This window comes from Lonchura striata, chromosome 4, assembly GCF_050655825.1.
Source record: "Lonchura striata isolate lonStrDom1 chromosome 4, ASM5065582v1, whole genome shotgun sequence".
Taxonomy (NCBI): domain Eukaryota; kingdom Metazoa; phylum Chordata; class Aves; order Passeriformes; family Estrildidae; genus Lonchura; species Lonchura striata.
Window position 1 is genome coordinate 22,241,915 of NC_140706.1, and position 60,948 is coordinate 22,302,862.

A 60,948-nucleotide genomic window follows, 5' to 3' on the forward strand; every position below is an offset into this window, starting at 1 on the left:
TACAGAAATCACTATTAGCAACAGTAGACTAAACACAGAAATCCACTGCCACCACTTCTATGCCAGAATAATCAGATTCATGCAAAGATGCTCCCTTTTGTTCTCCCTGCTTGCCTCCAAGATTAGATACAATGTTCTGGACCTGGAAAGGTGGAAGTCTCCTTTTCCTCCATCACAACTGCAATATCAATTCAGGATCCAGATGAAAAATGATGGCATATAGTAAATAAGACTTTAAAAAGTGACAGCTGCTTTTCCAGAACCCGTGCAAGTTAAACAAAGCTTAGCACATTTTGTTTTATTTTTTTTTTCTTTATTTTGTTCTTAGCACTAAGAAGACAAATTAATGTTGTTATTATAATCCTACTCCCCCAGGTCTTCCTATGTCTAAAATAAACTTACAATGACAATAAATCCCATAAAATCACATTAACAATGGAGTGTAAGTGGCATAATTTTCTATTAGTGCAAACACATCAGAGAGCAGTGACTTTATTCTCCATGTAATATGCACAAATAAATAAGTACATACACAGAGACACAAATGCAAAATCAGAATGTTAAATTTTATTAACCAGCAAACTTGCAACATGAATATTTTGACTTATACATCTAAAATTGACTTGCCACTTGTGCAGTAGGTAAAGTTCACTTAGAAGAAAACACTCATGAAACCTGCACAGCAGATGGGCCTCTCTTAACTCAGCTGCAGACATGCACATTCTCCCTGGGCTCAGCCTCTCCCTAATTTCTGTTTCGAATATGATTCCAAGATTCCTTGCCACAACAATCTATGCAAAAGAAGTGACACAGAAACTTGGAGAGGCTCTCAGAGAAACATCTCAGCCTTCTGTCCCTCCTCTTCCTTTACTTTCTGGTTTGTACTTGGATTGGATTTCCTCAGAGAGAGTGCAATGCATATCTTCTTTGTTGCCATAAGCAAATTCTAGACCCAGAAGCCTTTAGGTCCATCTCAAATGTTCTCATCATATGGGACTTTACCACTCTTGTCACCACTACCAGTATATGCTAAAGCTCTTTTTCAGTGTCCTAGGAGAAGTGTCTGTCAGGGAGGAGCAGGGGCCACCCCACTGCCCTCAGTGAAAGGGAAGAATCAAATAAAATATGGAACTGGGGTTAAGAGATGCTCAAAACAGCTACAGGAAGTTGTGAACCGTAGAAAGCACAGGAGAGATGAACTAAAAGTAAGTAGTTGGCCAAAAAAAATGAGGACAAGGCGAGCAAGGGAGGGGGAGGAACAACAGATGGACACTCACATTGCCCAAAAAGAGGACCTGTAGCTAGAAGAGAGGAAAAACAGGTGCTGGGCAATGAAAAGACACAAATATATTGGACAGGAATCTGGGACATGTATGAAAGAACTGGTTAAGACAAGCAGAACAGGATAAAGAATTGGAGAGTAGAGTAGGATAAAGTCCCTAGGGAAGCATACCAAGTATGTGAGAAGACTCAGAGGGTGGGCTAAGGAGGGAAAGTGTGGCTTAATGACCAAGTTAAAAGCACTTGGGAGCATATTTTGCCTGTTTTATTGTAACTACATTGAAGGATGATGCAGGACCATAAAATAAAGCAGATTGCAAATTTATTTTTAGTTGAGGTTAGGAATGGGACAGGGAATTAAAGGAAATAACCACTTTCACAGCTAAGAAAGTGAACATTGCAGAGGGGGAGGGAATGACATTTTGTCCTGGCTTCTACCCCAGATTTCCTATTATGCTAATTAAGTAATTTAAATTGTCATGGGTGGTCATTAACTCTAAGTTCTTCATTTTCTGGGGACCTGACTTGGACGTTCTAAGGCTGATACACAAAAATACTGAACACTCCCAGCTACAACCAAAGCTGATAAAAAAATCACACCTATGACTCAGTATCTAATACCAGTTACTCTGAAAAAATGTAGTCCTAGCTGTCTCAGAGAGGGCATCCAAAATTAATTGATACTTTAGGTGTTAGTTTTCCTGTGCTTTAGTGGAATAAGTTTGCTTCAATAAAGAAACACAAAACTTCCTCTGGCTTGGGTGTTACTCAGCGCTTGAAAATGCTTACATACTTACTAACTTTTTGGGACACTTCACAAGTTAAAAACCTGCTTCTAACAGTGACTGGCAAGCGTGCCGCCAAACACACCCTGTCGGAGAGCTGAGAACTGTTCATTAAATGAACATCCCTCTTTTCTGCACTGAGTTACGAAAAGGGATTGTAAAAGAGAGTGCTGGGTCAGTTAATTACAGGTTGCTATAATGCTTATGTGTAACATGGTAAAATTTAAAGGTATATGGGCAAATTTGAATTTATTACTGCATACTCCATGTGAATTTATTTATCCATACGTTCTTTTGTGTCTTTTGAGTGTGTACATGTGTGTATGCACCTATGCTTGGGGAGTGTACGTCTTCATATGTGTGCAAGAGAACTCTAATTCTGCATGAATTAAAACAGCTTCAATCATGTTATTTTTGGTCTGAAGAACCTTTTAATCAAGTGTGAGACTAGACGAAATTATAGATGTGCTGTAGCCACTTACAACATTAGAGAAAAGGCTATGTTTGCCTTGCTCAGTTTCAAAGAAAACAGAAAATTTCTAAAAGAGATTTAAAAAAAATCCTAAACAAACAAAGAAACCCAGGGTGCAGTCCTCTTCAACTTCCAGCCTGTTGTCAAGCCAGGGGTCAAGGCAAATTCCCAGGTGGCAGGATTTAGAATAAAATAACTGAAACTTGGAAATGGAAATGAAATACAGCTGTGCTTACAAAGGTGCAAACCCAATCGGGTATTAACCGCTCTCTTTTCCTTGAAATAAAAAATAATCTGTGTATTGTACAGGTGCATAATCACATTGCTTGACAGCTCCTGAAAGCTAGGATTGCTCTTATCCCTCTGTATTTGTAAACCATATTCTAGGCTGGAGTCCTCTCCTTAGCATTTGTGAAAGTGAAGTGATTTGAAAACCTAACACATATCCCATTACTGCATATTCAAAAGCAAAATAACAACAGGGAAAATTTTAAAAAAACTTTATGAAACTGTGGAAAGAACACAGAGAAGTCAGCAGAATTTTATTACAGGCTCACCCACAAGAAAAAAAATGTATTCCTGGATTAAAAATATGGAAACTCAAACTTATCCTTATTTTAGGAATCCCAAGTTTAGCATTCTCTTTTGTATGAAGAAATGTAGGTGTTACAAAGAGTAAGAACATTCCAGTGGGCCACTGTGGGATAATCTGCCTCCCATGAATCTCCTTTTCATGACACAGTGATTGACTAAAGTTGCAAAGTCTAAAGAAATGTAGTATGTTTTCCAAATTCTTATTACTTCTGATAAGACTAGATTGTCTCTCTTTTTCTGTATTCCATACACATTTTCTTTCTTTCTACTACTACAGACCTTGCTGTGCGGTGAAGGCTGACCTAGCAATGCTTTCAGTGGATGCCTTCGGATGGCACTGCAAACCAACTGTGAACCTAAAGTAAACCAGTACAGTGTCACCTCAGTCCCTGCAGTCAGCTCACAAATCTCTGCTGCTCCAAGCAGCTCCTCTAAAAAGCAGCAGGGCAAAATGACTGTCATTCCTAACAGGTTCTCTGTTACAGCTTGTTAACCATGTGGTCAGTGATACTGAAGTCTCCACTGCACCTATGAACAAAGCCTGATACAGCAACCTATTCACACCATGGAAGAGATCCATCCCAAAAGTCTAGAGGTGTCAGAGCACGATCAGGGGAGCAAAGGAAGGAAACCTTTTTAGCACCCAAAACTGGGTGGAAAATGGAAGCCTACATCAAGAAGTGTTAACCCTGAGATGGCAGTAGAGGTCCATATAGCAATCCAGTACCCATGTAAGATTTACTAAGACATGTCTTATTTCTTGCAATCAGTTTCTTGACATAAATATAAACTCAGTAAGTCTCAGCAGCTTGTCATTCCTAATTTGCAAGGCTAATAATAACAAGGGGATTTTTAGTGAAGCATGAATTTTGTGAGCTCTCTAGTCTCAGCACATCTGTCACTGCTCTCCTGCCAATCCAACCATCTTGGCAAAAGTAATAGAGCACTGTCAAGAAAAAGGAACAGAGGAGGAGCATATAAAGTTTCTCCACTTAGTTTCAGCAGCAGCAGGTTGAAGCAAAGACAAGCACAAATAGATGGGATGTTCAGACAACTATGGCCATGGCTCCTGTAGTAAGGAGCTTGCTCAGTCTCAGCACATCAGCACCTTGAGGCGAATGGTGCCTGGGGAATGCACTGAGTCCTCATTAAGCCACCAAAAACAGGCACAGAGTCACAGGGTCTCGTTCTTGCTTAGAATGTGATTTTATTGCCTCCTTCTGTCTGTCGCTCTAGGCAACTGCCTTCATCACCTGCTCGTAAAACTGGGCCAGCTTGCTAGGGAGCAGCAAAGTAATACTCAGCTGTGAGTTACTATTTCACCAGATGATGTAACTCTACACAGGAATCATTTAATTTCTACACGAAATATTAGATGCTGGTCAATTTGCAGATCCTCAAACCTTGATTTTTGACCTGATCTTAAAACTTTGCCTTCCTAGCTCCTGCAAATAGTTACTGGTTTGGAATGAAGACAATAACAAGGTGGCACATGCAGCCCATAGCAGAACCAAGCTTTAAATATCTGAGGAAAACTGATGGGTAGTTCAGGTATATACCACAGTGCCTGTATCTTAGTGCACAGTAAAACATTTTTCTTGAAAGATATAAATAAAACCCCTCAACTATTGTGACCCTCACATACTTGGTATAGGTTTTTCAAAAGTGCCAGCTACAGGTATGCCCCCAAACAGAAATACTGAGCCTGTCTCCACTGACAGCAGTGAGACTGAAATTGAACTACTACCAAGTGCTTTTGCATACCTCACAATATATATTGAAGTATTAGAACACATATGAGCAAGAACTTAAATTTAGCTTGCAGACAGAATAAGCATTTCTCATAGTTAAGTCTGCATTACAACACTACCTGTAGCATAGCATTCAGGTTACTTCCCAAGCTCTTCAGCATAGTAGAACTGATCTGAAATGGTCATTTTTAGACAACCTGACTCAGAAAGCTGGTTCTAATTTGCAAACCCTTATCATGCTGGGTTTAAGCCAAACTACTTGCATTTTTTACTGACCACGAGGGATGGGAATCAGAACTACTGAACTGCTCTTCCTACCTTCAATATCTTATCATTTCCTATGGGACTACTCAAGAAATAAAGCACTACTCTATTTGAGTTACAGCAGGATCAGACTATCAGGAATAACTAGACTTTACTCACATGTTTTACCAAGGAATTAATTCTGTAGCTCCACTTCAATGTAACTCAACTTGGAGCAAATAAGCACAGAAGGATAACCAAGAAATTTTATGTTGAAAGGGGGAAAAAACATATACCAAGTGCATATGTACAAAGATTCCCTGCTACTATGCAGATTTATTGTTTTTCAGGATCAAGACATATTTATATGAAGTGATTGCAGAATTACAGATATGGTTTTACTCCTGGAGACTTCCTGCACTAACTTCAATGACAGACACTGTAGATCTGCTGCAAGTACAATAAAGTCAGGGTGAAAGTTTGGGGATCATGCCTTCAGGCAGTGCTCTACCATCTTCCACAGGACAAGAACCTCTGCCCAGGCAGCTTCCACCTAACTATTGTGGGGACTCAAATACAGACACTGATTTTAACATATCATTTCTAAATGAACAATTTTATAAATATGTTATTCAATATGAAAGAGGGGCATTTTGATGTATGCTTATAACAAACACAGAAGAACCCTAGACATTATTTTTATTTTGGTTTACATAATGTTTTCTACTAACTAATCTTCTTAGTTCACCCAGAGTGCTTTCATACTGATAAAGTCTCAGGTAAAGCAATAAATTAGTTTATCTGTAGTAATTTCTTTATCCTCTCCCTTTCAGCCTCACTGTACTTCATTTCCAGCATTTTATATTCACAGGTGCTAAAGCTTAGGACATTGAGCCCCAAACACAAACAGATTGAAGCCGGGCAGCAAAAGAGATTACCACTCTGAGGCATCTGTCCATTTCAGCTCACACAGAGGTGGCAGCAACCGTGACAGGAAGCTGAGTCATGCATAAAGGCAATCCAGCGTACAGATGAAAATAGTAATATAGATCAGCACAGGTTCTGAGCTGCACAGTGGCAGCCTGCAAGCTGCACGGACTACCTGCTTCATATGCAACACAGCTATGCCTGCCACCAGCTAGGCAACAAACAGACAGGGTGAACAGCTGGAAGTGATACGCCTGGTCCCTTTTCATTCGGCCTGGGCTCACGAAACAACATACTCCGTTAAAAGCTGATATTCTTGTCAATGCTGTCAAAGACAAATTATGCAAACTCAAGTTTTCAACTTAGTAAAGATGACAGCCAAAAAGAACCTTAAAACACACTGCACTGTGGCTGGCATGGTAAGAGGGTAGATCAATGAGCCTCATCCTCCAAAGAAGCTGTCTGAGAAAATAATGATAACACTAAGGCAGCAGCCATATGAAGTGATAGTCTCTGCATCCTTACCGGGAGCTGCTTCCACAAGCAAATTCTTACCTAAGAACTGCCTAGTAGTTTATGCAGGAGAAGCAAAGGAGATGGCCCAGCTGAGAGTTAAGTCTCAGCAAAGTATGTAAGATGTAACTCAGCCCACACCATAAATCATTTCCTTAGTGCACACATTAACTGTCTGCAGCCTCAAGGAACTGCTTTTCATCTCAGTATTAGAGAAATTACCTGTTCATGACACCAGCCAGAAAAAGGCACGCCTAAGCCTATTGGCTACACAAAGGCTAAGGGAAGTGCAGATAAGAACAGAAGCCTCATTTCCTAGGGAATTGCATCTCACGACTGTCAGATTTTTAAACCGAATTATACCAAAGCTTCAGGCTTGTCTTAAACAGAGCATCAGAGAATCCAGAGAGAAGATAAATATGCATGTCTACCGTGACAGGCTTCAAGTGATATTAGCTCCTTATTGGACACTGCTAACTCCTACAGGAATACATTTGGATTAAAAGTGGAATTTTTCCAACTCCTGGACATTCAGTTCCCAACAGTCCCACAACCCTTCTGCCCAATGCTGACATCTCAATATTAATGGTTGAAATATACGCTGCATATTTTTCCTTTTTGCACATAAGCACATTCTCTCCTGCCCAGCTACGTTCACAGAATTTAGAGGAATCTGAAAATATACACATCTCTGTTTCGTTTGCACTCAGCCCAAAATTTATGGGGTGCAGAACTAACAAAGCAAAAGCAAGTAAACAACACCAAATTTACTCCCTTATACTCACATGGAAATACATGCGGGATGCAATTCTACATAAGCCATATTTCTTTAAGAAATCGGGAATTTTTTTTTTTAACAAATCTGCTCATCAGTACTTAAGGAACCCATCTGGCTGTCACTTTCGTTTCTGAAACAGAGCTGAGTAGTTTGCTTCACCTACTTTAGCATTGCCTCCGCGAAAGCCAGCTCAGGCTCCCCTACTGCTGCCACAGCGGGCAACTCGTCCGGCTGGGACCACGGCATCGCAGGGGGTAAAGCAACCGAGTACAGGTCTTAAATACTGCGTTTAAAAACACAGTAAGACTGTTTCGTGTACATTGTACATACTGTATTATATATCAGGAAATAGACAAAATCGGCTTTGTATCAGTTACAGCACATAAAATGTATAAATACCACCCGCGTTAAAGACTTTTGTCTCCAGCCTTTCAAACACGGACAAACACCTGCAGAGTGTTTGACAAATCCTCCCCCCTAGAAGGGATTCCCACGGCCCACAGACCCATCGGGCTGTCCGCAGCCCCGTGCCCACCCCTCCTTGGCCCCCCAGCCCCTCCTCTCCGCCGTGCTGCCATGTCCCTGCCTGCCCGCCCCTCCCAGGGAGGTTTCTAAACTCCGCGGCTCGCCCAGAGCCCGCCGGGGCTGGGGCCGCCGCTCCGCTCCGCGCCGCCCCGCGCCGCCGCCCTCCAGCGGGGACCGGCCCGCCGCCCCCGCCCGCCCCCGCGCTCGGCGGAGCCGCGGCCCGACCCCGCCGCCCTCCTGAATATTTCATCGGCGCTGCCCAACGGGATGCCCCGCCACTGACTGCTGCAAAGGGACCGCATCCCGCCGGCGGCGCGTCTCGTTGCTTCCTGTCTCTTTCATTCTTCAAACCGCAGCTTTTCATTTATTCCGATAAATAAATAACTGATTAAAAACAAAGGAAAGAAAAAAGCAGCAAGAGCATCTCTCTTTTGTATCTGAGCAGGCAGGACTCCTGTGCAGATTACGGAACACAACACAAGAAAGGCTCTGAACTCTTCCGAGTCCAAAGGATGAGCCGGCAGCAGTTTTCCTATAAAAATCCGATCCCGGGGCTGTGACACACTCGGAGGAGCGAAGGCGCCGTCAGCCTCACCGGAGGCGTCTCCGCTTTGGAAACCGCAAACCCTCGCTGGCGGAGGGGGAAGCAGAGCGACTCGCCGGCCAGACCGCGCTCCCGGCGCGCAGCCTCCCGCCGCTCTCCGGCCGGCCGGGCGGCGCTGGGGGCCCGGCTGCCGCCGTCGCGCCGCAGCCCCCGCCGCGCCCGGCACCGCTCCGCCGCAAACTTTTCTGCCCGCGCCCTCCTCGCCGCCGGCCGCCGCAAGGGAGCGGCGGGGGCGGTCGGCGCATCGTCTCCTCGCTCCCCTCGCGCTCCGGCGCCGGCCGCAGCCCCAGCCGCACCGCCGCCGCGGAGGCAGGCGGCGGCCCCGGGCAGCCCGAGCGTCCGTATGGCCGCTGCCCTTCAGCCGGCGAGAGCTGCCGGCGCCGCCGCGGCGCTCCGGGGGCTGCTCTGAGCCGGCGGCTCGCCCTGCGGGATGTGGCCGGCCGGGGCGGGCGGCAGGGTGCCCTGCCCGCGGGATGCGGCGCTGCGGCGGGCGGCGTTCTCCGGCAACCTCTCTGCGCTGCCGTCCCACCTGGTGCCGAGCGGCAGGAGCGTCCGCGTCTTCATCAGCGCCAACCCCGAAGGTAACCGCGGCCGCCGCGCCCGCCCCGCAGCTCCCCCTGCCGCCCGCAGCGCCCGCGCCGCGCCCCGGCCCCGCTCCGCCGCTCCCGGGCAGCCCCGCTCCAGCGGCCGGACCGGCGCCTGCCCCTCTCCGCCGTGGGGCGCGGGGCGAGGCGGCAGCGGGGCTGTGGGGCGGGCTTTTGCCGGGTGTGGGTGTACGAGCTCGGAGGCACCGGGGTATGTCTCTCCTTAAGTTTGATGTTTGTAAATGACACCCCTGGAAGGCACCGGGGCGCGGGGTATCCTCCCCTTTTTGCGCTGTCGGAGCTGCAGGGCACACGGGGATCTGGAGACGCGGAATCGGGCTGCGGGCTGCCTTCTAGCGAAGGGCAGGCTTTTCAGGGGGGTGTTTTGAAGAGCTCTCCTGGGGGGACCGGTTAATAAGAGTTTCCGGTAGATTCATAGCACAATGAAAGCAGGTCTTAGCCGGCTGAGGCTACAGATAAGGTGATCCTTTGATCCCGGCTGTACGCTGCTTCCAAGGAAGCATGCCTTGAAATCTGCAGTTTTAGCTTAATAAAGTCGGGGTCGTATACCCGGTATCTGAATTAATTAGGCATCCTGCTGTTTAAAGCCTATTTTTAAAATTACCCTTTGATTCCAGGAATTTGCATACATTCAGGAGGTGTCATTCCCACTTGTAAGATAGGAGTTGCTGAAGCATATTCCCACTTGAAGCACAGAAATAATAAATTAAGTGTTCACACTTATGACGTTACTTGTCTGTAAAAAAATGAGCCCACTGTATTCACAATTCTTTCACACCACCACCCACCACCTTCCCCCCAACACTTCTAATTCAACAATACTGTCACCTTTTATGCAAACATCAGAGATCTGAAAATCATGCCTGAAACAACAAAATAGTTAGAACTTTTAAGTGAAAATTATCTTGGCACAAATACTTACAGGAGTGTGAGAAACAGTGCTCACAAGCAAAAAAATATGGGAGTGGTGCTTGCTGCTTTGAAGAACTCCCACACCTCTAGCACTTCTTACTTGCTTTAAACACAAAGCAACTCTCTGGTCTCATATTCAACATCCCTGTTTGTTTAAAAAGATGACCTTCTTTAAGGAGGGCATGAAAATGTTTGCAGTTTTTTGCTGCAATCCAAGCAATGAGATATAAAAATAGTGATAATTTACAAAAAAAAAAAATCTATTTGGCTCTGAAAGAAAATTACTGAGGATTTTTAGAAAAACTGAAACTCTGAAAGAAAACTACTGTGAATAATTAGAAATGGATTTCTGCCGGCATTGCCTTAACTGGGAAGCTGCTGATGCCACTGCATTTGATGTGAATGACATTTAGGGTAGCTTGGTATGTTAGCTAGTTATTTGCTAAAATAGAAAACCCACTAAACGCATTCTGAAAGTTGAGATTTAAAGCCATATATAACCATTTCCAGGATTTTACCCTGGAATTGCAATTTGAAAATACCAGCTTTAAAAAATCCCAACACTGAATGAAAACAATTCAAACATTTTAGGATTGTTTACATTATCTTTCTTGATGGTCACAATGATTAACACTCCTCATGTCAAGTATTTTATCTGTGACATTGCTCCTGCTTTTAAAATAAAATTTAAATATTTCAGGGTGGCTACAGGTTTTGTTTATGAACATTTAAGGACTCTCAATGACAAGAAACAACCATTACTATTTATTGGTGGTAGCACTGTTGTTGATGTATGACTTTTGAAAAAGGAAACATAGATAAACAAGAAATTAGCCTATAATGGGGTTTAGACATCATCTAGTAAACTACTTTGAAATAGAACTGTTGTTGGTAAAACATTTGAAAAAGTTCACTGTGCAAAAATTCTAGATGAAAAGGTTGAAGTATTCCTACTCGGTAAACCTTTTAACACATTCAACTACAATTTATATTTGCAAGACTAAGGACTCCCTTGTTAATTTTCAGCATATCACTACAGTTTATACTCATTCTTCTTGATGCAGAGCATTCCTGAAAAGGGCAGTGAGCCCCCAGACTCACAGAGGTAGACTTGAACTATGGTGTCAGAGAAGCATATGAATTACTCCTGCTAGCAGTCACAAGAAATACCTAAAAGAAGTTTTCTTGAATTACATTTAGTAAGTGTGTAGGGGAGAACTCTGGTAATCAGTGTTTGGTCTGTTCTTTATAAACATACTTTTGTATGATTGAAATGAATTATGTTTTTATTATGCAAGTAGGAAAGTGGTTATTTGAAAAATTTCTTAACTAGAAGTCCCTAAAAAGAACAACTGGAGACAGTGAGCATGGGTAGTAGGAGTAAGATTGCTTCATTTTGCAGCTTTGTTTTCTAGAGGAAATCTTGTAGATAAATAAAACTGTATTCTCCCTAGTAGTTAGCAGCATTGTCTTGCTCAAGTTGTTGATATCAATTAATCCATCTTCATATCACTGAAAATGACCAGATCTTCAGAAACTAACATTGTTCTATTATTTGAATACAAATAAATCTGTTTTCACATTTCAGTAGATATAAGCAATCAGCAATATTTTGAGTATGCATTTAAATAGGCATTTTGGCTAAGAGAGGTTGAAGATCTTCATTGGTTTTGGTTTTATCAAGATATGTCCATTACTTCAAAGCAAATAAGAAAAGTAAGTCATTTTAGCCTGATTGTAATGAGTGCTTTACTGTTCCATTTAGCAATCTGTGCACTGTTAACAGCAAGTCAGTTAATGACGATTTCTCTGCCATTCAGTAGTGCTTGTGTAGGTGCCCGCCATTAACATACAGTTAATGTGAAAAACAACAGGTATAAACTCCCTTATCATGCCATTACATGAAACTGTGGTATCATCCCTGTATAGGTTCAGAACAGTCCAATGATTCTTGTCACTACTTCACACAGAAAATCATTTGTGTTGCAAAGTTGGCTGTTTCAAGAAGTTACATGGTGGTGTAAGCAAGTATTATGAGCTCTCATTGAAACTGGTTCCTAAAATGGAGTTAGGAAATCTTGAGAATGAAATCCAGTGAATTGAAACAAGCAGTCAAAACTCTGAACATTTTAAATCCTATTGGTTCTTCTGAAAGTGGAGAAATTCAGCCCTTTGCTAGTTTGACTTAAAGTCTTGTTATTTTTTCAATTAGTTAAGACATGGATAATTTTTTTACTCTGAGCTCTTGGAGTTTTAGTTGTGAAGATACCTTAGTAATCAGTAGAAACAAATGAATGCACTGACAAAAGGATATGCATAAAGCCAAATCCTACACACAGGTGGTTCTACTGCAGACAGGATGATAATACCTTTATATAGAACCTGAGTGTGTCCTGGCACCGGTGGTGTTAGCCAGCCTGATCTCAAAGTGTAAACAGGGTTGCACCTAGCACTTCACATGGTAAGGATGATCCCTTTCCCAGCCACTCTTTCAGCTACATACTGCACTCTCCTTTGAGCAGAACCCTTGCATACTTCCTAAGTTCCAGCACTGGATTGCTGGACAGTTAATAGTTTTTTAGCCATTTTTAGCCTGTTAATATGTTCTGCTGAACAAACAGCTTTGATGAGATCATGAACATACTTTAACAGCCCTGTTTAATTCCTCATGATTTCTGTCTCCAGTACCCATTTTTTAAAACTATTAAACCAACTACTAGTTTTGACATGATTAACAATCTTAAGTATGAAGTCCTATGCATACATGTAGAAATATAAAATTAAGTTCTTCTTCTATTAGAAGAAACCACTGATATTACCACCACTTGAATGATTCCATGTAGAAGCACAGTATAAAACCAACCTGTACAGCTGAAACTTCACCAGCTTCCCCATGAATTGCCAGAGTGAGTTTTCGTTGTCTTATGCTATTGAATGACTTTGAGTTTTCTTGATTTACTATTCAGTTTTTCATCTTAGTTCATGTCCATTGACATGCATCATCCAGAACATTATATTAATTTGAAAAACACTCAGTTGTAGTGAAGTATAAGTGTTCAATGCCAAATTTACTTATAGTCTCATGACATGTAAAGCAAAATTGCCACCAGCAGTTAGTCTTGTTAACTAGAGAAGAATTAAATAATGGCTGTAGAAACAGGTCTTACCAGTGTTTTCATTTGGACCTGTTGTTGTAGGCTACTTTGCAGGAATTACATGTGGTTTTATTTATGTTTATGTACATGTGAAAGAAAAAAACGTCATGTGAAGTTGTAGTTTAGAACATGAGGGTAGATAAAACAGATGAAGAATTATGCTTGCTTTATTTACAAAGTTATTACTATATGTGATAAGAGAAAGGCATAATTTGGCATTCTTAGCATGTTCAAGGCCTGTTATATTATTTTTACCGGAAATATTGTTTTCCTTAAGGAAAATCTAATTGAGGAAATGTTAAAGTGGAAAGATATTCAAAAGCCAGAATAATGCTTAGTTAATGATGGTCCGTTCTGACCGGTCCCAAAATAACATATGGTGTCCCTACTTGGATATGTTACATGAAGATCTTTTTATAAAGACTATTTTATATAATCGGAGTGGAATTTATTCCTTAGCTAAAGAAAACCACAGATGTTCAAGTGTATGAAATTGCAAAGGAGGTGTTGCGGAGATGTGGAGACAAATAACTCCAAGACTTTTTTTGTGCTAAGTGCTAGTTCTGGTTACCTAATTTTATACCTATTTATGGTTTTGTGTGACGCACATCACTGTAGTGTTTAAGAGTCAAAAACCAAGCTACCACTTGAGCGGGGGGAAAAAAAGGTGTTCAGTAGTTTTAAAGTATCTCAGAGTTTGGGGGAGAAAAATCATTAAAAGTACCCAGGTTTGGTGTAAATCTTGACTTGAAATATGTCTTATTTCAGGAGGTCCAGAGGTTAGAGATACCAGCAGTTTATTAAGTTGGAAAGCAACCTGAGATTTCCAGTACTTCTGCTCCTATAATTTTCTATTTTCTCTGTGCTGTGAAACAACTCTATTGTTGGGGTGGTTGAACAAAAAGCAAGATCTGACTTTCCCTGAGACTGTATCACCAAGTCTTATGTAGGCTTTAACTTTTTTTGCAAGGCAGAACCAGCCAGGATGTTTTTTTTGCCAAGTAGATCCTCAAACCTTTGTTGCTGTTATTCTGTCACGGAGATAAAATTGAAAAACTGTAATAATCTGACAATCTGTATGAAAAGAACTGCTCTTCATGTCCTCCTGTTCTTTATGTGGGTTGTCTACTTATGTAGCCTGTGAACTTGGCTAAGAAATTCCTTTAAATGTACCAAATATGCAAATGGAAGCACTGAGAACTTTTGTTTAATTTTCCACAAAATTTTCATTCATGTGCCCAAGAGGTAGGATGTGCATTTGGCAACAATACTATAATCAAGAGGTGTTGAGTGGTGGTATTTTAGTAAAAGAGCAAGCTATATAATTTATTGGGTTTGTGGCTTCTTCTTGCTATTTAGAAATAAGCAAAATTACCTGAAACTCAGTCATCTTCCTGGTAGCAACACCTGGAGTTATCGGCTTCAAATGGATTAGGTATTTACACTATCTACTTAAAGTTTTTGACCATGTGTCCATTATTTTTAATATTAAAAATATTAAGATTGTAATTCTATGTATCTATAGTTGTCTGTGCACACATATACATAAATTATGTAAAATACTCTAAACTGCATAGGATGGTATAAATGGATGTGTGACACTCGAGTCACACTGTCATAGACTATATTCAAACTTGTTGGTAATGCTCAGTTCTCTTGTGAGAACTGAGTATGTTCAAAGGGTATTACTCAAGGTTGTATTTCTAGCAACACTGAAGAGTTGCCTAGATTCTGTTGAATGCTGTTGTAAAAGCGAAGGCTTTACATAGAAGTATCACTGCTTTTCATAGCGTTGAAGAAGTAATATTAAAACAAAGCAGAACCTACCTACAATTTCTTTTTTTTTTCTTTCTAACTTGGCAAATATTACTTTATTTCTTCAGATGTATTTGCATGCTGGACTGTGCCTCGTTCTTAGGGACAGTGGCTTTCTTTCAGTGATGAAAGGGAGCTTCTGGACTCTTGACACAATTTCTAAGTACAGTGAGGGACAATTAAACAAGTGTGTAAATTTCATGTGATATTAATTTCTCAAAGAATGTATTAGATGATGAACAGCAGTGGTGTTGAGTTGGGTCTTTGTTGTGAATTGCTCCCTCAGCAAGGTATGAGACCTTTAAATGAGAGGCAGCACCAAGCAGGCAGTGTCCCAGAGCCTTCCCCAATCTAGAGGGGGAAGCTTCTTTTCTGCCTGCTGAAGGACAGTGGGATGACCTCTCAGCTGAGCAGCAGTCTGCTAGGCAGCAAGCTGGAGAGGATTTCCAGGGCTGTATTTCAAGGAGGCCACGTGTATTCTGTAGTGGGATTTGTGTAATCACATAAGAGCAGTGTATTACAAAAGGTACATAACTGCATAACTTGGCATCCTATCTCTAAGCTTATGCAGGAAAATAATTCCTCTTAAGAAACTTGCATACAATGTCTGTGTGGGCATGTGTCCACAGATTTGTGAACACGCAAGAGAAAATCCTACATTAGGCTTTAAGTTTTGTTAGGACAATTTTAAAACATATGTCACATAAAGAAAACTTCAAGGAGTTACTAAACTTCCAATTCAAGATATGGGACAGTGCCCAAGTGGTAATCTTTTCATCTAAAACAAATGAAATTTCTTTGAATTTAGTAGCTGAACAAGTATTTTGTGATGTGATGTGATATCATTTCAGGCTGCAGTAATACATTAGTAGTATCTACCTACATTAATTTAAGGTTTTAATATATTGAAGGTGGTAGATATAAATAGAATATCATAAATAGTCGTGTGCATGGATTACAAAGAAATCTGGCAGATTTTAATATAGGCAGCACTGTTCAAGAAAACTGCTTTAGCCCCTTCCTGGAATTTTAATTAAAGAAGGATAATAATAGATAGAATTAGAGAATACAATTTAGTAATTATTGTGTCAGTGCACCTCTAAAATAAAGCCTAACACTACTCGTTAATATAGGGCTTGTATCAGAGAGAAGGTTTTACTTACCAAATCTGTAGTCAAAAGGGGAGTAGGGCTAAATCACAGGTAGCTGAAAACAAGCAGTGTAGCAGAGTAAATAGTAAGAAGACTCAAATCAGTGCAATGTGCCATGTGCATGGTGCTGTTCTGGGTAAGGAGAACATGTGCCAAATGCAACTTTAGTTAAGCCACCTCACCACCACCATAATTAAATGGCTCCATCTCTGACCTGGTTTTGAGCTCCCTCTGTCACCACCTGTTATTGCTCTGTGTTGGAGATGGGACACTGGGCTGGGCAGACCTCAGGCCTGTGCAGCTACAGCCATTCTTGTGCAGAATATGCATCTAGAGAAAGAAAGTCACCTTTAGAGACTAGATTTATCAGAGTGTTCAAAATACACTTCCTGCCAGAAACTGGAAAGACTGGAAAATGTACTTCCACACTGAACTTAATCCAGAGTCATGCTGTTGTATGTATCAACAATTGGGACTGATCACAAAGCTAAACAGGTCAGATTTCAAACTGTTAGAGCCTGTCAAACACTCTTGTTCAGCCTGCTCCTAGCATTTCCTGGGGTGGCAGAGCTGCAGTCTTCAGTATAGTAACACTCCTCTGTAGTATGATTAAACCCTTGAAAATATTTATTAATAGAGCCCATTTTACCCTACTAGCAATTGAATACCTTCACAGTCTCATCTAGGCTTTATGAATCTCCAAACTGAAATAGGTGTTGAGATAGATAGTTATTATAGTGTATGCCTGATACATAGCAATGTTATTTGTGAAATTCTTATTTAGTCTTTAACTAGTAATGTTTTACAAAACATTAAGATGAAAGGAGAATTGATGACTTAAGAGCCTTATCTGGACAGCTTTAGTTTCAGAGTTTAAGTTAAGTTTAAAATATTAGATTAAGATTACTTTTAAATTATTGAGAACCAATGAGTAACCATGTAGGTTAAATACTTTTAGATGAGAGGTGTTATCCCTACTTGCAGAGTTAAGCGAATCAGCTGTTACATACAAGATAAACAAGAAACAAATGCAGTAAAATCAGGCTTAGTGAGTTAGACCAGAGGAACCCAATACTCCTCTCTGACCCCGGCAATTTCAGATGTATGATGAAAGAATAATTAATCACGACAGGGACAAAATTATGAAGGTGATTTCTTTGTGATTAATAACCTGTGAGACCCTTTGCTTCCATTAATTTGTTTAGTTGCTTTACTAATTAGTCAATAGTCTTAGTAGTTGTAACAACCTTTCCAAATCTTGAGATGGCATTTTACCCAGTAAAATGCCTAGTAAAATACCCAGCAAAATGCCTAGTTCTGCTAACTTTATTGGGAATTTTTTAATGAACAAGTTCGCATTCACCTAAAGAAGAGATCTCAAAAAACAAATGTGAGAGTATCTGTGGAGAAAGGGTACCTAGAAGCAGATCTCCCTAAGAGAGTAACTTTATCCAAAATCATCATTGCAATGATCCATTTTTTTATATAGAAAGAGAGGTTAGCTGTGAAGACTTAGATATCCAAATGTCCTTATTTCGATAAGAGTTATTAAAATGGAGCCAAAACAAGAAATAAATAAGGAAATGACAGCATTCAACAATCTAAGGAGCATAAGGTATGAAGTCTGATCCAAAGGAGTGTTATGTAGAACTCTAACGTAAGGGTTACTATCAAGAATTTTCCACACATAACTATGCCAACATGACACATCTAGAGGATCTTGCTTTACTGTCATGATTAAACATAAATCTTGTATGACTACTTTATAAGTGGGTTTTTTAATTCAGGAGTTAATATTTTTATTTTTCTATATCTAGTGCTGTGTAATAACTTCCTCAAATTCTGTAAGAGGAGATCAAAATAAAAATATTTTCTTCCTTGATAGTTCTCCTGGTGGCTAGATTCACAGCCTGTACTGTTCTGGCAAGACAAAGGAGTAAGTTCTGAAGAAAATGTATATTTTTCACTCTATAATATTTCTGATAGCTCATATATCAGTGAGCAGTAGGACTGTTTGCTAGAAAATACTTGGAAAATTATAGAATCACATTACTGTTTGATGCTGGTCTTGTTTTATGTACATATGTATTGTTTTACACTTAAAAGTGATGAAAAATTATTAAGTTATTGAAGCATTTCTGTGTGATCCCTAATTTGGTCCATTAAAACACTAGCAAAATTTGGATCATGATTTACTTTGAAATGCAAGTCATTCCTGACAAGGGATTATAAAGAAGTAAGCCATCTATGGTGAGCAAAGCTAGTGTCACTAGGTTGGATGACATGCCACCTAAAGCAGGTGTGTGGCTGTAACAGGGGTCCAAGGGACCTGGGACAGCTATTTCCTTAGTCATTTTTTGTTGTGCAAATCACTGACTACAGGGGCTGCAAGGGACCTCTTGAGGCTTTCAGATCTGTCCTCCTGTCTGAAGCAGGAGCAAACATACCTGTGCCATTCCTGGCAGATTACCTCACTCTTCATGAGCTGTCTCCAAACCAGTTAAGAAAATACACAGGAAAGCAAACTTTACAGCATGCTGCAGTGGTACGTCTCCAATAGCACTGCGATCAGGTTTACAAGTAACATACAAACACAAATAAGCTCATTAGTCAATAAAATTACCAAAAGTTTAAAAATTATTGAAAACTTCCCTGTTTAGCATAAGTTTCAGTAACTGGTGTATGTAATTATTCACAAATTTATCAAATAGAGTTTCTTCCTCCTCATCCTTTTACCATGCCGGGAACTCAATCTGGGCATCTGTACAAAAGATAGATAATATCAATCAATAAACTCCTGTAAGGATAACTCTATCATGGATGTATGTCCTGCAGTGGTCTGCTTGTTTCAGGTAAAGCTTTTTTGGAAATGAGGCATTTATGAAGTGTCTATAATGTTATGGCTCATGTTACAGCTTTTGCTTTGGTGGTTTATTTTTGAATGGGAGACTCATATGCAGGATTTTTGTTGTTTACATGGTAATTTGTTGGTCTGATTTGTTTAATGTTAGTTAATGTGTTAAGAATACTTCTCAAAAGAGAACAGAAGACATGTAGAAAACACAGTTCATCATTTATTCCTCCCTTTTTTAGGAAAACGGAGATTAAAATGCAAATAATCTCTTTACACTCTACCTGTTTTAATTAAAAATGTTCTATTTTACACTTTCTATTATCAGCCATGTATAATATTATATAATACTATTAAGCAATTCCACTGCTGGTATATTGTTCCAATGTTAATGCCACAGTCAGCTCCTCACAGTCATTATGTAAATTCAAAATAGTTTCAAACAAAATCTCCAGTTATAGATTCAGTTGCCTTTAACTGTGTGTAGGTGTGGCAGATAAAAGATTAATTTGTCTCTATTTGGTGGCCAAGGTAAAAATACCTTTGCAGGCACTGAGAAAGACTGATACTGCCTGGCAGTGCAAAAAATGGAAATAAAGTCCACCCTTTCAGCCAGATTCTACACTGCCACTGAGACCATAGCAGGACAGAAGGTCTTTATCCTCCTTTAAAGGTAATTATAACTCACTGGGTATTATAATCAGGAAAATAAGAGTAAAGATTTGGGAAGGATGGTTAAAGTAATTTGAAGGTGCTAATCTGGGAAACATTCTGTAGTTCAGTCACCAATTAATTAAATTGGTATGCCATTTGAAAGTCTTCTTTAAATATTCTTTTCTGTATCATACTTGTATAAGGTATTAGTGAGAAATTAAACTTACTTGTTTCAACTACATCTGCTTCTTGAAGTGACTAGAACATGTATAGGCCTTTTTTAATTTCTAACTCCTCAAGATTGTTAAACTGCAAATTTACTGTTACCTTTACATATAATCATCAAAATGTGGTTAGCAAGCAGAGGAAATTAATAAAACCTAGAGCAGGAAAGCAATAGCTAGGAAAATCAAGGCATCAGAAGAATGATTGGCTGATAAAAACAGGTACATTTTAGAATTTATTAAAAATGGCCTTTTTGACTGGATTATATAATCTTCACTAAAAATAATGCTTAGATGAATCATTAGAATTGGAAGGGTAAGGAGAACAAGGTCTCATAAATCACTCTTCCTTTACATGTCAATCACTGTTTGCCTCTCATATATTACATAATCCATATAAATGAGCCAGCTTTGTAAATTATTTGGCCATATGTAATGAGTTTCAGTGCAGGCCCATTTGGAATTCTCATTTTAAAAAATGTTGTATCATGGGGCCTGTTGGTGGGTGTTAATACCTAGGTTGAAATTGTCTGCCACTAAGTGAAGTAATCCTTTAAAATCAGCGGAGATCCTCTTCTTCAGGCAAGCTGCAGTTGAGTATCTGGCATCCCTCCCTCATGTAGTCCCGTTATCCTGGGCTTAATGCCCTCTTGCAGCTGCTCTCCTTTGCTGGGGTTGTCATTTCATTTATTCATCTTTGATAACAGTTTCTACAACAGCCATGAGCTATTCTGACTGCTCAGTGATGTTATTTAATCCTCCCCATTTAGCATCAAGAAAAAAAGTCTGTTGCAAAGAAAACTCCTACTGTATTGATGCAAACTTACTGCACTGATAGCAAGCAGCAACTCTTATTCTTATGTGGGTGCTTCTGCACACCCAAAAGTGTCAGGTTCGAGACTTTTTCATCTTCTGGCATAAAAGCCTTCACATCTTTCACTTGTAGCCCACACAGTAGGCAACATTTCTCAGTCGTGCTTTTCCAGTTGGCCCAACCAACCAGACCTCGCCAGTTTTGTAGTCACCCAAATTGTGGCTGTACCAAACTTAAGGAAGAATGCAAGCTGGATTGGAACTCCATGACTTGTGCACTTAAAGCAGAAAATTTAGATAAAGGAAGGGCAACCTTACTAAGGAGCCAGCAGTGCTTGCAGAGCTCTTCCATTGTTTTGCAGTACTGCCAGATGCAAAGTCACATAGGAGTGTTTATTGGAATTTCTTCAGAATGAGGTATATGTAATGGTCCTGTACCAGGCTGTACTGTGAATTAAGTATGTGCTTTTATGAGCCTGGGTTTCTTGTGGTTTTTTAGGGCTCTGCTTTGCTTGATGCTTTCTCAAAGCCTACAACAAACTACTTCATTCTCTTCTAGCACTTGAACCTGCAGTTAGGATGAAGAATGTCTGTGACATCCTTTTGCTTTATTGCTTGCCACAGCCTCACTACCCTAAGTGCCATAGTAACACACCGTGATGGTTTTCTTTTTGGTCTAGTGAGGTGAGAAGAAAAGTAGCAAAGCTATTGCAGTGCACATAACTTAATTGTTAAAAGAATTTTCCAGTGTTGTAAGCCTCTTTTCTGCTTTCTGGAAAATTCCATCATTTTTTGAAGTGTGAGTTGACACCTCTCAATGAGTCAATGGGATTTTTGCCCATAACTTTTGTACTGCACTAGTCCTTATTTCTGTTGTCTGTTAATTCATTTTTCTACAACTCATTCAGAACTCCTCCTTTAGATTTCACAAGAATATTTTCTTTCACATTAATTTTGATCACTGTAGCAAATTCTTGTCCTAACAGGCCTTGTTCTTTTCCAGGGCTTATTTTTCATAACCTTTGGTGTTCTGCAGAGATAATTTTCAGACTTAATTTTAATGTTTCTAAATGTGCTGTATTTTCAGTTTCTCCTGTCACATTATTTAATTGTACCACAATAATGGTTTGCAAATTGTCACGTTTTCAGGAGCTTTTCCTGACTCGCTTTATTAAATGAAAGAATTAGAGTTTTTTGAATTCTTCCACTCGTGCAGTTTGCAGAGTGCAAAAAGCTCTCCCCCTGTAGAGATTTTGCCCGCAGCCTGCGGTGGCGTTTGCGCGCAGAGCGTTCGCATCCCGTGTTTGCCACAAATCACGGTCAGGGGACACCAGGACACCTGTGCACCAAGCAGCAGTCCAGGGAGGACGTGCAGGCTTGGGGATTCCAGGCCAACCTGACTCTTCTTGTTTTATTTAAGAACATCTATGTATAAGGGTGCTGTGTTCCCAAGGGGTAATGTGAGGTTAGTTGATCAGGACACATTGTGAGATAAAATTCTGCTTCAGAGTTTTCATCCATATCATCACCCCTAAAATGATACAAGAGTATGTACTGTTTATTTACTGGTTGATTTATTTATGGATTGAGAGATTTCATGCAGACTCTCTGGAAGTTAGTAAGGTATCAAAAGATTCAGGCTTTCAGTACATGCCAAATGTAGAACTTCATTTAAAATCTGCTGAGATTAGCAGATTTTTTCCACTAACTTCACCATCTTTTGCATCCAATTACAAATTTGTTTCATGAAATCATGCTGCACACAAAATAGAACTGTCAGAAACCAACATTTTTTTCAAAATGGGAAGACAATAATGTGAATAATGAAATTTTGAATCTTGATATTTTGATATAGGAAGCACTTTTTCCCTTCTGTTATATCAGTTTAATACTGATGTTTCCCCTAAATTCTGTATTTTAACATGGGTCAGACCCCTCTGATTTTACTAGCCAACCTTTTTGTTTGTTTGGGTGTTATTGTTAAACCAATAGGTGGCACTGGTTAAGCATATTAGCAATCAAGATGCAGGGTATTTTATAAAATAACACTGTGAAATCTGGCCATTATAATTTAAAAAACATAATTTAAAAAAATACACGTTGCATATGTTCAGTTAATGTATATGTGGTTTTTATATTTGTCACCTTACTGAACTGACAACATGGAACATTTTAGAGAAAACTATGCCTCAGTTCAAATCAGGTATTGCTTGATTTAGGGCTAAAAAAAGAAGAGGTAATTGCTGCAACTAGAAGTTTTAGACTTATAATTACACCCTACATTTTGAATCCTGCCTAGTTAGGTCTTTTGTTTTGAAAGTGTGTTTGTACGAGTGTTCTGGTATAGATCACAAATTTGTAATCACGTCCTGTCATTTCTTCCTGCTTGAGAGACACATTTCAGAATTACTTACCATCTTAATGTTATTTTTCATTATTTCTTCTGACTTTCATGACAAGCAGACATTCCTTTGGGCTGAACTGCTTAGTCCAGTCTCGTATTTTTGTTTTTTAAAAACTGAGAAGGTTGAGTCATGCAGACTTTGTGCGCATCTCCTGAGAGAGCTCTGACCATCAGGTGGAGTGAGGACAGCTGTGTTACATCACAGTAATGTTGCCATGTTTTGCTAATCCGGATTTATTTGGATGGTTAGTTAGTTGTGGGGTTTAGTTGAATTAATGAATGGTCTTCAGTCTGTCCAGTTTCTTACTTGCCTTCCAGAGAGCCAGTGAAGACCTAAAGGTTGACATTGTTTGGGGGAGGGAGAATTGACTCAGACCAACCTGTTACCATTCCTGATCTACCTAATCTTGGGAAGCTTTGGATGCCTATTCTAATGCTCTCTACTCACAGAAACTCCAAGGGGAAAAAAAATGACAACAGTGTCTATAGAGCTCATTTTCTAGGAAGGCAAGGGTAGTAGGGAGCTCAAATATTTTTTCCCCTCTCTTACCTGCTACATGATTAAAACTCACTGCTTGCAAATGAGATAAAAAGCACTATAGAAATGAAAATTACTTATTATTATGGTGTTATTTTCAGAGACAGGTTTTCCATGCTATTTAGGGGCATGTTACGTCCTAGTATTTGAAGTTTGTAGTAGCACTTGTAATACACAATGCTGTTGTGCATTATCAGTGAAATGGGCAGTTTAAAAGGAATGATTCAGTTGAACACTCATATGAGTCAAGAACATACTAGCATTAAGAGGCTTGGCAGTCACTTCTTACTTGGCACAACTGCTAAGTAATTTTTAACCTTAGATAATTAAAGTGCAGAAATTCTCACTGCAGTTAACAGACAACGGCTATAAAATACCCACATTTTTTTTAATATTGCAATCAATTTTAAAAAATCCTTCTACCCTTCTATCTAACCTAAACATTTAGAAAACTTAGAGAAAGCAAATAGCTGGCTATCTTAGTGGATATGCATTCAGGACTAGATCAGAAGTTCACTGCTCATCCAGGGCTTCCACAGTTGCACAAGATACTCCAACATTATGTGGTAATAAATGTAATAGTGTGAATTGGGCAGGAGACTACGGCAGCAGAGCAGTGGGCTGAAAGACATGAGGTGAAAACCTCCAGCAAGTGTCTGTCCTGACCCACAGCAAAGCACAAGATCACCAAGAATGGAAGAGGTGATACAGAAATTGTTTCTTCCACGTACTGAAAGAAGTCACTCTTTCTTGGGTGACTGCCTGGAGATGACACCTGTAGACAGCTCTGTGACCCCATATGACATTCGTTTCTGTGGTGCCTTGAACAGCTGCATGAGCAGCTTTTTTCTTATTTTTTTTTCTTTTTTTCTGCCCAGGTTCTTCCAGGTTCGGCTGCCTTCCTCAACTTGTTATGTCAGTCAGCAGTTTTCCTGCTGGCTCTCTCAAGCTGGGTATTGCAGTGTTCCTCTGTCAGTCAGAGTGGCAGGGCAAGCACCCTCCCTGCTTAGGATTGTCCTTTGCTTGAGGACCTTAGCTTGCACCATGCATGGATACTCACAGGTTATTTTTCCATTAACAGATTGTCAACCTGAATGTGCTGCTCCTCTGACTGTGGTCAGTGGGGCTCAGTGTCCCCACATTGGCACCAACTTTTCAACACATGTGAGGAGAATGGGGCTGAGCAATCTCCTTGTTCTGCTGCATCAAGCCTTGACTGAGTAGACTCAATGTTTGACTGCAACCCACATACATGAAAGCAGCCATTCACATCACTGCTGAACTGAAACCAGTACAGCACCAGCAAGAAGATAAACTATTTGATCTTAGGACAGAATAACTGGTGCTTGGAAATGGGCAAGTTCCATCAGGCCCATGTTAACTCTTTCTCTTCACTTGCATATACATTTTGAAATTTTCTTCAACAGGGCTGTGTTCCATGACTTATTTTATCCCAGAGATGAATGTTTGGCAACTGTTTGTAAATACACATCATCAGTTTACTAACACAAGACTGAAAAATGTACTTGCTCTATTAAAATAAAGTAAGTGACTTTAATAGCAGAACAGCTTGTGTTTGAAGGTCAGACTTTGGCATGGGAATAGTTCACGCTGAGAAGCAGCACCTTGGCGTACTCTAATGAAAACTGGCAGTGATTTGACTGAGCTACAAGCCTGCAGAAATCACACTGCACACAAACAGTTGTTTTTATTGGACAGGAGAAAGGATATAGATGGATATGTGACTAACTCGGTTCAGTCCTCAGGATTACCCTGGGGAGCACAAGGAGAAGGAGGGTGTGCTGGCATTCTCCATCAGTTCAAAATGTAGGGGTAGGCAGGACAGTGTGGTTATGGAATGGCTTAGGAGGCAGCCACCTGCAAGAGGTGGCTCTTGTATGGCAGATGTGCACTCAGCAAATCCCTGTCTTGTGGGTTTGGGTTTGTTTAAATACTGGAGAGAAATTTAGGGTTGGGGGCTTTTAAGTTTTCTCTTATGTTTTTTCAGATGTAGTTTCATTTCCACAGTTTATTCTGAACTATTATTTGTATTTCTGAGTATCAGAATTAACATTAAGAGGTGTAGAAAGCTCATCTCACAAATACCGTCTCATTTTCGCTGCTAGAAGAATGTAATTTAGTTAATCTGTTCATCTGCAGAAGCAGCCTGGAAGGTGGAATTTGCCTGTGTGACGTTGTTAGGAACTGCCAGCTTCACAGATTTGTTCTCACTTTAAATCAAGTTTAGACTATATTTAATTAAACTAGCTTATCTGCCATCCATATTAATTACCAGAGTTTATCTTAACTATATACATTTCTGTTTCCTTAAAGTTTCAAAGCTGATTTCAAATACAGGAATTCTTAAAATTAATTAATAGAAGCACCAGACTCAAATTCCAATTAGATAAGCACAGTCCATTAGATATGGAGGTAGGAATAAAAATACAGAATGGGTATGCCAAGTGTCTTATCCAGACCACAGTTCTAGTTGAAGGAATGTTTTTTTCTATTTCATTTTTAAGATATTACAAAGTAGCACTACTCCTGCAGTGTGTTGTTTCATTTTCTGAACAAGACGCTGCACGTTAAGCTGCAGGGAACAGCCCCATGTTCTAAAACTAGAACCAGCGGGGTTCTGCAGTATAAATCCTATGGACATAAACAAAAAGTAGAATATGGTTTTATCTGTTGTAAACCTCAGGCAAAATATTTCCCATTTATCATTTAATTATGTTCATTCTTAAATTCTGCTTTTTCCAGTACTACTTCTTGTTGTTGTTCCTACAACTTTGCCTATTTTATACCCCTAGTAAGACCATTCTGTTTGTTGTCACATTTAATTAATGGCATACAATAAGTGTGGATTGTTGCTTCCTTAATAACCAAGCTGTAGTCATGATTGATTTTCATTTAAAAATGCAGGAACCATTTTGGTTTATCTCAGTAACAGAGTAATAAGTTGGTTTTCAACAGTGTTTATTCTACTTGGTCATGAAGATATGATGCACTGTGTTTTCATAAACTTGCATGCCAAAATTAACCTGTGTTAAGGCAAAAATTAGAATACGTATTCTTCTACCAAACTTTTATCACAAGGTACAGCTACATCATTGCTTTGGAGCCAAAATAATATTGCTGTGTTGGCATCGTGCAACCCTCTGACTAATTAGCCTTGTTAGCTGTGTACTACATTCTGCAAGGAAAGGATGACTTAGACACTAAAGTATGACAGAAAATTAATGACTGTGGATCCTAAGGAGGGAGCAACTCATCCATCCCTTTTACGTACTAACACAGGCAGTTCTAAGCTGAGAGTGCTGGTTTTGTCACTCCATTCCTAAATATTTATAGGATGTGTCTGTATTCAGCCAGATCTGCAAGTGAAGTGAATCTCTTGATCATCGCTATCTAATACACTTTGACTCACATCACAGGGGGGTCTTGGTGTGCATGGATTCGTTTTTGATAAAAAACAGGAAGATAATTCCAGGTTCTCACCAAATGCATTCCAAATGTTTGTGAGGGTTGAGCTCAATATAAAGTAAAATGCCTTGAAAAACATATGGCCTGGACATTGGGTCATTGGCAGCAGCTAGTCTATTCTACAGCTTTGCTTCAGTAGCCCAGATAGGAACCAAAGTCTTCTCTGGCAGTGTACAAGCAGCCTGGGTAACTCAGCCAAGCCTGCAAGTTCTCCTGAAGATTGCTGCAGGTTGCAAGGGGTACTTAGGTCAGGTCACGGGCTAACCTCTCTCATGGCATGGTTGTGCTCTCTGGCATGAAGAGCTTGGCTCCATCATCTTTGTAAATGCCTTAGAAGTAATTGTAGGTTGGATGGGCTCCCTCTTACACACGTCACTGGACTAAACATGCCCAAATCCCTCTATCCCTCTGTGTAGGCCACGTGCTTTTGGCTTCTGTCTCAGAAGTCTCTGCAGTTTCCTCCCTATCCTCCTGATTTGGCGTTCCCAGAGCTGGGCACAGCACTCCTGGTGCAGCCAGGGAGTGTCAGGGAGAGGAGTGTAATGACTGCCCCAGAGAAACTGAGGCTACAGTCATCCAAATGTAGCCCAGAGCAGGCTCTCTTGTTACCAGTGCTCAGATTGGATATATAAGAGCTCTACAGTTTAGATTTAGGATCTCACCTTGTGTGGCATGTGGACAGTCAAATGGAAAGCTTGTGATGTATCAAGCACTTTAATGCTTCTTGGACCATTGTCAGAACACATAAGCATAGTATATTTTAAAACATTAAAGCATAAATGCGTTGTATTACATTATTTCACTTAGAGGGGATGTTTTCTGAAAGCATCTCTGATTTTTTCCCACATCAAAAGTTTATGAAGGAAGAACTGTGGTAATTCAAATAAATTGAATTAAACCTGACTGTACTTTTGAGCCTTTTGGTATAGACTTTTTTATCTTGATGAAGATTTCAGGAGAAATAATTCTCTGGATGTTTCTGGCTAGCTTTCTATTCATGAAAATAAGTGGTAATTATACCACACATTTGTGTAATATTTCATAGATACACTTAAATAGTGAGAAGGACATTATTCGTTTGGTGTAATAAATTAAATTACAAGTTTTATACTTTCCTATATCTTTTAGATAAAAACATAAGTCAGTGACATGATTCTATGAACAGACATCTGACTCAGGTATATCAGCTGTGGCTCTGATTGTGGCTCTAAAGCATTGTTAGATTTCCATATATGTCTATTGTTTGCAACAATATGGGAAACATCAAATCGGTTGTAATCTGTTGTTTTGTTCCAGGGCAGTTACACAAATAATGCGTTACCTGGAGTAGATGCTCTCCATCATTTATAAGTTAATACTTCATTTTTCATCACATTGCACTCAGAGCTAGGGTTTTACAGCAGTTTTGTTCTATTTTTGGAAATAACTTAGTATCTTTGTGTGGTCTCAACTCAGTTACAATGTAGCAAAATCCATCACATAACGTAGTCTTGTGAAAGACAATAAAATTTATTACTGCTAACCAAATTTACTTCATATTTGACTGTAAGTTGTATGTTTTATATAAATGTGCTGAGATTAACTTGGACATACTGAACTTAATAATAATTTTGGTGTCATTGCCATTGACAATTCATTATCAAACTATGTCATTTTGCATGGTAAAAATTACATTATATCAGAACTGGGTCTTTGGAAAGCTTTTGGAAACTAAATAGAAGTCAAAACGATAAAGAAATTCTGACTGCTGAATTACAAAATGAATTCAGCTCAGCTGAATTTTAATATGCTGCAACATTAAAATGCATATGAAACATAATTTTGACACATACAAACACATTTATGTGATTGTACATATATTTACGCATGCTAATACTTACATGTGTTTGTACAACATACAGTTTGGGGATTAGATCCCAGCACTTGATTTTCATTAGCACTCTGTGTGGGTTAAGGGTTCATTTTTAAGTGAAAAATCTGCATCCCTTACTAAAAGAAGAGTTTATATAAATATTGTTAATAGCATGTTTTTCCACAACACAGATACAATAGCAGAAAGGAGAGCCCTAAGAGAACATGTGTATCCTAAGCTGAGAGAATTCTGCAGAGAAAACTATGGCCTGGAATTTCAGGTAGGTTTTGTTGTCTTTAGTCCTGTATTTCTTTATCTTGAACTTAACTCTGTTTAGAACAGATAACATTTTTAAATATCATTGTTGAAATAGAAAATTACAAAAACTTTGTTTCACAGAATCACACACAAAATTGTTGAGGTTGGAAGGGACCACTGAAGGTCATCTAGTCCGTTCCCCCTGCTAAAGCAGGTTCACCTGGAGCAAGTTGTAAGGGTTGCATGCAAACAGGTTTTGAGTATCTCCAGAGAAGAGGACTCCACACCCTCTCTGGCCAGTCTGTCCCTGTGCACTGTCACCCCCACAGTAAAGAAGTTCTTCCTCATATTTAGGTGGAACTTGCTGTGCACCAGTTTCTGCCCATTGCCTCTTGTCCTATTGCTTGACACTACCAAGAAGGGCCTGGTTACTTCCTCTTGACATCCACCTTTAGGTTATTTGTGTGCTTGGATAAAATCCCCTCTCATTTATATCTTCTCCAGGCTAAACAGGCCTAGCTCTGTCAGTTTTTGATGTTCTTAAATTATATTACAAGCAGATTTGAGGTAAATTCTGCATAAATGAAAAAGCACCACCTCTGTTTTAGATAATCAGAGTATATAAGAAGAAATAATGTTACATCTGCATTACTGTGCTGTTTATAGAAAACATATTTAAGTTATACTGTAATGTGAAAAATAATTTAAGCAGGTGAATGCCAAAACTGATTACCAAAATGAATTGAAAATGGTGCCTTTTTACTGTGATTATATACTATGGAATTTGCTTTCTTTAATGTCAACCATAGCATTCCTATTGCTTCAGTAAGTATGTTTTCCTCTCTTTCTATGAGAGACATAGACTCATACACATCTTTGGCAAGAACCAGTTGGTAATAAAAAGAGTTGTATTTGATTTAAAACAGGTGTGTTTGGCATCACTGTTAAAAGTCACCGGTACTTTAAATCAGGTATTTCCTAATTCACAGTCCCTTATATGTCAGCAGGCCTGGAACCATTTCTCTGCTAAGAGAAACAAATACAGCTTGTGATGTTGTAAAAATGTTCAGTTTTCCAAAAATTCTGGCTCTGCATCCACAAGTTTTCCTTGCATACTTAGTGACCCCAAAAATTAATCTCTCCAGAGTGTAGCTTGGAAACAGGAGTGTAGCTTGGAAACAGCTAATGCCTTTTATGCAACATCCTGTTCCTCCCAGTGTATTATTCTTGATGCACATGCAGCTGGTTTTTAATCAAAATAACAAGTTCTTAAATTATGATATTTGGTTTTAATTCCCTTAGTCACAGTGGAGTTGCTGAATCTGCATGGTGGTAAATTCCAGTGATTTTGATTATGGCTATAAAAGAATTTCATCTGAAGGTCCTAGCTCATCAGCTGATTGGGAAGTCCCAGCTGCAGCAGTACATGAAAAGAATAGCAAAAGATATTTAAATAATATTTTTCTTGTATTAATACCATGTGATATTCATCAAAAATATCAACCCCTTTTTTCTGTTCTCTTTGTGGAGACTTCTTGATGAAGGAAATGTCTCTTCCAAGTAGATCATAATCCATTTAATTCTTTGTGAAAGGACACATATCTTTCTTAAGACAGATTGTAATGTAATCTCTAGGGGAGGAACAGTTAACTTTAGTTTATATTCATGGAGGCAAATTATTTTATTATATAGTTTCAACACCAGCATCTTTATGTGATATGAGGTCTGAAAGACAGCTCTACTGGCACAGTTCAGAAAACTGCCAGAAAGCAATTGCATTTCTGGGGAAGCAAGTAGGAAGATATACAAAAATAACCAAGGAAAAGTACCAAAGCCTTCTGAAAGAGACTCTGAGGTAGACTTTAGTAAGACCTTTCTTTTTTTTTCTTATTCCAATCCTGATACACTAAATTTCTGCAAAATCAAGACTACAGTTTCTAGTGCAGTCTTAAAGTATTACATAATTTTCAGATACAGGGGTAAATTTATATTTCTCTGTACAGAGCAGAGCACATAACTTTTCATCCTGATATGTAATCTTCTACTCACCAAACAATGAGCACGTAGCTACCACAAATGCACTGTTCAGGACACCGTTTACCTATTAAATCATGACCCAATTGAAAAGCATTTGAGTGCATGCATTACTGCAAGCTTCACTGAGTCACCTGGCAGCACTCAAAACTGTTTCAGGTGTTGCAAAGCATGAGATCTGTCACTGGCCTGGTGGGAGCTGTTACGGAGCATAATCACCATATGAATGGAAGCAGAACTGACTATCTTCAATTACACTATGGATTCATTAGCTTGATGGCCTTTTTTTTCATTGTATCAGAAACTATGTCAGAAAAAGAAGCACTTACTGGCTAAGAAGGCAAGTAAGCTGAGTGAAAGACTTCAAGAGCTTATGGTGGTTTTGACCTGAAATACAGTACTTTTACAGGAGAGGGTGGAGAGGTTAAAGGAAGTAGCTGTAATTGAAAATCTGGGGAGGCTAACCAAACATAGCTAATTAGCAACATACACTTCTTCAAAACAATTAACTGTTTCAAATAATTTTCAAGAGGATACATATGGTAGAAAGGAAAATAGAGTTTTACATTAATGGAATTTTTAGTTCCTTTTTTAAGCTCTTGAAAGTGATAAAAAAATGTCTCCAAAGCAAAATCTGTGAAACTGTAGGATTGGTAGGACAAAAGCTAAAGTAAGCAAAAGGAAACACTGAATAATGAATGAAAAGTCTCTTGTTAGGTGTCCAGTGTGGAATTGAACTAGAGCAGTGTCAGTCCACTGTGGGTAAGGAACTCTTGCAGAGGGCACAAGTTGTCATATGACCTTGGCAGCCTTGCTGAAAGTTTGAGTGAGTGTCACACAATTTTTCCAAGTAGAAGTAAACACATGCTTCAATATCAGATATAATTGTCCCTTTGTTCCATATCTTTAATTTTGTGAATCCTATTTATTTTAGTTAGCATAATGATCAATTGATGAGACCTTACTTTGAAATTTTTGTTGTCTTCAGGGGCTTGTTTGGTAAAATATTTGTTTTTGCAGGACCAAATTGTATCATGTTAAGATACCATGCACCAAAACACCAAAACTATTTTATGTTACCCCATAAAATAACAAACAGTCACAGAGCCCCTGTAATTATCTGGTACTCCAGGGAGTTTCTTCTTCTCATTTTCAGAATTAATGTGATTTCTGAACAGTTAATTAAAATAGAAATTGCTTTCACATTTCAGAAGAACCTCAGCAGCACAATAAATTCATTCAACAAGTAATTAAAACATTTTTTACTGTATGCTAAGAATGGTATCTGAAGGATTTTATAATGAGAATATTTAAGTTTTATCATACATCATGCAAGTAATCAGACAGATGAATACAATGTGAAGTTTGATAATAAAGTTGTACTAATAAATAACAGAAAGTAGAGAGGAAGAAGGGAACACTTTTTTCCTAACGAGACTGAAAAGAAAGGACGGAAAAGAAATCTGTGCAAGTAAGGGAAATAGGAAGGTTATTTGAAATTCAGTTTTGTAGAGCAGGAAATGCATGTTCCTGCAAAATTTTTCAACAGTTTCTGTAAAAAGTAAAGATATTGAGTGTGTTTTCTTGGCAGTGTTTCTAAGCTACACTTAGGCTGCCAAGAAAATACACTAAGTATCTTTATTTACACTCAATGCATTCCATACCTGGGTTTTTCCACTCATCATGAGTCACACAGGACACCACCTGTCATGTTTAGTAACAATGTGCCTGCTGCAGCAAACGCTGATATGCATCACAAATTTTTAAGGCAGAAGTTATCAATGAAACTATTGGTAGTGCAATTATACATTGGCATAAATAGCTCTAGGATTTGGTCTTGAATCTTGGTATTGGTAGGATAAATTTCCCAAGAAGATTAACCAGGTGTAAACTGCTGAAATTTTGTTTCACATCAACTCATTATTAGTTCTAATATTAAATCTTCAGGCTGATTTTATAATCTGTTTGGACAACAGCTAATTTTATGATTCTGTTTCTTGCAGAGTGGTTCCAAAGAACAAGGAATATTAAAATAAACTGTAATTTTGTAATATAGTCATGTATTAACATATTTTGATTTTTTTTTTACCTATCCACTTAAGACTTTTTTTTGTTAAAGTTACGTACAAGATGTTAAGAATCAGTAGTAAATGAGAGAGTACCATGCCTGTACCATGAGTATTGTTCCAAAAGTAATTCATACATATGATCACTGTCTTTTTAAATTTGATTTCCCACTGTAAGAATTCAGCCCTTTAATTAAAATGAAATCACGGGTCATCACTTAATTTGTTCAAATAAGTACCACATGAATTGTTTCTTCTAGGAGCTTGTTTATAACTAATTAATGTCATAAAACTGAGTCTGTAGCTAAATATGAAAGCCTGGACAGCAAGCTCTCTGCCACTGCATATCTCTACAATCTCTGCTTCCAAAGTACAAAGATCAGCTAACAAAGGAAGTATGATAATGTAAAACCATTGCTATTCTTTCTTTTGAGCCATGTGCACAGGATGAGTTTATATCCTGTGGATACAAGTGACACAGGATGTCAAGTCGTTGTCTTGACTGTGATCCACAGTGAGATTCCCATTAATTTTCATGGAGCCGGGATTTTTTTCAATTCTTTTGTCATCATTCTTACCTACCCATTATATGCAATCTAGTAGCAGATAAAAGACTGCATCAAATCAAGATCTTGTCATGCTAATCTCTATATGACTATGAAATGAGAGACTGTCCCAGGAGGGACTATCTGGAAGGCAAAATAAGAGGCTGGAATTCTCATTTGTATGAGGAAACCCTGTCAGTCTGTGTAAGGACTGGATGTAGAATTCATTGCTTTTTAGTGCACTGAAGAGCAAAGCTTAGTGCACAGGATGTTGGCAAAGCTCATTTTCAATTTGATTGATAGAAAGAGCATACGATGAGTGACTGTTGCGTACTGTTTTCCAGGTCATAGACTTATACTGGGGTGTTGAAGCAGATGAATGGGACAGTCCTGAGCTGCAGAAGACTCGCATGAAGCTGCTTGAAGATTGCTTGAAAAGTTCTGCAGGTCCATGTTTTGTTGTGGGTATAAAAATGTTTTACTTTACAAGAAAAATATAATGTTATCTATCCTAACCTGCATGATTTAGTAACAAATATGTGATTTTCTTCTTTCTAAAATACTTTATGCTCATTGCTGTGCATTTGCTATGCAAATATTTCCTTAGGCAGCTCTGTAGATTAATAAGGATTACTCAGTGGAGAGAAAAGAAGGATCTTTAGTGATCAGTCCTCATAGCAAGATGGGTATGACTGTACTACTATCACAACAGAATTATTGACAACTTGTTTAAGGAGTCCACAGTTAATTAATTCTTGTACTTCTCACACATACATGCATTATCAGCTGGCCTAGAAAAACTTTTAAAAAAAAGCAGCAGCAAAGAGCTATCTGCTCTAATCAACATTTGCTTTTTAGTGTCATAAACCCAGGACAATTTAGTATGCCAGGCATTAGAGAGTGATAAGACTGGAGGTCAGTAACAACCTGAGGAGGCTCTGAGCCTGTGATACCACAGAATTACTATGTTGGAAGAGACCTTTAAGATCATTGAGTCCAACCCAGCCCTAACACCTCAACTAAACCATGGCACTGAGTGCCACATCCAGTCTGTTTAAACACATCCAGGGATGGTGATGCCACCACTTCCCTGGGCAGACAATTCCAGTACTTTATCACCCTTTCTGTAAAAAACTTTTTCCTGATATCCAACTTATATTTCCCTTGATGCAGCATGAGACTCTGTCCTCTGATTCTGTCAGTTGTTGCCTGGAGAAAGAGACCAACCCCCACCTGATTACAGCCACCTTTCAGGGAGTTGTAGAGAGTGATAAGGTCACCTCTGATATACTGATGTGCAGCTGATTGTTCTCTCCATGGTCACTTGCTAGACTTCAATGCAAAACAATCCAGACCTTCACTATCCCAAATTTTCTTCTCTATAATATATTTGCCAAAAAAATACTTTACAAAAGATACAAAGTTTTTCTCCTTTGTAACTAAATGTAGCTAAGTCAACTTAAATTTTTAGTCTTGTCATAATAAGACGGAGAAAAAACTGCAAGTCTTTGAATATATTGTAAGTGAAGAATGTTAAAGATTTTGTGAACTGAAACCACAGAATCCGGTGGGATGGAAGGGATACAGAACACTGCCTGCTGTGAAGGCTGGAGGACCTGCCTCTGCATGCCAAAGATCATACAAGGAACATGTGTCATTCTGTACTTCTAGCACACCCTTACAACCATTATATATACAACCAATATAATAGTGCCTATTATATTGTCATCTCTCTGGCTCTTATTCATTCACCTGTTTGCTTCACTTCCTTATTTAGCTTTGGAGCCCCAGAGAACAAAGGTTTTACCATAAGAACCCAGCATCTGGAGTACAGAGTGTGGCTGGGTTTGATGCTGTCATGACACTGTTTTTCACAAGCACACACTGGCCCAGATCTCTAGAGAGTTTCGGTAGCTTTCATCTTGTGTGACTATATTTAGTTTTCTGGGTTTATTTTTCTACTTTCTATCTTCCCTTTGATGAAAAAATCAGAGTTGGAACAGAAAGGCATGGAGCTTTTCATGTAGCAACACCCAGTGTCCTTAGACATGGATTTGTAAAATCTCTGATAGTGAAGGAAACCTTGTCACGTACTATTGCTGCATATTTTAGCAGTTCAGAGTCTTGAAGCTTTTAAGAACTGCCTGCCTGATATTGTTACTAAAGAAATCCAGCTGAGTCAGAATTTTTAAAAGAATTAAACAGTTAGCAAAGAGGTTGCAGTGAGCCAGTGACTTCAATATTTATTTCAGGTTTTCCAAATATGGGCCAAAGTAGCAACTCTCCCAGTGACTAGACTAGCAAGACCACAGAAATATGTTTATGCACATTTATTTTTCATTCTGCTGTACCAAAGTGAGATGGGGTTTATTTCATTTACAACAAAAATTGAAGATGATTCTACTCCAACAAGCATAATTATTTTTAATTTATAGTAACATAATGAAAAATTGACTTTGGCACTGCAGGCTTTGGGCAATTTGCTGTTTCTTGAGAAAGTTCTATAAAATGTGCCACTTCTTTTCCGCTAGTGAGGGTTTTTTGTGGTTTTTGAAGCTTTTTTTGTTGGTTTGGGTTTTGGTTTTTTGTAGTTATCAATTACCACTTTTTGAATTGAGACACAGATCTGGTATTAAATGGAACTATTTAGAATTAGCTACTCGATATATACTGATTTTAGAAAGTTTTTATGGGAATTTTTGCCTGCATTGTAATATTGAATGGTGAGAAAATGAAATTGAGTTGTTGAATTAGTACAGTGAATAAATTGGAAGTCCCAAGCTTTTCTTCAAATATGAAACAACATACTCAAAATTAACACATAATCATAATCACAATGAGGGGACAGTTCTGGAAAAAATGCAAAATTAATTTCCTGTGAACACTGATTTGGGAATGTATAGTTCTTCTCTTAACTACTGCCTGACCTCTATTAATACTTGATTCAGGTAAGGGAGAGGGAAGTTGTTTGGACATTGGTTAGGCTGGGGTTATTTGTTAGTTATGGTTTTTGTTTGGTTTTTTTTTCCTGCTGTTTAAAATCAGCGCCTATTATATTATAATTTAAATCATTTAAATACTCATAGCTTTACTGTAGGTAAATACATACCATGCTATTTTTGATCTACAGAATAATTTATAAAGACTCATTTATGAGGGAAAAATAGTTTTCATACAAATTTTATGCAGATATCTTGTCTTTGGAATCTACATGGGAAGACTGAAATGCAGTATATTTATTAAATTGTGAACTGCTTATACTCTACATTGCACAACAATACCAAGGAAAGAATGGATTTAGTGCATCACTGGAATCTTTACATTTACCTGCATCTTGCAAATTATAACACATAGGTGTTCTTCACTGCTATCCTTGCATGACTATGTCCTGAAAGATTGCAAAGTGAAAAAGAGAAATGGAAATTAAATGTCAGTCTGTTACCTGTAAAGGTTGGCTCAGTTAATGCCTGGGATTGTACAAACCTTAAAGGTTATCTCCAAGTATCATTTAAAACATCTGGGCCAAAGAATATTAAAAATATTCTTAACCTACTGTGAACAGCAACTGGAATTTACATTAGCCCTCTCAAATTACCAGCAGCTTGCTCTTAATCTGAACCTATTAATGGTATCCATAACCAGTTCTCTTCCTTGTCTGCTGATGGACAACAGATGACCACTTAGAGATATGAGAACCACCAAACATTTTGAATTGGGTGTCACTTTGTCCTCAATAGTTGTCACATTTAAATAAATGTAACCGGAGCTCTTGCATCATGCCTTGTGTATTCACTGGTCTGCTGAGGTACGCACAGAGTATTTCTGAAGCTCCTCTTTCCACACACCTACTGGGAATGTATAAAAGCTCTTGTCTGCACTTTCAGTCCAGGGCAAGGGCAGGAGGAAGCCACTGGCGGGCCTGAATTCAGGCGCAACACATGAATCCCTTCCTGAACAGTTCCTAGGGAAGCATAACATTCTTTCAGCTTCCACAGACCTAAAGATCCTAGCAATATAAATTTGGAATTCCAGTAGGATTTTAAAAGAATATTAGCAATTTACAATATTTGATGTGTCCTTTAATCACACTGAAATTGAAGAGGAAGTATGGTATGAAATTATGGAGTGGAATGTTTCTACTGTTTGTGTCTTTGTGTTCTTCAGTATAATGCATGCTTTAATTGTTCCATGAAGTATATTGCTGCAGTCTCTCTGCTTAGTACAAATGGTTGGTAATTAATTTTGAGTGCATTCCAGCTCAGAGAAAATTCCAAATTACATTACTCCTGCTCTGCTGGATCCCTTCAACTCCAGTTTCAGTTCTGATGTTACTTTAAGGTTTATTCCTAATGTGAAAACTAAATACACACAGGGGTCTGGAATGCCTGAGTTATATTTTGCTTTTTCTTTCCTGGGAAAATCACCACATGCTTTAAATTAGGGAGGCAAAAGTAAGTCAAATGTGTCTATACTAAAACATCCAGTTCAGGGGGAACGCTAACTACCCAGTGCTTTTGGGGAATTCAACAGAAGTTATCAGTGCTTGGGCATTTCATATTTAATTTTCCCCAGGGACGCAGCTCTATTTATTTTTATATATTTGTTTTTAAGAGGATGAAGTGAAATACATGGAGCCAGACATAGCAGAACAGTCCACATCTTCCAGTAAAGTAAATTCCAAGAAAGAAATACCAAATTATTACTTTTCTTCTCATTCTGCATCTGATTTAAAAGCTATCCAAATAAAAACTCCTTCTAATATGAGTGGATTTGGGGTCATATCAGGAATGGCTCCATAGGACTTCTTGGCATTGATCTGGAGTAATATCTGATTAATATCTGCCGATATTAATCCTGTTTTAGATGGACTTGCCCAAGAGGAAAGATTCTTCTGTCAATATCAAAGCAGAGCTTTGTATATTTTGAAACCCTTCAAAACAGACAAAGTGATCAATTTTAAAGACAAAATATGCAATATTCCCCCCAGAAAACTTTGGTCTTCTTTCACAGCCTCCAGACTAAAAGGCAAAGGATGTCTATCCTTTTCCCTGTAGTTTGGCTCTGAACAACACATTTACATGGAAAGTGAAATCAAGCAAAGGGGATATTACATGATTAAGCTATTGTGCGTGAATTCCTTCATCTGCTTTAGGGATGGGAATATATTTTCCTGTGAATCATCTCTGATTCTCTAGATCTTAAATACTTGCCTGTTTCTTATACTTAGCCCATTGGAAACAGGTACAGGATTGATCAGACAGCTTTTCCATGTAATACAGAAACTGCATGGGTTTTTATGTAGTCTAAAAATAACTCGCATTTCCAGTCAGAAGACTGTACTTATTTTCTGCTAAGCCACTGTACTTCTTTTTCTTGACATAAATACAATTTCTAGTGCTGCGTTCCAGAAAGGTTAAGTGTTATATTTAATATGAATGACCATATTAGCGAGAATAAGATTAACATGAAGTCATATTTCCATCATTCTATGTAATGTGTAGAGGAAGAAATAGGCTGCATGAGATTTATGCAATTTATTTTCTCATGACCCTCAAGAACTTTACCAAACCATCTTCTGAGGTAGTACTGTAATCAGTTAAATGTAATGGTCTGTCCTGCAAATGAATCTGTAGGTCAAAAATCCATCATTAGTTTTCTGCAAAAATGAGAGAGATGGAGGGGATTCTAAACCTTGCAATGCTATTTCTGTGTAAAGAAACTGCATAATTTACAATATTTGGCAGGCAGCTGCTAAGTTCAAAGAGAGATATTAATAGTGCTGCTAGCACCTAGCATAAATGCCTTCCCTTTTCTCATATATGGACATCCAGTTCTGAAATTCTTTGGTTCTCCAACAACAGACTCAGAAAATACAAAAAAATAACTAGTTCACTTTTCAGTCTGATTAGTGTTAAATCCAGCTAGCAGTAGCAGTCTTTTTTTTTCTTTCTTTTTTATTTATTTATTTTTTTAATAATCAGCTTGTATAATTTCACAGGATCCCTCTTTCTTCAAGGTAAGACGCAAAGAAAAATACTAAGTAAAATAAGAAAAAGTATCAGTATTCTTCATAATGATACTGTTATGCATCCTTAACTTATTGCCTCTACTCTCTTAAAATATTCACATTCAGTGCAAGGTGCTTTTTTGGAGCTTGTGTCCTGTTAAAATGCAGTGTAATAAGCTTCTTTCATAACTGGAGAACGTCAGAGTAACTTTTAATTTTATTCCGCCTTCAAAAAATGAAGCATAGAACATTTGTGTAGAAAACTAAGGAGACTGAAATTATTGTGAGTAAATTACATATTCTTTTCTTGTTAGCTCTTTTGCATATTATAGAAATTTCTTTAATGCTTGAAACTGTTTTAAAACACTTTAGTATGCCAGTGCTACTGATGGCTGGAAACACAGTTCATCACCTGGCCACGTGCTTTGGCAGACTGTATCCTCTGCCTCTCAGTCAAACGATTCCATGGCACAGGTAAGACAGTGTTTTCATTCAGCTGAGTGGCATATATATATTTTTTGCTGTGTTTTTTTCATTTCCATGGACATCTGCTGCAGAATTTTTTAAACTTTTGGCTAATGATCTGACCTGTTACCTGCAGCCAGTACTTAACATTCAGTGTTTGTATGTTTACCATTAATTGGAAATCAAATAACCTACTATGTAAAAATTAGTGCTAGAAAAGTCATGAAGATATACCAATAGAAAGGCACTATTTCATTTTTAGCTTGATCTAAGCTCTTTGCCTCACCATTTAACACATAAATACCATCCCAAAATGGGAATGCAGAAACTAAGCTGCCTTTCTGATAAATTAAAGAAAGAGCATATTTCACAGAAAATAAAGATACGGTCTCTTCTTGCATACAAAGTATACCAAAGAGGGTGGTAAGAATGCAGAGGAGTGCCAGCTTTTGACCCCAGGGTTTGGTGTCCAGAAACCAGTGCCCTGTCCTCCCATCCTCCCAACTGACCACATTGATAGGCTCAGAGTATCTTCCTCCTTCCTGACTCCACGATACCTGGGTATCATGGCCTGGGTACTCAGGAAGGCACATTAAGCAGCAGTGGTAGGAGAAGCTTTTCCCCGTTAGCCACTCTTCACCTGTGAGATGCAAGACAGGGTTTCAAATCACAATTCTTTCTGACTTGGATGAGTGTTGTGATTATTTTACAAAGCAGGGAAGGTTACACCACCATGCTTTCCTCTAAAAGACAATATTGATCTCCTCGCTGTTTCCAACAAAGGTGCATTCCTCATTCTCTGTAAGAAGGGCAGTGATTTCCACAGAGAAGGTTATTGACTTCAGTCTAGGCTGTGTGCTACAGTCTTTTAGTAAACCTAACCCGTTTGATTTATTTTTCTACGCAGTTCCACTCTTGTCAAGAGTTGCAGGACCTGTCAGAGAATTGACAGAAATCTGGACTGCAGTAGGAATTACCTGCAAGGTCCTGAGCTTTATGTGAAAGGAAAGATACACACACCTGTCAAGAAATCTCCCATGCAATTTCAAAAGTAGAGCAAAATGAGAATAACACATTTGTTTGAAGGAGAATCAGAGTAAGTGAACACCTCACATCTTTAGGCAGAGGTAGGCAAAATCTCCAGTTCTTCCTCTATGCTGTCTTTATTCGCTGACCTCTTCCCTAATTATAACCTTTCTGACTGATTTTCTCCCCTGCATCTGTGCTCAGGCTGATCAAAGACCCAGCAATAATAAGCAATGAAGGAAAAGGCAACAAAATGAACTAATTTTATATTGCATGATCCTGCAGAAGACAAGGAGATTATGGAGGAAGACCATTGATACTTTCTCAGCCAGGAGAGAGTTCTGATGAAGCAAACTATATCAAGGAAGTAGGCCATGAATTTCTTCTGAGGAAGCATGTTCACTCTGTATGATAGACTGGTAGCTCCTACATACTATGTCCTGAGAAATTACTCATCCTTATTTCATCTCTACCACTAGGGAAAAGCTTTGAGATTTAAAAATACCACACTGTGGATGAAGTTCAGAGTTGATGGAATTGTCTCATTTATGGTCAGGTTTTGCTGCTGTCTTTAATTTTCTGAAAGACAGGTCAAGCATCAAGAAACTTCACCATCATTTTCTTCTTTTCTACACGTTTTATGTCAGGGACTGTACTCAAAGCAAAACACTTCAGCACTTGCACCTCATCCTTCCAGTCCCAACTGCAGTCAGTTTTCTTACAAGTAGTTCAAGAGTCCTTTTTGTTTTTCATGAAACTGAAACCAAGACCTCTCTCGAGTTTCTGAAACTCATGTAGTCCCCCCAGGGCACTCCTGCAGCACCTCCAGGGAAAAAGGGAAGACAGAAATTAGGGCATGGTTCTATGAAACAACATACTGCAATATTTCTCAAGCCAGGGAACATAAATATATGTCTGGGCAGGTGGAAAAACAATTCTCAGTACATTTGTGTGCCTTTATTATGCCTTCAGTTTCCTATTCGCTTCAGCAACTTCAATTAAAAATTGTATTTCTTGTGTTTTCTACAGTCAGCTGAAGTTCTAAATTAACTCTGTTTATTCACAGTTTCAACCTATAGAGAAAAAGCAAATGAAAATGTTTGATACTGCCTATGGTATTATTTTTCCCTGAAAAACTAAAAAGGACAAACAGTGTAAAATAACAGTTCCAACAATGCTGATACATAAATACACATCCTTTGCATATCAAAATAGAAATACTCAAAATAAAAGGCTTATTTTGCAATCATTATCCTCATTTCATGGATAGGCAGTCTGAGTCAGTGGCAAAACTATCAGCAACTTACAAGTTTCCATACTGAGATGTAGTAAAAGTAGAAAGAAGATTTAAGAGATCTGCAGCAGCTTTAATGTCCTGTCTGATAAGCTCTACTGCCTTACAGCTCTTGGCAGAGAAAAAAAATGTTTCTCTAAAAGACACTTTGACCTGTACATCCCAGAATATTGTAAAATGCAGGCAAACCCAGTGGGAAGAAATGATAATGTCCAACTCCAGTTCAGAAGGCTGAATGATTTCTTTATTATAACTATACTATAATACACTAATATACCATATAAAGGAAGATACTCAAACTACATACCTACATGTTCTAACTGCCATATCTAACTAACTCACAGCTGGTGCCCCTGTTCACGAGAGTCCAGACACAGGTGGATCTGATTGGCCATCAGGCTGGGCAATCACCCCAGGTAAAAATCTCCAAACACATTCCACATAGGAAAACAAGGAGCAGAAATATAAATTGTTTTCTCTTTCTGTCCTCTGTGCTGCTCTATGAAAAAATCCTGATAGAGAAAGAAATATGCTTGCCATACCAGAAAGCACGGGTTTTTTCATATTTTTAATTTCTAGTGGTAGCATTTTTGGGAGACTTAATACCAGTGCAACATAACTTTTCTCCTTTGATAGGCAAGAAAAGCCATCAAATGTATTTATTTATTTTAAGGACATTCTCCCTGTGTTTCTATCATGAGGTCTTTACACTGTATCTCATTGCAGCTAGAAGTACAATACAAAGGAGTAGAGGCAGTTATTTTAAGGACATCTCCTGGGCATCAGCTACTCCAGCTTCCTAAAACTTGGCTTAGTTTAAGCATAGTATTACAGCTTTCTTCACCTTGGTTTCAGTTTCTGGTACAACAGCTTGGAGTTTGCCCTAACAAGCAATTATTATGTATATTCCATTGAGATACATTGAAGTAAGTATACTTTTCTGACTTTAGATCTGATGATTCACTGTTGTTCAGCTATTAGTATTTCTGCTTTGCATTTGAATTAAGTTTGCTATTATTCCCTTAAGTTATAAAAAAAAAGAAAATAGAACATTCTTTTTTGATTGTTTTTTGTTAGAAAATTCTTGGTTTCAAGGACTGGCAAGCTAGGACCCAGCTAATCCTGTTATTTTAATTTTCTTTTTTTTCCCCAAAAATATGTCTGGCTGGACCTGCACATTTTATATCACATAAGTGATTTCTACAGGATACTGTTAGAACAGAGTTATCATATACTTGCAAGAAACCAGAAAAAGCTGTAGTTGTACTAAATTTCTTAGGATGGGATGTTAAATGGCCCTTAAAACTGGTATCCTGACCATTGTTTCAGATTTTCAAGATGTGGTTTACTGTATATTTGGTTATATCAGTTAAGCCCACATTTCTGCAGACAAGGAGGGTAAACACGCTGACATGTTACAATTCTTTGTGCCTTCCTTAACTTGAATGGCTTCCTAGGGAGGTTTGCTCATGCAAATGTGCTGTCTTACCACCTCCAAATTCAATATGAAAGACAAGACATAGAATGCAGCCAGCATGCATGTAAAAAGTAAGATTTGAAAACAATGGAGCATTTCTTGTAGTGATGCTGAAGTGATTCTGTCTCCATACATACAAATATAGCAACTGAAAGAAATTGAAGGGTATTGGAATCTGATTACAGTAAGTATGATTTTTAGAAAAAATATTTGGATTAAATCTGAGGTCTTTTAAGCCTGGTGCTAAATATAAATGCCAATATTTCACTTACTTTTTTTCTTTGTGTGTCTCTTTTGTCTAAAGAAGTATTGATCCACTACATAGTAGCATACATTTTATCAACTAACACATGTGTGAACGTCCCAGTAAGCAGTAGAGAAAAAAAAACTTACTCATCTGAGAAAAAATGGCTATTTGACTGAAAGGTATTGCTTTAAGGACAAAAAAAGATTTTATTTCATAAGAAAGAGATTTTACTACAAAAGGGAGGAAGCCTAGAAGCAAAGGCTGAGGGTGCAGGGAGTTAGGTCTCTAACCCCAAGATAAACAGAAGACAATGCATAGTAAGTGACCATAGGGGAGAGAGGAATCTAGAAGACTTCATAGCCCTTGTCAGCCATTCAAACTGTGGAAAGATAACATTCATGTTTCTGTTGCAGTTAATATTTAGTTGCTTATACAATGCTGTGAGATTGCTTGCACAGAAAGGAGCTGCAGTAGCAGGGCCTTTGACGTGTGACTGTGCCCCATCATTCATGCTCTGAGGCCTGATGAGTGGGGCTTACACTGGTGACCACAGACTTACCCTTCTTCCCCTTCAGGGGAGGTTTTGAAACTGGGCTTCTGTGCCATGAGTGTGCTTTGTTATTTCGTGCTTTGCTTCAGGTAGTTGCCCACAAGCTACACTACACAAAGATTTCTTTGCAAGGCCTCCTGCTGAGGCATGGCATGGTCCAGACTGCAATCCACAGCTCTCCTGGAAATGGTAGAAGGACACCTCTGGGACATCAGTAAGACCAGCCTTTCCCAACCCCTAACAACAGGTGAACTTAATATCCCACAGTGTTTTAAAAGCACGTAAATCCCTCTAGTTTTCAGCCCACAGTGTGAAACATTGAGCACCTGTTCAATAATGTGAGATACTCATTCTCCTAATGGAGCTGTTCTACTTTGAGTAAGTGATCTTAGTCTAAGCTTATATTAATTTTGCTCTTAAGTTGGCAAGTACCTGAAACCACTCCATAAGACATTACAAATCTGACTTCTCAAATGGCTTTTTTTGCAGATGTCAATATATAATTTCATAAAAAAATACTAATTAAACCAATCAGTAATTAATATAATTTGCTGTTATTTGACAGCTGTTTTTTATTAAAATTACCACCAAATACCTTAGCTAAAATTAAATATATATAAGATTTCAGCTTTTTCTGCTTTAAGATAATGTATGGCACCAGAATTAATGAATATTTTAGTGATGATGTCTGAACTAATCATACAACATGCCATGTGAATACCTCATATCTCAAAAATCAAATCTAAAACTTCTTTTGTCCTCCTTTTGGTCATTATTGTGACTGCGCCTATAATTTTAATATCTTTCCACACCAAGAATATTAGAATGAAAAATACTTCCTATTGTACAGACATTCGTTTTTTAACCTTCATTTAATAGAGATTTCAGCCTCAGGCTCCACAAAGCATTCCTGATGGAAACGACAATGGATGTGGCTCTGAGCAGCCTTGTCTGTTGGAAGGTGTCCCTGCCCAAGGTTGGGGACTTGGAAGTAGATCATCTTTGAGGTCCTCCCAGCCTAACCCATTCTGTGATTCTGTGAAAGCTAACAAGGCCACTGCTGAGGTTGCTCTGTGTTAATTCTGTAAACGTTCATTAGGCACAAATGGTTGCTGAGGCTTTTATATGTTTGTCAGCCTACTTGTCTTAGGCACCTGCAATCTAATGAGTTTTTAATTTGTTGTTTTACTGTTAGAGGAAAATGACTCATCAGGTGGGAGATCTTGGTTCACAAGCCTGCATATAAAACTGTCCATTGATAGTGAACACATTACTGTTCCCTTTAAAAATAATTAATAATAATAATAATAATAATAATAATAATAATAATAATAATAATAAATGTTGTTATCACAGATTTAAGTTTTGGGTTCTTATTGTTGAATACTATAATATATTTCAAAAAGATCTGAAGTAGTGGTAATCTTTGTTTACAGACTAAGTATGAAACAACATGAAGATGTGAGAAATTGTGTTTGCTTTCAATCCTGTTCATTTTTCGTTTGTCTTTATTTTTCTAAGAAGGAATTTGCATTTACTAGAATGTATAGGGAAATGGAGATGGGGCAGATATTTCCAGAGGCTGCTGCAAGCCTCTGACACAGACGCAGTTCAGGCACTGAAGCTCCTGAAGGAAAAGTGCAGTTCAGAGCTTCTCATTGAGGCCTCTAAGGTCTAAGTGGTTTTGTGGTACCCTAATAGATAGGAGTTTAACCAGAATGACACCAAAAGACTGAAGGGAAGGAGGTACTTCCAGGCCTCCCTTTTAACATGGGAAGATGTAGTTTTCACACCCTGTGCCTGCAAATGCACTCATCCTAAGGCTGTCATGCAGCCTTGGAAACAAATACTGGATTATAATTCCAACAAATGCATACAGTCTGTTTATACCCCTTAGTCATTTTTTTAATCTACTAGTGCCACTGCTAATAGAAAACATGGAGTGCATCTAGAGGAAGATGCATTTGGGTGAAGAGCTGCTCCCCAGGAGCCTGGTGTGTTTATGTGGCGTAACCCAGCATTTGAGCATTAGTTTCTCAGTAGAAAACAGCTGCTACTCAGAGTGCCTCCTGCTCCCAGCCTGGGCTGTCATACCACAGTCCTTCAGAAAACTGGTGGTAGTCACTTTTGTACTCTCCAGTAAAACAAAGAGTTTCGTTTCATGCCTCCATTAAAGGGCCAGTAAAACTGGACTGTAGGTTGAGGCTAGTCTGAAGTTACGAGAAAGCTCAGGAGTGACTCCATTAAGAGTTTTCTAGCTCATAAAATTTTCTACCAGAATATTATTGAAATTATTACACTGAGTCAGGTATTAACACCAGAACCTCAGGTAACTTCTGTTAGAGTTCTAACAGGAACACAGCTGCAGTGCAGTGCCTGGGATGACCCTTCTCTAAATTATACACCTGCTCAGCAGTGTATTTAGGGTTTGCTGGATCATGTCAAAGTTCTTTTGTATTGTGTTTTGCTCAAGTAGTCAGGAGGATAATCCCCAGTACAAAATTATTTACATAATGTCTTTTGAAATGACAGATGAGATGTATAAAAAAGGTCTTGTCTTTTCATTTTCAAGTAAAACTAGTTATTATTCAGCTATAGTACAGTGAAGAGAGAACAGCATAACCTGTACCAGAGAAGCAGAAAAGTACATAGAATAATTCCAAAACAAATTTAGTTGATTAAATGCAGTACATTAAAATCAGACATAATAATGTTGACATTTTAGTATTGTTAATGAAGGGCCCAGTTATTGATCTTTGCTGAGGGAACTGTCTATTGAATCCACTGGACTTACATTCGGAAAAAGTGGAGCCTAATGAATTCTAAGTAATAATTTCTGTACAAGGTAAAAGCTCCTCTGAGAGAAATTTATGAAATTTCTATGTCAACCTGAATGTGAAGAAGCTTTCCAATTCAGCATGATATAAGTTATTAACCTCACTTGAATGAAGAAGGAAAATAATGCTGTATTTTGTTTAACCTCTGCAGCTTCAGAATTCCAAAATTACAGGGCTCTATGAATAGATCAGAACAGTAAAAGCTTCAAAATTTTCCCCAGCTATCTCATTATGTGAAGCAACATAGCCTTCTCTGAGGGGAGCTACTAGCTGGAATGATCACAAATCAAAAATGAATTTAGATTATAGAGATACTGGATCATTTTATTTAATTAATTATACAATTCCAGTTGCTGAACACATTCATTCCATTCTCATGACTGCTTGATGTGTGCCCTGAATGGAGCTATGGTGGGATCTGAATGGCCAGCCAGGCAAACACAACTTTCCCCTGAAGCCTCTCTATTGGAGAAGCTTCTTGAAGGACTTGGATGCTGTGACTTGTCTGAAACTGTATCACAATTCCAACATTCCTTGGCTTCTCCTGAGCAGTGGGCAGACACTGACTTGTTCCTGACCACCAGCTCTTTGTCGGTGCTCCTCTGTGGAGGGTTCCAGCTGCTTGCCATCAGAGCCAGCATGGTAGTTCATGGGTTCTCCCTAGTCTGCTCCAGGCAAAACCCAGCTGGGTTAGTTTACAATGTCAGGCGTGGTCTGGGCTAGCTGGCTTTCCCTGGAAGGATAAGGAAGTGTTGGTGCACTGCTCTGGGGCTGCAGCATCTGGCATGGTGAGCCACTGGAGTGCTGTGTGCCAGCATAGCTGGGTTCAGCAAAGTGTCCCACTGCTTCCTGCTTTTATAATCAGTGAAGCAGGCTTCATCACCATCAGCTACTGATTTTCAGGATGTTCTTCCACTGGAAGAGTTTAAAACACTTCTAATTATGATGAGTGGTTTAAAAATAATGAATATTTAGATATTATTTACAAACATGCTCATTTACATTTTTAGGGCACTACTATATTTGCATTAGCATTACTTTACTAAGAGATCTTTCTGATTCAAATCAAGATTCTGTTACTATTGGTTCCTCTCCAGATTAAGTACCCCTCATTAACACAAGATCTTTGCTGAATACATTTAAAATGAAGAAAGAATTTTTAAAAATCACATTTTAAATTAAGTAAGAATTCTCACTGACTTCTGTGGACTAAGTATTTAATGCAGAATTGATCTGATGGTCACAAATTTGAAAAAATTGCAAAAAAATGCTGTCATTTCCTCTAACACTATTTTCTATGAAGTTGTAGGACATTACAATCATATTTTTACAAAATATTGACAGATGGTAAACTACGAAAATATTTTTTTAAAAGAGTGTATTTAGAGCACCACAACCAGTATTTTAACCCTCATTTTTTTTAAGGGAAATGTCTCCTGTGCCACAGTTTAAGAACTGACTTCCACAAACCTTTACTTTTATGCAGAGGTACTAAAATTTGGTTTGATCAATTTCTACTCAATAGTTGCTTCTTCCTTGCCCCACTGTTCATTCAGTGGACAGCTACTGGGGCAAAGACAAGAAGAATAGAAGCAAAGCAGATTGTGATTTTGCAACACTGATCCTTGCTGGCATAAGCCACAATGTCAATTTGCTTTTGCATGTGAGGATAATCTCAACCTGTGACTAACAGAACTCAATAATACATGAGTCAATGTTGTGCTAAGTATATATGGTATTTTTTTAATTATTTCTTTTGAATTCCTTTGTATTTTTACTACTAGTTAGTACTATGAGAGACAGTACATCTACTTGAAATTTTCTAAGTCATCATGGTAAAATACAGCTTAATATGGTACCCTTAATAGTGATTCCTGTCACACATTATCTGTTTCCCTTCCTAGTAATTTCAAAGTCATTACACTACTACCAGACTTACTTTTGGGAAATTCAGATCCCAAGGATGCTTTTTGCATAATGGAAAAGAAAAATTTAATCCCTACATTTCTGTAACTACATAGGGTCTATTGGGAGAGAAGTATGGGAACATCCGAATACCAGGCGAAGTTGAGTCAGCAGAATTTGAAATGATCCTGGATGCTGCTGTAGAGGCCAAGCTAGAGACAAGGATTTTAGAAGAGTGGTACTGCAGGGATGAGAACGCAGTGCCGCCAGCATATTACCTCAGGCCAAAATCAGAAATGCTGAAGAACTGCCAGAATACGGTAAGTCATAGTCACCTGCTCACAAAATTTTTCACTATCCGTTACAGTGGCAGGCAGTCCCCAAGGCCAGGCACTTGCTGTTGTCTTTGAATTAGGTTCTACAGCCCTGTCCATACCTGAACAACTGCTGCTGTGGTGCTCCTGTCCTGTGCATGGAGAAGGAGCAGCTGCAAAACACCAAGGAACACAACTCCTGCATATCCTCCTCTGATAGCTAGAGCAAGTGAACTTGGGGCAACTGTGAGCTGTTATGGCTAGTGGGACAGTTGTACAGATTTCCCTTCCCTGATGTTGTAACATGGAGAACTCTTCTTTTTACTGTGCATTTGCTAAATTTTGATGAACAGGACTTGCAAAGGAAATAGATGTTTTCCCTTCTATCCCAATAGAAGAAAATTCTAACAGTCAAACAAGTGCTTTACACTGTCCTGAGTCAGTTTAACTCATTAACTGTATTATAACATAAGATTTTTCAACACTGTTAATTATCATTTTTAAAGCAGGTCTTTGTCTTTAATTGATGATGATAAAAACTGTATCTATTTCTCAGGGCTCAGTTCTACCCTCCTACACATTGAGTATATACCTAAGGACATATTTTAATGTACAAAAAATGAAGTACCTAAAAGAGTTTTCACTTCATTTTTAGTGCATATTATATTATTGGGGGTTTTTATTCTTAAATCTTTGTACTTTTCCTGAAATTACTGACTAACATGGGACTAAATAAAAAGATGTTCATGACTTAATATTCATAATTCAACTTAAAAGAGATGGTCATAACTTAAAGCTGTAACATAGATGTAACATAACTTAAAGGTGTAACACAGAGTTACATCTCATAAACTTATAGAAAGTAATAAAAGATACTCGGCTCTGTCGAGAAAAAGTTGCTAGGGAGTTTATCATGGAGATGCCACACTCCAAGAAAACTGGAGACCCCTGAAATATTTCAGCAGTAGTAAATAAAACCTGACTGCTTTAGAGGAAGCACCAGCATGGCGTTTGCAAAATACAATCTGAAAGGATTAGTGAATTTATATTAGAGTTCCTCTCTGATGATAGTTAAGGTTAGTGTTAATATAGCTCTGAATGATTGAATGTAATGTCACGTATAATCCTGTATTTTTAAAATATGGTAGCTAATAGAGGCACTTAATTACAGGTGCCAGGAACCTCATTTTCAGTTTTGAGATTCGAGTTTATATTATTATAATTATTTCTTCTCATTAAAGGAGCCATAATTTTAGCAGTATTGCTGCTGCTTTATTATCATTATTTCAGTCTTGGTTCTCAAACCCCTCTTTCTATAAAGGTATTATTGTCCTTATTCTTGAAAAATACTGCATTAACTGCTTACACTAGGGATTTAGAAAATACTTCAAGGATCTAATTCTTCATATTCTTAAGTGGAATACAATATGATCATCTGCAGTATAAAATGTTTAACTTTTATTTATGTTTGTTAGTCTATGTGTTTCTCTCTTACCATGTTATTTTTGGCCTTGAATATTAGACTTCTACTTTCTGAAATTGCATATGTATGTATTACACCTACTTTTTAACTATGGATATTTTTAAAAGATGGAATCTTCTTCAAATTCGATGAATGAGAACAAATGGCAAGATATATCAGAAGAGATTAAGAACATTTTTAAGACTGCTGTGAAATTGCTGTATGAGAAAGGAAAAATGAAACACAGCCAAGCAAAGAGATATCTTTCCTCTGGTAAAGTTCACACTAACAATTTCTATGTATTGTCTTTTCTGTCAACCTTTCCACAAACATGAAAATATATTTCTGTTGGCATTTCTCATATAATTAAAGGGGACAAAAAGGTTTGTTGTGCTTGCTTGAGACTAAAACCCATACAAAAGCACCCAACAAATACTCTGTTTTTTGGGGGGATTTTTACAGAGAACAAATGCAATCGAGTCTGCCTGTAGGGGGTAGGATATGTTCTTGAACTGTTTATAAAGAAAAGTTGACAGAGACTCTGTGTTCTCTTTTCATCCCCAGCTATTGAAGATGAACTTGATTTTGCCTTGGGTAAACAAACACCAGCTTTTCTAAAGAAGTGTGTTTGCTACATCCGGAAAATTGCCAACATTGAGCGTTTCGTTAAAATTCCAGAGATGGGAAAATACATGGACGTGGTACATAAAGCTGGGAAGTTTCTACGAGATCCTGAAGCCCTTGAGAAACTGATCAAGCTCAGGGATGAATTCATTCCTACCATTGTCGCATCATCCAATCTGAGAGTATACACATCTGTCACCCACTGTGACATGAAACTGGGTTACTCCCAAGAAGTGGAGAGCCATTACATTGAAGGACTTGGTAAACAGTTCTATGAAGACATGATTGATATAATCCAAGCTACAGTGCAGCAGAACTTTGACACGGAGACAGACATGCTGTACGATGAAGTCCTTCAACACTCATCACTATGTAAAACATACTCCACTTTTTATGAATATAGATGTGAGGCATTAAACATCGTTCACAAATATGTTTTGCCTAGAAAAACAGGACACATTAACCCTCTTATCATATATGGAGGACCGTGCACAGGGAAGACTCTTCTGTTAGCGGAAGCAGCAAAGAAGGTAAATAAGCACCTTACATCATAAGGTCATGTTGAAAGCATTACTGTGTGTAAAGGCCAACTCAGTTTAATTCTTTCTTTTCTCAACAGATCTATCAGCCCTCGATATATAAATATCATATTATTGTACACATGTGCAGAAAAATATTACCTTTCAATAACAGCGTATCTGTATCATGTACTTAGCCAAAACAAATATAGTTTATCAAAGCTCTTAGAAATCTAATAGGAATCAATATATTTTGAATTAACAATGTATATTTTAGAATTTTCTCTTTACTTCTTATTCCTCTGAGGCCTTATGATCCACAGCCATCTAAACATCTTATTTTGGTTTTAGTCTTAAAGATAAATGCAGTATGTCTTTCCAAGTCATGCCATCTCATGTTCTCATAAGAAACCATTCCAGAATTATTCTAATACACTGGCTACAAATATATATGTAATAAACTGCAAAAATATCCATACTTATTTATCTGTTGTATGCTATTTAAGTCATTGAGCTGAGTACTACAGGGAAATTAATGAAACACTTTGTGCAAGGCAGGACAAGATGCAGAAAAAGACCAAGGTGGCATCACCAGACCTAATTCTGCAGATGGCAGTCACAACTTTGAGATCCCAGCAGGATGGTCAGAGAATTTAGCACAGTGAGGTGGGAAACAGCCTTATCAGCCAGAAGGAAATGAAGAAGGGAACGATACTGTTTAAAATCCCTGTATCTACTCCTGTGGAGTCACATTAGCTGCATATATGAAATTGGGAGTTGCAACTCAAGATCTCGTTTCATATCTGAGTACATAAGTCAGCCTAGAAACTCTGGTTCTGCTTTTCTTTTAAAATACTGTAAAATAACATAAAGTGAGATGAAGAGGCATGGAACTGAGTGTGTTAGCCTGCACAAACTGGGAAGATTAAAAGAAGCTACATTCCTCACTGGCTTGGAGTGCTCTAACCAAGAAAACTTCAAAAGGGAGATACTTTTTCCTATTTGCAGCAGTGTTTTAGAGTAAAAGTCACAGGTACACCAGGGCAAAGTGTAGTTCTATGGGTCAGGGATCTGTTCTCTGATCCGTGTCCTCTAGAGACATGTCTTTATACTCAGTCAGAATCAATGCTAAACAGGTTTAGGTGGTAGGCTGGTGTAGCTGACCAGGGATGACATTGTGTAGTGTCTAAGGAAGTCTATTTATAAGAGACTCTATCTACACACTTTCAGAGGTGAGACTCAGATTTTGTGAAGAGTATCCTGGGATTTATGGAGTATATTCTAGTCATGTCCTCTTTGATGTAACCCTTTTTCTGCTAAACAAAGATGATACACAATTTGCATTTCATTCAGTGCACTCGCCTTGAACTCTGACAGTGAAAGTATTTCTATTCAAACAGTAATATTTTTAAATGTTTATTCATATATAGACTATAACTATTAATAAACTCTGTTACTGTGCTTCCTGGAGATATAAACTAAATTATGCTCTATATTCTAGGCATACTCCTGGTTGCAAGAAGAGATGGGACCAGATTCTGACCCCGTGGTAGTTATAAGATTTTTGGGATCTACTGAAACAAGTACAGATCTGAAGAATATACTCCAAAGCATTTGTGAACAGCTAGCAGTCAACTATCGCTGCCTCGTACAAAGTTACCCAAAAAAGATTCATGACCTTCGGGACTTGTTCATAAATCTCTTGAATGAGTCTTCATTTCACAGGCCACTGGTGATTATATTTGATGCTTTAGAACAGCTAACAGATAGTGATGATGGTAGAAAGCTCTGGTGGCTTCCCATTCACCTTCCACGTTCAGTACGGATAATTTTGTCAACACTGCCAAACAAGCATGGGATCCTGCAAAAACTGAGGTGCCTTATTCATGAAGAAAGCAACTATATTGAGTTGACTGCAAGGGACAGAAAGATGTGTAGTCAAGTACTGAAACATCAGCTGCTGCGAGTTAAAAGGAAAGTAACATCAGGGCAACAAATCTATGTCAATGAGGCATTCTCCAAGTGCACACTGCCTATGTTTGTGAACTTAACCTTCAGAGAGGTCAGGCACTGGAGATCCCACAAGGACGTGGATGAGTCCTCCCTCTGTGTTACTGTCCATGAAAGCATAGAGCAGTTGTTTTGGTCACTGGAAAACAAGTGTGGGTCAAGACTATTGTCAAGAGCACTTGGCTACATCACTATGTCCAAATCTGGCCTGAGTGAAATGGAACTGGAGGATATTTTAGCCCTTGACAACAGTGTTATGTTTGAACTGAATGAGAGAGTCAAAGAAAGTAACCCATTGAGAATTCCATATATATACATTGCAAGACTTAAGGAGGGCTTACAGGGGTATTTAATAGAGCGACAGGTGAAAAATGTAACGCTGCTTCTTTGGGCAAATAGGCACTTGCAACTAATTGCCCAGAAATTGTATCTGCACAATGAAGAAGATTTGCGTGAAATGCACACGGTCATGGCAGAGTATTTCCTTGGAGTTTGGTCAGGTGGACGAAGAAAACCTTTTTACAGCAATGACCAATATCTGAGTGGGTATCCTGACCGTGACAGCAGAGGCCTGAATGAGGATGAGGCAGCTTTTGACAGGCAGGCTCCAGATCAGCCTTGGGTCTTTCAGTGCAACCCATTGGAACCTGATATCTTTTTTATTAATCACAGAAAAATGACAGAGCTTATTCATCACTTAACAAGATGTGGAAGAACTGATGATCTTCTGTATGGAGTCATCATGAACTTCAGCTGGCTGTATACCATGATTAGAATAGGGCAGTTTGATAAAGCACTTTCTGACATAGAATTAGCTTACACTTACTCTCAAGAAAAGGAGCTGAAATTTCTGGCCAGTACCCTCCGCAGTATAAAGTTCAAAGTAGTAAAATACCCAGGTTCACTCTCTGCTGAATTGCAACAGAGACTTCTCCCAGTAGTAAGTTCATTGCCCAAACTCAGACATCTCCTTCTGGAATGTGACAAGGATGGACCCAAGTACTGCTCTATTGTCCCTTTGCATTCCTCCATGGATGTGACTTACAGCCCTGAGCGCCTGCCACTGTCATCCAGCTGCATGCATGTCACTGAGATTTTGCCTACATTTAATCCCAGCACAATTATTGCTGCTCTAGAAAATGGCTCCATTAGCACTTGGGATGTAGAAACCCGCCAGTTACTAAGGCAAATTACAACAGCTCCATCTGTTATCTTAGGGATGAAGCTTACTAATGATGAAAAGTATCTTGTAGTAGCTACAACAAACAACACTCTTCTGATATATGATAACATAAATTCCTGTCTTCTTTCTGAGGTGGAAATTAAGGGGTCAAAACACTGTGGAATTGCAGGGGACTCCAGTTTTATAAATGGATTTACATTATCGGTCAACCATGCGCTTGCTTGGCTGGAGGCCAGTAAAGATGTTACTGTAATAGATCTGCTTTACGGTTGGCCTCTCTATCAGTTCCACTGCTGGTACGAAGTGACCTGCGTGCAGTGCTCTCCAGATGGAGTTTATGCATTCTGCGGGCAGTATTTGAACACCACAACCATTTTCCACTTGGGCAGTGGAGAGAAGCTGACCACTGTGACCTCTGAATTTTCAAGTGGATTTGTGAAATTCCTTCTCATTTTGGACACAGCCCAAGAAATGGTGATGGTGGACAGTGAGGGTAGCCTCTCTGTTTGGAATACAGAGGAAATTGCAAAACCCCAGCTTACAGATGACTTTGACTGCAGAAGAGAAGACAGCGAAGTTGTCAGCATAGAGCTCTCTGAAGACCAAAGTGCAATTTTAATTTGTAAGGCTCTCAGCATTGAACTTCTTGATACTCATGTGTGGAAGGTGGCTGAAAAGTTTAGAGCTAAACACAATGAACGCTTTATATCTGCCGTGTTGTCCAAAAATGGCAACTGTATAATTGCTTCAATGGAAAATACCTCAGCCATTTTTGTTTGGAGAAGGGATACTGGACAGTGTATGGCAAGCTTACAGGAAATCTCAGGAACTATAGTCAGGCTAATTAAATCAAATCATCATAACATGCTGCTATCCTTATCCACCAGTGGTGTCCTTTCTATCTGGGATATAGACATCATAACTGCTATGTCCAATATTGACAAATCTGGCAAACCCATCCAAAGACTGGTGTTGCCAGCCAGAGGTGAATTAATATACACGTTGGATGGATCAGATTCCGTCCATAAGTGGAACTTCAGCACTGGATTTATTGAAGCTGTGTTCAAGCATGAAGGTATTGTTGAAAACTGTGTGCTGACCTCTTCTGGAGAGATAATGGTTACATCAGATGATAAATGCAGTCAGTATGTATGGCACACAGTTAGCGGTGAAAATATCTTTCGCATTAATGGACAAAAAATCTCAGAGCTAATGATTACTCATAATGATCAGTTTGTAGTCTCTCTCTGCGAGCAAAATGCATCCAGAGTTTGGCGACTGGCTACAGGACATAGGGTTTGCAATATTCTAGTTGCCTTACAGAATGCATTTATAACAACTGCAAATACATTTGTAGTTGGAATGGCCAAGAACAAAGTTTTGGCAGTGAGTCTCTGGACAGGCAGTATAACAAAGAAGTTTTGCTGTGATGATGGTGCAAGCATTGTGGATATTAAGTTGATACCAGACTGCCCAGATATTATAGTATTTATAACATCTACTGAAAGTGTGAACATCTGGAGCCTAACAGAGGAAGTCATCTGCAGACGGGTACAATTGCCTGCCAATTTCTTAAAGAAATTGGAAGACTTTGAAATATCTCCAAATGGGAAGCTAGGAATTATAACCCGTGGTGATGAGAACATCAATGTTCTTGATTTACACAGTGGAAAACTTCGTGTGGTTCACGCTCCGGGTGTCATCTGGCGGCAGAGGCTGTCTTGTGATGGCCGCTACCTGGTGTACATTTGTTGCCGTGGGGAAGAAGATGATGACAATGGTGCAGTCTCTAGTTTAATTGTAATGAGGCTAGCAGATGGCAAAAACATCGGTGCCTGTTCTCTTTATAAAACTCCCACTTTTCTTGCACTCTCACAGAGACATTTAAACATTATTATTGGATTTGATGATGGAAGTATAGGTACATACACTGTAGTGGATAGAGTTGATGCTGCACTGAAAATCAAAATTGCTACTTCAAACAGCCGTCAGATTTTCAACAATGCAACACAAGTGATTAGGCCAAAGTGTCACAATTATAGTTTCAAAGTGACTGCAGACTGCATTTGGAGGGAATCAACAGAAGTATTTGCAAGGGATAGCCCCATTACAGTTACAGAGGCTGAGGTGAGTGAAGCAACACCAACCAAAAGACACAGCTACTGCTATGAGAAAGTGTGCTCAGCTATAGATTGCAGACATAGTTTTGCATCTGACAACTGAGTAACCATCTGGGCAGTTTATCTGAATAGTACACTTGCTTAGGTATGTTTTCTGAATTAATGTAAAAATCAGTGGGTTTCTTGGAAGACAGATATAAACAGCAGAGGGCAGACCAGCTGTTTTTTTTCCTGTCTTACATTTCTGTAAACATAAAAGCAAACATAAAGCAAATGGGCTGCAGGGTTTTTTTTTAATTTCGGAATACAAGGTTTAGTCCAGAATTTCACCAGGGCCTTGATTAAAAATTTCTAGCAATACTATCAAAATTGTTATGCTATTACAGAAGTTAGGTGATCATGTTTGTGGTTGACAGACTGTTTTAACTAGAGCTAAAGCTCTAAGTGATTGGTGAGAAGTCAGACCACTGTTTTGTTTTCCAAGTCACCTAGACGGGTCTATAGCTAACAGTCAACTTTATACCCACTTGCAAAAATGTGGTTTTCTGCTTGATGGTGCAATGACAAGATGTCACCTGCCAACCTGGAACACTTGATACATTCCATCATCATTTTAAAAATATCTACTTTTATTTTTCTTTTTAATTGGGTTTAATCTTTGGGCTGAAAGGAGTAAGTGCCAGTCAGCTACTAAAATGTCAGCATGTGAGGCAACAAGTATTTGTTCACCTCAATGAACAGAATGAAAGCTTTTTTTTAAATTGCATGCAGGGATTTGAGGTTTCTGTATTGTGATAAAAATTATAAAAGTCCTGAACTAAAGGAAGTATAGGGATTAGGGTTTTATTTTTGGTTTGGGGAAATGTTTTGTCTTCATAGTGTGTATTAGTACAGGTCATAATGAAGATTTTTCAAAGAGAAGAGGTGTTACTGATGAATACTTAAAGACATTAATTTCTTTATGTTAAAAGGTTGCTGTCCATTTTGTTGTAAGAAAGTCTAAAGTATCTCCTATGTCTCCAAAGTAATCCTGGTAGTTTTCAGACATGCCATGTATTAGTCCTTATAACATTTGCCTTAGTATCGTTTCTCTTCTTTCCCATGATAAATACAGATCAAATGACCAAACACTCTGAGACTGTGTATCTGCTGAAATATTCTACTAAATGTAAAGGCTTTTAACAGGTCCCTTCTTAGTCCAGTTTGTAATGGGTTTTTCTTACTCTCACATGCATACAGCCTTCACTTTCTGCTTTAGAAACTGTTCTGAGCCTTTTGTACAGTTTTACCAGTTTTGAGGCAGAAATTGTGAAATAATGACAAATGCTGTAAAAAAAAAAATTCAATTTTCCTGAGTAAAAAATATACCGGACAACATCTGAAAGCGTAAGAAAATTTTCCCCTACTTACGTATCTTAAAGTTGGCACACCCATGGAAGTATTTTCAAATTATTTAAACAGAATAATCTTATTTTTAAAATCAGAATTCCATATCACAAATTTCCAAGAAATGAATGCTAAGCTAGAACTTAATGTAGTGTGTGAATGTTCAATGTACAAGCCAATATAGTATATTAAGTGACTTGAATGATTTTTCCTAGCTGGTTTGCAACTAATAGATCATATTGAATGTTTTTATGTAAACTTTGTATTGTTGGGAGAACCTACCCAATCAGAGATTTATATTTTCATAAATGTCAAATTTAGTTAAATTTTGTTACAGAGTTGTTAAACTAGAAATCTATTGCAGTCTTCAAACAAATATACAGTCTTGTGTATGCATTGTTTGTACTAATAAACTGTGGAAGCAGATACGTGTGTGTCCATTAATTTCATGGAAATTCCACACTAGCAGAGGGACATATGGTCTTCACAGCTTCCTTTGGCCTGTACATAAATAATGTTTAAGGACAATATCGATAAGGAAAAATTCCAGTATTTTATCCATTGCAGCTAACTAAATCAAGTGTTCGAAATACAATGAGATTTGCCATTAGATTTTACCATTCTTAGATAACATTTATGACTAGACTGCATACTGACAGTATGCAAATCAACAGACATGAAGGCTTTTGTCATCAACCCAGTAAAAGCACAAAAAAAGGGACCTGAAAACCCACTCTGATTCAGACCTGTGAAGCTATGGGAAGAGGCCCCACAGTTCCCAGGATCCTGTCCCAAAAGAGGCACCTTCCACCTTGTTTCAAATACAGTGTATGACTTGTGCATTTTGGCCCTGAACTCCCTGTCCATAACCAGTGTAATACTGGAAAGTTAGTTCTTTCATTATCTTGGAAGGCTAAAATACATCCTCTGTCTGCCAGGAGAATGGCTGATTTGTAATTACATTACATCCTGTGATGTAATCACAGAACCACAGAAGATTCTGAGTTGGAAGGGACCCTAAGCGATCATTAAGTCCAACTCCTAGCCTTGGATGGGACACCCCACAGAATCACACCTTGTGCCTAACCTATCTCATTCAGGTTGCCAGCCTTCTGAATCTATTTCTCAGGGGCCAGACTCCTCACATTGAGCCTATACAGCAGACACAGGGTTCTGAATGGCTGCAGGCTGCTGATAACTTGCTACTGTGAGAGCGACTACTCCACAGCCCTTCACAAATCTGTCCCCAAGTATGTGTATCCAGTGGTACTGAGACAAAATTCTTCCTCCAGCAATGAGCCATTCAAATACCAAGTGCTGTTCTACCCCTACATAGAAATAGTGCAATTTACTTTTTGTTAATAAGCACTATTTGCATCTCTAGAAAAAAGCTTTAATTTATATTTTAGATAAAGTCATCTATAAACAAGCTCAGGTGGAGACTGTATTTTTTGACACAGAAGATTCTAGGAATAGGCTGTAGCTGCAAGAAAGCTTTAACAGGGAATTAACCGGAAATTCTTAGGCAGACAAAGGTAAGCCAGAGGTCAGCTAGAAAAAATATTTTTATCGGTCATTTCCTTTGCACCACAGCTGGGGAATGCATGGCCCGTGACTTCATTTCAAACGGCCTGTGGCCATTTGACTTTTTTTCACATTATTATCAGATAACATCAAAATGTGGGTT

The 60,948-nt window shown here is 38.5% G+C and overlaps 1 protein-coding gene across 5 annotated transcripts; it reads left to right on the top strand.

Annotated features, from left to right (window-relative positions):
* The first annotated feature begins 8,051 nt into the window (after positions 1–8,051).
* NWD2 (NACHT and WD repeat domain containing 2) lies at positions 8,052–59,687 on the top strand. Of its 5 annotated transcripts, none has more exons than XM_021533148.3 (7): positions 8,052–9,054; positions 29,125–29,213; positions 34,181–34,297; positions 49,761–49,964; positions 51,549–51,693; positions 51,985–52,574; positions 54,064–59,687. In XM_021533148.3, the coding sequence occupies exons 1-7, from the start codon at positions 8,904–8,906 to the stop codon at positions 57,976–57,978; spliced, it is 5,211 nt and encodes a 1,736-aa protein (XP_021388823.1). In that variant the 5' UTR covers positions 8,052–8,903; the 3' UTR covers positions 57,979–59,687. The 5 variants fall into 5 exon arrangements, with proteins under 5 accessions (XP_021388823.1, XP_085434695.1, XP_021388824.1 ...); XM_085578569.1 differs by lacking the exon at positions 8,052–9,054 and adding an exon at positions 18,774–19,635; XM_021533149.3 differs by lacking the exons at positions 8,052–9,054; positions 29,125–29,213 and having other exon boundaries at positions 31,087–34,301.
* The last annotated feature ends 1,261 nt before the right edge of the window (positions 59,688–60,948 follow it).

Coding starts and splice junctions, on each gene's coding strand:
- NWD2 (XM_021533148.3), top strand. CDS start 8,904: ATGTGGCCGGCCGGGGCGGGCGGCAGGGTGCCCTGCCCGCGGGATGCG. Junction 29,214..34,180: donor ACTATGGCCTGGAATTTCAG/GTAGGTTTTGTT, acceptor ACTGTTTTCCAG/GTCATAGACTTATACTGGGG. Junction 49,965..51,548: donor TGAAGAACTGCCAGAATACG/GTAAGTCATAGT, acceptor TATTTTTAAAAG/ATGGAATCTTCTTCAAATTC.